This window comes from Benincasa hispida, chromosome 9 (assembly GCF_027475165.1).
Source record: "Benincasa hispida cultivar pf3 chromosome 9, pf3_genome.v1.1, whole genome shotgun sequence".
NCBI lineage: Eukaryota > Viridiplantae > Streptophyta > Magnoliopsida > Cucurbitales > Cucurbitaceae > Benincasa > Benincasa hispida.
Genome location: NC_143486.1, coordinates 2,519,868 through 2,591,956, shown reverse-complemented (window position 1 = coordinate 2,591,956; position 72,089 = coordinate 2,519,868). Strand labels below are relative to the sequence as shown.

At 34.3% G+C, this 72,089-nt stretch overlaps 3 protein-coding genes and 1 long non-coding RNA gene across 4 annotated transcripts; 2 read left to right on the top strand and 2 right to left on the bottom strand.

Moving 5' to 3' along the window:
- The first annotated feature begins 25,951 nt into the window (after positions 1 to 25,951).
- On the top strand, positions 25,952 to 30,957 carry LOC120087156 (receptor-like serine/threonine-protein kinase ALE2). The gene is made up of 11 exons (XM_039044057.2): positions 25,952 to 26,713; positions 27,109 to 27,153; positions 27,377 to 27,496; positions 27,613 to 27,807; positions 27,895 to 27,999; positions 28,114 to 28,218; positions 28,314 to 28,682; positions 28,897 to 29,190; positions 29,320 to 29,712; positions 29,834 to 30,077; positions 30,178 to 30,957. Exons 1-11 carry the CDS (start codon positions 26,599 to 26,601, stop codon positions 30,860 to 30,862), a joined length of 2,670 nt encoding a protein of 889 aa, XP_038899985.1. The 5' UTR covers positions 25,952 to 26,598; the 3' UTR covers positions 30,863 to 30,957.
- A 113-nt stretch (positions 30,958 to 31,070) lies between these two features.
- LOC120087157 (protein HOTHEAD-like) lies at positions 31,071 to 36,219 on the bottom strand. Its single transcript, XM_039044058.2, has 6 exons — positions 36,087 to 36,219; positions 35,432 to 35,795; positions 33,230 to 33,543; positions 32,446 to 32,831; positions 31,639 to 32,207; positions 31,071 to 31,534 (listed from the first exon to the last, which is right to left on the bottom strand). The coding sequence occupies exons 1-6, from the start codon at positions 36,163 to 36,165 to the stop codon at positions 31,465 to 31,467; spliced, it is 1,782 nt and encodes a 593-aa protein (XP_038899986.2). The 5' UTR covers positions 36,166 to 36,219; the 3' UTR covers positions 31,071 to 31,464.
- On the top strand, positions 35,629 to 36,844 carry LOC150033575 (uncharacterized). Its single transcript, XR_016532249.1, has 3 exons — positions 35,629 to 35,766; positions 35,927 to 36,345; positions 36,436 to 36,844. It is a non-coding gene; the product is annotated as an uncharacterized LOC150033575 (long non-coding RNA).
- Positions 36,845 to 44,792: 7,948 nt separating this feature from the next.
- Positions 44,793 to 55,065, bottom strand: LOC120086021 (protein ROOT HAIR DEFECTIVE 3 homolog 1-like). The gene is made up of 24 exons (XM_039042415.2): positions 54,865 to 55,065; positions 54,746 to 54,782; positions 53,759 to 53,908; positions 53,423 to 53,489; positions 53,203 to 53,305; positions 51,859 to 51,929; positions 51,669 to 51,732; positions 51,521 to 51,586; positions 51,328 to 51,375; positions 51,166 to 51,228; positions 51,020 to 51,076; positions 50,321 to 50,479; positions 50,178 to 50,246; positions 49,986 to 50,077; positions 48,688 to 48,766; positions 48,204 to 48,369; positions 47,872 to 47,996; positions 47,428 to 47,690; positions 47,239 to 47,335; positions 46,962 to 47,129; positions 46,781 to 46,885; positions 46,220 to 46,314; positions 45,719 to 45,815; positions 44,793 to 45,459 (listed from the first exon to the last, which is right to left on the bottom strand). Exons 2-24 carry the CDS (start codon positions 54,747 to 54,749, stop codon positions 45,217 to 45,219), a joined length of 2,451 nt encoding a protein of 816 aa, XP_038898343.1. The 5' UTR covers positions 54,750 to 54,782; positions 54,865 to 55,065; the 3' UTR covers positions 44,793 to 45,216.
- Positions 55,066 to 72,089: the final 17,024 nt, after the last annotated feature.

The following is a 72,089-nucleotide window of genomic DNA, read 5'->3' as shown; positions in this document are numbered from 1 at the left end:
TTCACGCCTACCCGATTTAGGGATAGGAGAAAGGTTGTTCTCTCAAGTACTGAATCCAGGTCTTGAACAAGGGGCCCCACTCTCTCACTAGGCTGAGAAAGTTTGGTTTGGTGATTGGATCACAAACCAGTTGTTCATTAGAGGATCAGTAGGAACTTGAGGAATAAGACGTAATCTCGGGGGTAAAAACAGATATTTTATCCAGCCGTTATTATGAACAACCTGTGAAGGGTAGACTTGCTGATTATGGTTAAATCATATGGACATAATATATCTATATTGAGGGGAGTGCAACTATGGGCTTTAGTGGAATGACCGTTAATTTGTTCTAATGAGTTTAGCCAATTAATCTCGGATCGTTGGAGGCCATGATCTGTAGATCTGCGAGGTCCCCCTACTAGCTCGTAACAGACTAGCTCTAGAATAGTGTGATAAGTTAATTTGAAATGTTCAAATTAGAATTAAGGGAATTAGTAATTATATGATATATAATTATATGTTTAATTTTAGAATTAAACAAAATAGATGAATTATTTAAATATGATTTAAATATATAAAGATGGATATGTGTTAAAATTAATTTAATATTTGATATTAAAATAATTAAGTTTTATTTAATAATTAATTTATGAAATTAATTACATTTTTCATTTTCAAATCAAAATAGATTTAAAAAATCAAATTTGGATTTTTAGATAAAATTGGAAAATTGGAAAACAAAACACTTAAATGGAAAAAGAGGTTTTTCTATTATCCATCATCAAGTAGTTCACTCAAATGGCAATATCTTCTTCTCCAAGCACGAGCTGCAACTCATGCAACTCTTCTTTTTTCATGTTGATCTGCAATATAATGAAGAGATTGGAGTGAAAATGAGGCATGTAATCCATAGAGAATTTTAGAGAAAATTCGGTTTGAAGAAAGGTTCTTCAACAAGGTTGCTGCAGTGAGCTTTTCTTCTTCATCCCTTGATTCAAGCTTGTTTTGAGTCGCACAACTCAATCTAGAGCACCAAGAGAATAGTGGAGAAGGTCTTAAGCTGGTCTACAACAAGATTTGGAGAAGATGGCAGCTGGTGAAGGAGCTTTGAAGAAGTTCTACAAGAGGTATGTCTTAAAACTCACTTTTTCCTGCAAAAGCATGCTTTATATATTGCTAAAATTAGTAAATTCGAGTGCTTAGATGACCCTTGTGCTTTCGTTACTATTGATACAATCCTACAATTGGTATCAAATCATCAAATAAGCATTCAATTCGGTTTAATTTTGGTGTGGTGGGTGTTTTATATGAGAAATATGAAACTGGTGCACTGATATGGTTTTCTGAGATTTGGCTGTTTAATTCTCTTTAATTTCTCATTTAAATTTTTAATTGGCTCTTGCTTGATGAGCTTAAATGTATTCCTAAGAGTCCGTAATTTATTTAGAGTCATTAAAGTTGAAATTAAGCTGTAAATCGAAGAAACAAGCGAATAGGTTGAGTTGCAGTTTCAGAAAATCAGCCTCTGTTCTTATCGTCATTGAGCTTCAGTATCCAAACGATTGTTTAACTTTAAGCGTTAGATGATGTGAAGAAAAGCTAGACGATCGTATAGCAATGGGCACTGGTCATTGTGATGTTGAACGCTAGAAGATCGTGTACCTGCGGGAGCTAAACAATGCGTTCAATTTGCTATGCAATAACATTAAGCGATCGTTTAGTTTTGGCGTGGGAACTAAACGATACGTTGAATTTACTATACGATGGTACTATGTGATCGTTTAGCAACGATGTGCTCTAAGCGATGGGATGAAGTGCTACGCGATTGCGCTGATCGATCGTTTAGAAGCGGAGCTAAGCGATCGTGTAGACGAAGTGCTAAGCAATGCGTTGAAGTTTCTATGTGATGGAACTAAACCTACGATGCTAAACGAAAATATGATGTTCTATACGATGGAGCTAAGCGATAGTTTAACTACGACGGATACTAAACGATGCCATGAAGCGCTAGACGATGGTGTTAAGTGATCATTTGGTTTTATACGATAGAACTAAGTGATGCAATGAAGAGCTATACGATAGCCTTGAGCGATCGCTTACAACGATCGTTTATCTTTGATCGAGATCTAAACGATGTGTTGAGTTACTAAGCGATAGCACTACGCTATCGTTTACCTCTATGCGGCAACTAAGCGATGCATCGAGTTGCTATGCGATAGCACTACACGATCGCATACCTTTGTGTGGCAGCTGGGCGATGCGTTGAATGCTATGCGATGGCATTAAACTATCGTTGACCTTTTGCATGCGCTAAACAATCGGCTTCATGCGTTAGACGATGGAGCTAAGCAATCGTGTAGTAAATTGTCCGTGCTAAATGATGGACCTGCGCGATAGTGTGACACACTAAGCGATCGTGTAGCTTCCTTCGGCACTAGACGATGACACTATGCAATAGAGGGAAAATACTACACGATCGTGTAGCTTTGCTAAACGATCAGGCAAAATGCAAGACGATGGTCGTCATTGCTAAACGATGAGACTCAGTGAGATGTTGAACATGTGCAAGGGCTGCCGGTTCAAATGGTTCTCTTGTGGTCTGGTCTGGTTTAGACAGTTCGGGTCCAGTTCAAGCTACTTAAGTTCATTTTGGAGCGATTCGAGCGGCCCAGGAGTGGTTCGGAAGCTGTTTTCTAACAATTAGGTTTTGTTTGCTTGTTTTTGCCAAAACTAAAAACCATATTAGTCTTGTTTAATTATTTATGCATTTGATGTATGTTATAATTAAATAAATCTTGTATGTACATATAGTATGCCATTTAGATTTAAAATCCCACCATAGGAAGCATGTTACATGCATTGAAAGTATGTTATAATTGTTATCATATATAGTATGCATGTTAGGGTTTCTTGTATTTAATATAAATGTTATATTAAATGTTGAATGCCTCATGTATGTTATGGATGAATAGCATGTCTAAAGTTTTATGAGTTATTATAAAATTGGGTTAGATATTTAAAATCTATAAACAACAGCTGCATGCTCACGTAGGTTGACCACCTGTTTTAATTGTTAAAACTTATAAAACCTAGGTTACAAACTCAACCTGTATATAATCCTGTCTAAGGCTGGGGATACTTAAGTTGACTGCTTTACAGGACACCTCCTACCTGAGGATTATGACTGAATAATTGAGCATTAGTAACAGGTTTTATGAACATATGTGAGTGATGTGAGGTAATAAAATGGTTTATCACCTAGAGATCGTAGGTTAAAATCCAATTATAAGAGTTATACTTGGATAAACCACATAGACTTAGGGTTGTTTTATTAGTCGAAAAGAACCTAACTATAAATCTACCCAAAATAGAACACTTCAGTGGCAGTTTAATAACTTTTATATGCTAGAGTTATTAGAAAACTTCAGTGGGAGATTAATAACATATACGATACGTTATTTTTAGCTCTCACATCTCTAAGAGGTTACAATCCAGATTTAAGCGGTATTTCGTGTCACCCTAGGAGTGACCTCCCTACGGAGAGTATTTTTTTAGATTAAATGTAGATTTTGGTGAATAAGAGGAATTTATTCAAATATAAGTCTATTATACGATAAATAGATTTCAACTGCCACGTCTCTATATAGTTTACATCGTGAGATTCATATGACACTTCGTGTCACCCTAGGAGTGACCTCCCCATGGAAAGTGTTTTGTATGAGTCAATATCAAGGTAAACGGAGGAAGTAGTTCATAGTAAGTGGGTGAAGGATATGTGTCAATATATCCTACGGTCTCCTCCAGTCTGAACTGTGAGATTCCTATGTTGCGCCTGCTGGTTAGCTTTAAACGGCCCTTTGCTAGTCGTTTAGCAATGGCTATCACCACGAAGGGTTGTAACATAGGATTCAGAATAACCCAGACTTCAGTAAAATGAAAAGGGTTTTATAGTTCCATCTTAGATATTATATCTTCTATTTTGGAGGCAAGTTCATACCATTCTATAAGATCTGAAAATGGTGGGTCACACTTACAAGAATTACTAAGTTGTTAGTAAAGATCTTGATCGAAAATGATAACTAAACGACTATGGAAATAAGAGTTATTCCGAGGATAGTGTTTGGTCAAAATTGTTTGTTTTAGTGAAGGAGTATCTGACTGTCCCACGGTAGCACATATTCTAATTCACTAAAATATCGTTGCAAATAAATAATGGTTATTTATACATTATTACTTTTAGCTAAAACTTGGTTTTGGATTTAGTTACAATTTGCTAATTATAATTTGTTTGAATTTTATAAGCATGTCGAATTCTAGAATACTCACTTTTGATATTATTAACAGTAAAATCAAATCAACAAATAAATTACTAGCGGTTGATTACACCAACAGAGTTTTAACAGAGGATTGTCCTCTATCTCCCAACTCATCTAAAATTATGAATTATGTAGATGAGAATGTTGAATTCGAACAACGAGATAAATATGATCTACTTGTTATTAAAGCATGTTTAGTGGAAAACGATAAAATCTGGATAATTGATTCAGGTGTCACTAATCATGTATGTATTATCTCACAGGAAACAAGTTCCTGAAGACAGTTAACAGAAGATGAAACAATCTTTAAGGTAGGCATCAGGGAGATTGTTTCGGCCAAAGCAGTGGTAGATATGAAGTTATTTATAAGAGATAAGTACATTTATTTGAAAAATGTATATTATATTCCTTCTATGAAAAGGAATCTAATATCTATCTCTTGTTTGCTAGAACAAAATTATAAAGTTTATTTCGAAAATGGTGAAGTGCTCATCAAAATTAGAAATAAACAAATTTACTCTGCAAAATTAGAAAATAACTTGTACATGTTAAAACCAATTGAGGTCAAAGCTGTGTTGAACATAGAGATGTTTAAAACTGTTGGGACTCATAAGAAGGGGAAGATTTCTCCAAATGCCTATCTTTGGCACTTGAGACTGGGTCACATAAATCTCAACAGGATTGAGAGATTGGTTAAGAACGGTCATCTAAACAAGTTGGAAGACAGTTCATTACCACCATGCGAGTCCTGTCTTGAGGGTAAAATGACAAAAAAGATCTTTTTCTGGAAAAGGTCTTAGAGCCAAAGAACCCCTAGAGTTGATTCACTCAGACCTTTGTGGGCCTCTAAATGTTAGAGCAAGAGGAGGGTATGAATATTTCATCAGTTTTATAAATGATTATTCCAAGTATGGGCATGTTTACCTAATGCGCCAAAAGTCTGAAACTTTTGAAAAGTTCAAAGAATATAAGGCTGAGGTTGAGAACCAATTAGGTAAAAAGATTAAAAACGCTTTGATCAAATCGAGGTGGTGAGTATATGGACATAGAATTCCATAACTATTTGATAGAACATGGAATTCAGTCTCAACTCACAGCCCCTAGTACACCATAACAGAACGGTGTAGCATAAAGAAGAAACAGAACCTTGTTGGACATGGTTCGTTCCATGATGAGTTACGCTCAGTTACCAAATTCTTTTTGGAGACATGCAGTTGAGACTTCGGTGTATATTTTGAACATGGTTCCCTCGAAAAGTGTTTCTGAAACATCTTACGAACTCTGGAGAGGACATAAAGAAAATTTATATCACTTCCGAATTTGGAGTTGTCCAGCACATGTGTTGGTATAGAATCCTAAAAAACAGGAACACCGTTCAAAAGTATGTCTATTTATAGGCTACCCAAAAGAAATAAAAGGTGGTTTCTTTTATAATCCTCATAAAGATAAAGTGTTTGTATCGACAAATGCAACCTTCCTAGAGGAAGATTATATAAAGAACCATCAACCTCGCAGTAAGTTAGTAATAGAACAAATGTCCAGAGAAATGACAAATGCATCAACAAGAGTTGTTGTTCGAGCAGGTCCTTCAACAAAAGTTGTTGATAGAGCAGGTCCATCAACAAGAGTTGTCGATGAAACTGGTACTTCACATCCTTCTCAAGAGTTGAGAATGCCTCGTCGTAGTGGGAGGGTTGTGCAACAGCCTGACTGGTACATGAGTTTAACTGAAACTCAAGTCATCATACTAGATGATGGTTTAGAGGATCCGTTATCTTTTAATCAAGCAATGAACGATGTGGACAAAGACCAATGGATTAAAGTCATGGACCTTGAAATGGAATTTTATCTGGGATCTTGTAAATCAACCTGAAGAGGTAAAACCCAACGGTTGTAAATGGATCTACAAGAGAAAATGAGACCAAGATGGTAAGGTATAGACCTACAAAGCTAGACTGATGGCAAAAGGGTTTACCCAAAGAGAGGGGTTAGATTTTGAAGAAACCTATTGTCTCCAGTTGCCATGATAAAGTTTATTAGAATAATTTTATCCATAACCACATTTTATGATTATGAAATATGGCAAATGGATGTCAAGACAACTTTTCTGAATGACTATCTTGAAGAGTGTACCTGTACGTCTCAACCAGAAGGGTTTATATAGAAGGGTCAAAAGCAAAAAGTTTGCAAGCTTAATCGATCCATTTATGGATTAAAACAAGCTTCTAGATCATGGAATATGATATTTGACGTTGCGATCAAATCTTATGGCTTTGAACAAAATATCGATGAACCCTGTGTCTACAAGAAAATCGTCAACAAAACTGTCGCTTTTCTGGTGTTGTATGTTGATGATATTCTACTCATTGAGAATGGGATAGAATATCTAGCTGACGCTAAGAGATCGCTGGCTTCACAATTTCAAATGAAAGATTTGGGAGAAGCACAATATGTTTTTGGAATCCAAATAGTTCAAAATCTCAAGAACAGAACATTAGCTTTATCTCAAGCATCTTATATAGACAAGAAGTTGTATAGGTATAAAATGTAAAATTCCAAGAAAGGATCTTTACCTTTCAGGCATGGAATTCACCTGTCTAAGGAACAGAGTCCTAAGACACCTCAAGAAGTTGAGGAGATGAATCTAATTCAATATGCATCTGCAGTTGGGAGTTTGATGTATGCAATGTTGTGTACTCGTACCGATATATGCTATATCGTAGGAATTGTCAGCAGATTTCAGTCCAATCCTGGTCATGACCATTATATTATTGTTAAAAAAAATTCTCAAGTATCTTCGGAGAACGAGAGATTATATGCTCGTGTATGGTCCTAAGGATCTGATCTTTACTAGATACACTGATTCTGACTTTCAGACCGATATTGATTTGAGGAAATCAACTTCGGGGTTAGTATTCACTCTGAACGGAGGAGCGGTTGTGTGGAGAAGCATCAACCAGATTTGTATTGCGGACTCCACAGTAGAAGCTGAGTATATAGCTGCAAGCGAAGAAGCAAAAGAAGCCATAAAATGGGAAAGCATATAGAACGAAAGTACTATCTCATTAGGGAGATTGTACACAGAGAAAACGTCATTGTCACTCAGATTGCTTCCCAAGACAACTTAGCTGATCCATTTACGAAGGCCCTCTTGGCTAACGTGTTCGAGAGTCACCTAGTAGGACTAGGTACGAGTTTTGTATCACTAGGGCAAGTGGGAGAATTGATGGGTATTGTGATGCCCTAGTTTATTGTATTTGTACATTTTATTCTCTCTATGTAAACTCAATATTGTATATATTTGTATATATTGATCTGCTAGAGTTTTAGTCCAAATGGGAGTATTGTTGGGTTTTAAAAACTCGTAGTTTGTAAAATAATAAACATTTTCTATTATCAATATACTTGTTATTGATCTCATAAATTTTATGAAAGTGTAAATCCAATAAACTAAGACCCATGACTATTGTATGAGTACTTGAACTTTAGATGGAGACATAAGAGTGGATCGAGTTCGAGTAAATAGTCAAAATGATCTATGGTACATGAATGAGGTTGGGTACGTTATTCTGGTAACACCATTGGATACGACCTACTCTGTAGTTGTTACAAAGAGTTGTAAAGTGCTACATACGATGTGATCCTAATTCGTACATGTTATGACATGAGGAGTGGGTAATTTATTTTGGATTTACTCATATGCAATAAATAAAGCTCTATGGTTATTGTATGAAAACTTAAGTATGTATATGAGATATACAAGTAAATCATGTCTTAAATTATAACCTTAAAAGTTCTGTAGTATAAGGATTAAGGAGGGATATCTGATCCTGGTGACACTACGGATACGACCCACTTTGTAGAGGTTTGTAAGTGTTGTGAACTACTATAGATGGTTGATCCTGACTATTCATGTGGAGACATGCGAGCGAGGGTGTCTTATACACAGAGTTTGTATAAGACCGGACCACGAGATGACTAGTCTCTTTATATAACACCGTTGATACTTGAGACTTACATCTCACTTAAACGACCATAGGTGACATGACCTTAATCTTGAGTGTTTTGGGAACTCCTGCCTTTGAGGGCGGTCCTTTGATTAGTATGGGTGAGTGTGGCCAGATTGCCAACTCAACATGCCTACCTTTTTGGGGATTTATCTGATTTGGGAGCTGGGAACTCAGTTACACAAGATGGAATTCACTCCTTCCTCGAAGCAAGGGTAAGTAGATAGATTGCTCCCTTAAGGGCTGATTCCGGGTCTTGAACATAGTGGTCACAACTTCTCTTTGGAAGAGAGGACTCGGTTATAATAGGACTATGGCTTATGTTCATTAGAAGGATTAATGGTTTTTAAGAAGTTAGATGTAAATACAGGGGCAAAATGATAAATTATCCCAGTTGTACTTACAAGCGATTTATGAAGGGTTATCGCACTGTTGATTGGTTGATATGGACACAAAATATATATGTAGTAAGGAGAGTGCAATTGTCGGTCTTTAGTGGAGTGCCCGACAGTTAACGAATGGTGGATCCCATGACTAAAGAGTTTAGTCAGTTATTCACATACCGTTGGAGCTTCAAGCTACAAGTCCATAAGGTCCCCTTGGTAACTCAATGAATTCAAGTTGAGAATCAGTTCTTGGTGTTGATTTGAAATGTTCAAATTGACAAGAGAAAATTTGATTATATATGATATAATCGATGTGATGTATGAGATACATCAAGTGGAGGATTAATGTAAATGTGATTTACATTAAGTACCATAAAATAGAAAAATAACTATGGTTTATATGTTTCACAAAATGAAATATTAAAACTATAGGTTATAAGTATAATATGGTAAGTTAGTTATCATATACATTTATAATAATATGGTATGTATTTATTTTAAAAGTAACCAACCATTATTGATGTTTAATTCAAATCAAGAATCAGAGATTGGCTTTGATACCAATTGAAGGAATTTGAATCCTGACGGAAGTGTGAGATCGCGTTCTTTGATTTCGAGAACGAATTAAAAATACAAATATTCAAGAAAATATTAAGCAACATATCTTTGCTGATCAACAAATGCAACAAAATCTCTCTTGAAATTGGTTATCTTCTTTTTGAATTCTTCCAATTCTACAAGATCTTCCTTGCCATGATCTAGCAAGGATCCGGTTTGTGGGAGCCGCTTTTCAAACAATAAAAAGAATGAGAAGAAGATAACTTTTCTAATAAAATTAGGAGAAATATTAGAGAGAGAGTTTTAGAGTAATCATAGAAATTATTTTGAGTGTGTTTTATGAAGGCTCCCAAGAGCCCAATTTATAGAACTCTATGATTACTCCTAATCATATTGGATAACCCTTCTACATAGATTTTTAATTTAAATATTTAATAATATTTAAATAAATATCTACCCAAATAATATCTCATATTAAATAGTTTAAAATATTTAAATATTTATCCCTACATAATCTTTAATGTGAATCTCATCCAAATTAAATTATTAATTATTTGAATCTAATTCAAATAAATAAATTAATTCTCCCTTTAATTATTTAATTCATTTTTTATTAAAATTAAAAAACCTATTTATATGGAACTCATCCAAATAAATAATTAATTATTTTAATCTGATTCAAATAAATCAATTCTTCTATTATCTATTTATTTTGAATCTTATTCAAATTAAATAATTTAAATAATATATTTATATAGATCTCATCCAAATATGTTATTTACTTGAATCATATTCAAATAAATTAATTATCTATATTGTAAAGTTGTAATTTGAATCTCATTCGAATAAACTTTATAATAAATCATGTAACTAATTGTATCCAATACAATCAATATTCTTTCCTCATAAATTTGAACAATTCATATTTTTCTACACAGTTAATCATTGTTGGTCTGTGGTGAGCTAGCAAGGGGACTTTATGGACCTACATATTATAAGCTCCAATGATTTAAGATTAATTAATTAAATTCTTTAATTAAATTAATCTTCATTCATTAACTACGTGAAAAACCACTATTGACCCGTAGTTGAACTCTTATGCACTATAGGACAAGTTGTGTCAATGGATATGTCGAGATAATCAAGTCGATGTTAGATTTAGTGTTCTGAATCTTGTGGATCTTGTAGTTTGTAATTTGTAAATACAAAATATTTATTTAATAAAATAAGAAGTATTTTATTCGACATTTAGATTGCATTAACTCGATCTAATAAACTAAAATTCATGTTATTTAATGAAGCTTGAATAGTATGCGATAGACATACAAGTGGATCAAACTCAAGTAATAATCTAAAAAGTCTGTAGTATATGGATAAGGTTTGGTGTCTTATCCTGGTGACACTGTGGATACGACTCACTTTGTAAATGTTACAAGAGTTATAAGTGTTACAAACGATATGATCCATATCGTTCATGTGGAAACATGTGAGTGAGGGTATCTTGTATGAAGAATTTATATAAGACCGAGCCGCGAAATTATTGGTTTCTCTTTATGACATTGTTACTTGAATAGACTAACATTTCACTAGGATGACAATAGATGACTTTACCTTAATCCCGAGTGAGTTGTGAACTACTATTTATGAGGGCAATCCTTCGATCTGTATGAGTGAGAGTGACCAGTTTAACCAACTCAATAAGTCTGCCATTTTGGGGATTTATTCAAGTAAGGAGCTGGGAACATAGCTACACAAGATAGAGTCCACTTATTCTCAAATTTAGGGAAAGTAGATGTATTGCTCCCTTAATAGTTAATTATGGGTCTTGAACAATTAGGTCTCTCTCTCATTGACCTGAGAGGGTTAGTTTATAGTTGACAATAAATTGTTTGTTCATTAGAGGGATTAGTGGTACTTAAGAAGTTAGATGTAACTACAAGGGTAAAACGATAATTTGGCCCAACTATGGTTATGAGCAATTCGTGAAGGGTCGACTTATTGTTGATTGATTATATCCATGGACACATCAATATATCTACAGTGCGAAGAGTGCAACTATCAGTCTTTAGTGGAGTGACTGGTAGTTAATAAATGTTGATTAATCTAATTAAAGAGTTTAATTGATTAATCTTGTATCATTGGAGTTTATAATATGTAGATCCTTAAGGTCTCTTTGTTAGCTCACTAAGGATAAAAACAAGGAATAATTATTTTTGGAATAATTTAAATTATTCAAATTATTTAATAAAATTTAAGCTATTATTTATATTAATATGATTAATATAAAGTATAATGTACATTGATGCATTATAATATGTGGTTAATTATAAATATGATTTATAATTAAAATATGTGAGAGATAAATATTTGAATATGATTCAAATATTATTTGTATGAATAACATTCAAATAAATACTATAGGTTAAAACTAATATGAATATGATTCATATTAAAAGATTATAAGAGAGATGTGCATTTTAATTTGATTAAAAAGCATATGATATGATTGATTAATAGTTATTTAATCAATCATATTATAAAGTTTGTTATTAAAACATAATATAAATTTATTTTTTCCTATATTATAAATTAATAATTTCCCACTACAGAGGAGTTGTTCTTCACATAGATGGGAGTTAGAGCCACTCTCGTCTCCTCCCTCATCCTATGAATCTGTATTGAGAATACAGACAAAACAGAGGTTTATTTTTTACATAATGTTAAAAAGAAAATTTTTCTCATTCTTTCATATTCTATTACTCACTCTCTCTGCCAAAAACAAAGTTGGAGCCCATATATCCATTATTTCTTGGTTTTCTGAGAATAAGGAACTTCTAAAATTAAACGTACCAACTTATAATTAAGAAAAAAAATTCAATACACAACCCTAAATTTTGAAGTTAGTATCACTTTAAACGACAAATTAATATCGACAAAAGCTCTAAAATTTCACAAGTTGATTAAGTTAAGCTTTTATTAGGATGTAATTTTAAAATGATTAATGCATTTTCTCACACACACAATGTTTTTTAAATGTATAAACTAATATAATATTAATGAGAAATGTTTTGATAAAACGAACAGTATTGTCAACATAAGTAATATTAGAAGGAATAATGTGATAACATTCTTTTTTGTCTACTAAGGAATAATTTTGGTATAAAATAATTTTGTTTAACTAAAATGACTAGGGAAATTTAGGCCGATGACCAAATATCTGGGCTCACAATGCCAGATGACCATTTTTTAAAATAAATTGTCAATTGACCTTCTGTCGACATCTTGACGGTATGAAATTACAAGAATTGCCCCCGATAATTGTCTCACTCTCGCTACATGGTTCTCGCTCTCGCTATCTGTCTATCTTCCATTGTGATTTGATTGTTTGTCATTGTATGATTGATTTGACAATTTTAAAAAATTCATCTGTCTACAACTTAAAATCGTTGACACATAACAAACATGTAATGGTGAATTCTTTAAAATCTAAACTTCATTTAAACAAAGTTTTTCGAAACCAAACAGAGTTTCCAGAATAGGTTTTTCATAAAGGAACGGACTTTTCTTGAACGTGGTCTCAAAAAAGGTATGTAAATAGCATAACGAAAGGGGTCTGGGAGAGAGAGATAACGAAAGAGGTGTAGGAAAGAGCGACAACGAAAAAGGTAAAGAGAGAGAGCGACAATGATAGTCACGAGAGCGAGAGCAATTGGGAGCGATAGTGAGAGAGATCTATGTGTATTAGACGATATTCATATGCTTAATAAAAAAATGTTCTCTTGCTTTGTAGGATGACGGAAAAATGTCTACTAATTTGATATGGAGGTGATTGGGATGAGAACCAAAATTTGTATGTTGGAGGCGAGCTAACAGGAACTATTGTGCCTATTATATTGAAGTATGAAGAAATTAAAGCTCACATTCATAGGGTTGCAAATGTAAGTTGCTCAGAGTTTGATGTTGTTATGAAAGTTAAATATAAGTTTGACTATGAAGCCTCTCTACAGTACATACGGAATGGCGGTGATGTTCACTTCCTTATTTTCCAGGAAGATCTTTGTAGAGTTCAACTATATGTCACACTAAAATCGAACCATGACAGAAATGTGAATATGAGTTATGATGGTTTAGGGGTAGACAGACAATACAAGGTATCATATGAGCTTAATCGAGAAGAGAGTGATATTCCATTGTCTATGAACATACAACCACCAACATTATTAATAAACAATGACAACATTCATGCATGGAACTTGGAAAGAGAAACTCAATGTAACGGACCTGTGCTTGGTAATGAAAGATCAATAGGACTTACTTCAATGGATTGTGGTTCTTCATAAGAGCGTGATCCTTTCGTGGTTGGTGATGAGAGATCAACATGATTGAATTTTATGGATTGTGGTCCGAATTTGTGGTTGATAATGAGAAATCAGTAGGATTGAATTTTATGGATTGTGGTCCTTCGGAAGAGCGTGATCCTTTCGTGGTTGATCATGAGAGATCAACATGATTGAATTCTAGGGACTGTAGTCCTTCAGAGGTGCATAGACCTGCAGTGGCCGTTGAGAGATCAGAAGGATTGAATTTCATGACTTCATGTCGTAGAGGGGAACTGAATATGTCTGGTAGCTCTTCATCTGAGACAGATGTTGAAGTTGGTCAATTTTTTTTTAAGTGAGAGTGAATTAAAAATGAGATTGTCTATTTTGTCCATAAATAATAATTTTGAATATAAGGTAAGAAAGTCAACTAAGTCCTTGTTTACTGTCAAATGTATCAAAGATAATTGTAAGTGGAGCCTTCGTGCAGTGAAAATCCCAGTGTGACATATTTAAGATCACAAAGTATATGCGGTCGCACACATGTTCTATTGGAATTTTAAATCAACTATAGACAAGCAACGGCTACGGTAGTTGGTGAACTAATAAAAAACAAGTTTACAGGCATAGGACGTGTTTATAAACCTCGTTACATCGTTGAGGATATGAGAAAAGAGTACGCCGTAAACATAAGTTACAATAAGGCGTGACATGTAGGGGAAACCGCTTATGCTCTCGCTAGGGGTACTCTAGAAGAGTTGTACACTGTTTTACATGCATATGGTGAAATGTTAAAAATGAAGAATCCAGGTACAAGGTTTGAAATCGAACTTGAAAATGTTGTGCATTTCAAGTACATGTTTATGGCATTAGGGCCTTGTATTAGAGGTTTTGCAAGTTGTCGGCCTGTGATAATTGTTAATGGATTGCATTTGAGAGGAAAATATAAAGGGACCATGTTGGTCGGCATTTCCATGGATGGTAATAACCAAGTATATCCACTAGCATATGCCATAATGGACAATGAAACTGATCGAGCTTGGAAGTGGTTTATGTCAAATTAGAAGTGTGCCATTAGAGAACCCCCTAACTTGGTGTTTGTGTCCGATCGAGCGGTATCTATAGGCAATGTCATTCGTGCAGTCTTTCCTAATCTCTCTATCACTTACACAACTTGACTCAAGTTTGTCTATTCACGAATCTCTGGAAATGTCTCGCTCTCTCTGGAAAATCTCACTAATCTTGCTATCACTTATACAACTTACTCAAGTTTTTCTATTCACGAATCTCTAAAAATGTCTCGCTCTCTCTGGAAATGTCTCGCTAATCTTGCTAATCTTGCTATCACTTACACAACTTTACTTAAGTTTTTCTATTCATGAATCTCTGGAAATGTCTCGCTCTATCTGGAAATGTCTCGTTAATCTCACTATCACTTACACAACTTCACTCAAGTTTGTCTATTCACGAATGTCTGGAAATGTCTTGCTCTATCTGGAAATGTCTCGCTAATCTCACTATTACTTACACAACTTCACTCAAGTTTTTCTATTCACGAATCTCTGGAAATATCTCATTCTCTCTGGAAATGTCTCACTAATCTCGTTATCACTTACACAACTTTACTCAAGTTTGTCTATTCACGAATCTCTAGAAATGTCTAGCTAATCTCGCTAAATTTAATCAATTGGTTGTCTATTCATGAACCTTTTTGGAATTTAATCAAGTTTGTTTATTCATATTACTAAAATGTTTGTTTATTCATGTTAGTTCTACACTGACAATTCAAATAGCATGTTAGTAAAATTGCATCAATAATATACATAAGATACATGTACATCAATAATATGGAGTGTTCATCCACAGCTGACATGCCAACTGCATCTTATAGTCACTAATCTCCTGAGTGATTACAGGAGGGGAACTACCCATCTCCAAATGCTCTAAGAATTTTACTACAAATATTCCACAATCTAGCAACCCGTGTTGTGTGTTCGTAGCAGTAGGTTAGGATATTTTTCAACGAGACGTTTCTATGTCTAGCTTCCAACGTTTGAAGTCACAGTAGTGAAGAAGCGATGGTGAATCGAATACAATGTCATGTACGGTAGTGAATCGAATACAAACAACCGACCTTTATTTAAATTGAATGCAATCAACATCCAATGTTTGTTTTCGTATACACGAAGTCCACATCTGACCACTTGACGTCGAATTTACACATGACATAATCCGGATACATCTCTTTCCCACATGCTATGGCAACATGCAAAGTCGAATTGTGCTTAATATGTTTGTAGACCCCATCTCGAGCATTAAGGTGACTCTACACATAATTTGACGTCTGACCACTTGACGTCGAATTTACACATGACATAATCCAGATACATCTCTTTCCCCCATGCTATGGCAACATGCAAAGTTGACTTGTGCTTAATATGTTTGTAGACCCCATCTCGAGCATTAAGGTGACTCTACACAGCGAAATGAACATTAAAAACACATAATAGTCAACCAACGTAGTCATATTCAGAAGTGCAGTAAATGATTACCATTATTCTAATTAGCGAGATGGTGAATATGTTCATACACATTTTTTGAATATGTTCATACACATTTTTTGTTGCCTATAGAATTTATCTTTTATGAACTGAAGAAGAAATTTAGGGTTTGCATCCAAAACCAGATATACGTCAGGAGAGCGGATTTCACTGTATGTACTTGGTAAAAAGTACAGGGATTGTAAACTTACGTCACACTCAACCCGTGAACTTGGTTCGGTCAACTATTGGAAAAAGGACTTGGACAATGGCTGAAATGCATTTTCTCGAACCTTGTCGTAGATACCCCAGGGAGTACTAGATCGTCGATTTAAATAGTGTCGTAGGTACTCCACGGAGAGAGTACTTAATATCCAAACAGCTCAAAGGAAGTTGAATCTCAATTTTCTTCTGTTTTGTTATTTTCTTCTTTGGTTTGATCAGAGGTGTGTATTTATCAACAACCTTTCTCTTACGTGTTATTTTTCGACTCTTGACCATAACCTACAAAAATATAACAAAATGGTGAACATGTCAAATAAAAAATATGAAGAAAGAGATTTTTGAATCACATAATGATCATACCTGTGAATCGAGATGTATGGTGTCAAAGTGTTTCTCAAAAGGTGGAATCTCATACTCCTCATGATGTACAAATGAATTGGGATGTATAGTGTCAAGTTGTACAGGTGGGGTAGTTCGAGGTGGGGTAGGCGACCTAGGTAGAGGCGGGGTAGATGACCTAGGTGCAGGTGGGTAGGTGACATAGGTAAAAGCCTAATAGGTGACCTAAGTACAGGTTGGGTGGGTGACTGAGATAGAGGCAGGATGGGTGACATGGTGGCATTGTGGCCTATCTGTAGAGTGGGGGACTGTTGAGGATCATGCCCTAAACTCTCGTGTCCTGTAGTTTGTAAACACAGTTTTGAACAAACACTTGTGATGTATAATATATGATATTTTCTTCACTACTTGTCTTTGAACATTGGATGTTTTATTTACTTTATCACAAACTAAGAAACTAAAAATCCTAGTTATCATTATGTAACTTAAGCATGTATGTGATGACATATAAGTGGATCATGTCTTAAGTGATAACAAAAATGGTATGTAGTGTATGGATATAGGAGGGAAACCTTATCCTCGTAACGCTACGGATGCGGCTCGCTTTGTAGAATAGTTACAAGTGTTGTGACTTGCTACAGAGAGTCTAATCCTAATCATTCGTGTGGGGACATGCGAGCGGGGGCGTTCTATACAAAGAGTTTATATACAACCTGACCATGAAGTGTTAACGTCTCGTTATACAATACCGTTCATGACAGAGACTTCACTTCAATAAGATGACCATAAGTAACATGACCTCGATCTTGAGTGAGTTAGGAACTCCTGCCTTTGAGCGTGGTCCTTTGATTTGCATGGGTACGAGTGGCCTGATCGCCGACTCAAACGTATCACTTTGGGGATTCGTCTGATTTAGGAGCTGAGAACTTAGCTACACAAGATGGAATTCATTCCTTCCCCGAAGTAAGGGTAAGTAGATAGATTGCTCCCTTAAAGGCTGATCTCGGGGCTTGAACGATGTGGCGCCACACATCTTCTCGACCCGAGAAGTGTCCACACATAGTAGGACTATGTTGTATTGTTTATTAGAGGGATCAGTGGTACTTAAGCAGTTAGATGTAACTATAGGGGTAAAGTGGTAAATTGGCCCAACTGTACTTACGAGCATCTATGAAGGGTTATTGTACTATTGATTGGTTATATTCGATGGACATAGAAATATATCTGTGGTAAGGTGAGTTCAGCTGTCGGTCTTTAGTGGAATGGTTGGCAGTTAACTGATGGTGGATCTCGTGGCTAAAGAGTTTAGTCAGCTATTCATGTACCGTTGGAGCTTCGAGCCATAGGTCCATAAGGTCCCCTTGGCAGCTCAATGAATTCAAGTTGAGAATCAGCTTTTGAGTCAATTTGAAATGTTCAAATTAACAAGAGGGAGTTCGATTACATATGATATGATTGAATTGGTTAATTATATTTATATGATTGACTTTTTGTATGAGATACATTTATTTGGAAGAAAATGGATATAAATATGATTTATATATAATGGAGGAGAAAACACTATGGTTTATATGTGATATTAAACTATAGGTTAATGAATATAATATGATTATATTTATTATTTTTTAATTGGACAATTATGGGATAATTGGGCGGACGTTTTCTCCGTAACCGTGTGTTAGTGGGAGGTTTGATTCAGTTTTTCGTAACTGAAGAATAAAATGAAAATTATTTTCATTTTGTAAAGATGATCAAGAGATCACAGATTTCGCTCAAGTGCTGCCTATCGCTTAGTAAACTGAGAGACTATACGATAGCTCAAATTTACTACACGATCGTTTACACACGCGTGCATCTTTCTAAATGATCGCCTACGTTTTACTAAATGATCGTCTATACGATCGCTGCCTTTTTCCTACACGATCGTGTACTTCTTCTAACGATCAAGCACGGTCTATACAATAGACCCTGCCCTTGTCCTATTTGCTTGATCGTTGTATACGATCTTCATATCCCCTTCCCCTCTACCAAATTTCAACAGAGTTCACTCTTTGGATTTTCTTCCCGAGAATACTGAGGGTTCCAAGTGGTGGTCTCATCCCCATTTGTTCTGTTGTGTGGATACCATGTTGGGGTTTGTATCCTATAATTTGTAAACAATTTTGTACGAACGCTTGTGATGTATAATATATATGATATTTACTTCACTTCTTGACTTTTCACATTAAGATGTTTTTATTTTACTACAAACCAATAAACTTAATATCCCTGGTTGTCTTTATGTAATTTAAGTATGTATGTAGTGACATACAAGTGGATCATGTCTTAAGTGACAACCAAAATGGTCTGTAATATATGGATATAGAAGGGAAACCTTATCCTGGTAACACTACGGACGCAGCCCGCTTTGTGAAATAGTGTCTTTAACAAGTCTTTTGTTTGTTAGTCTAGAGGTGTTCTCTGAACTATCTTAGTGTGAATAGTAAAGTATTTGGTAAGAGAGATTCTCACATTTAAGGCAAGCCTAAGTTATATTTGTTTGAAGGGTTCTTCTTACCATACTAGGAAAGATCATGGCTATAGTTGAGAAAGAGTCTCACACTAAAGGAGAACCTAAGTTATTGCTTATTAAAAGTTAGGTGTTACAAGTGTTGTGACTTGTCACAAATGGTCTGATCCTGATCATTCGTGTAGGGGACATCCGAGCGGGGAGTCCTATACAAAGAGTTTGTATAAGACCTGACCTCGAAGTGTTAACGTCTCGTCATATAACTCCGTTTATGACAGAGACTTCACTTCACTAGGATGACTATAGGTAACATGAGCTCAATCCCAAGTAAGTTGGGAACTCCTGCCATTGAGGGTGGTCCTGTGATTTGCATGGGTGCGAGTGGCCAGAGCGCCAACTCAAACCTACTACTTTAGGGATTTTTCTGATTTGGGAGTTGGGAACTTAGCTTCACAAGATGAAGTTCACTCATTCCCTAAAGCAAGAGTAAGAAGATAGATTGCTCTCTTAAGGGTTGATCCCAGGGATTGAACGATGTGGCACCACACACCTTCTCATGACCCAAGAGGTGTTCACACATAGTAGGACTATGTTGTATTGTTCATTAGAGGGATCAGTGGTACTTAGGAGTAAGATGTAACTACAGGGGTAAAACGGTAAATTGGCCAGATGTACTTACGAGCATCTGTGAAGGGCCATCGTACTGATGATTGGTTATCCAATGGACATAGAAATATATCTATGGTAAGAAGAGTTCAACTGTCGACCTTTAGTGGAATGTCTGGCAGTTAACGGATGGTGGATATCGTGGCTAAATAGTTTAGTCAGTTATTCACTTACCGTTGGAGCTTCGAGCCATAGGTCCATAAGGTCCCCTTGGTAGCTTGGATACAAGTTGAGAATCAGTTTTTGGGTCAGTTTGAAATGTTCAAATTGACAAGAAGAAGCTCGATTAAATATGATATAATTAACTTTATGTATGAGATACATTAGTTTGGAGAAAATTGGATATAAATATGATTTATATCTAGTGAAGGAAAAATACTATGATTAATATATGATATTAATCCATAGGTTATGAATATAATGTGATTATATTCATTGTCTATTAATTGGACAGTTAAGGGATAATAGGTCGACGTCTCTTCTATTTTCATAACGGATGAGTAAGTTGAAGAATCGCATTGAGACGCTTAAATAGCTCACGATGTGTTAAGGATTGGATGTGCAGACATAGTGTTGAAATGTGTCATCACTTAGTAAAACCAGTGCCTATACGATAGTGCTAATCGATTGCTTAATGCTTACATCTGTGCGCACTATTTACTAAACGATCGTTACCTTTTCCTGAGCGATCGTTTAGCACCCGATATTTATTAAACGATCGTATAGACGATCACTTAGCTTTTTCTACACGATTGTTTAGACGATCGCCTACCTTTTCCTACACAATTGTATACTTCACTTAAACGGTCAAGCATTTTGTCTATATGATAGACGAGCCTTTCTTCCACTTGCTTAATCGTTGTACACGATCTTCATTCCTTCTCCCTTCTACCAAATCTGAACAAAGCCCACGTTTTGGATTCTCACTCCTAGAATACTGAGGGCTTTGAGTGGTGGTGTCGTCCCCATTTCCTTCTGTTCGTGTGAAGACTGTTCGAGGTAGACGATTGGGATTTGCTGAACAATAGTTTACCGTTTCAGCGAAAACAAGATTTGCTGTGAAAAATAAGTCTTCAACTAGTACGATCTCTCAATCTCTTATTTATTGTTCCTTTTAGCATGCTAGTAATTTGGCATTATGAATGCATATTAGTATGTTTGAATGTATATGTGGAAATTCTGTCACAATGAATTGGAAAGATATGCTTCCGCTCCTAGGTACTATTGAATAAGAGTTCCTTCAGACCATTTGTGAGTAAACGACCGGGTGTTGGTGAACAATTACTTGACGTTCCAATGAGAGCGAGAGCACCTATTTGCTTGGAGAGAACAAGATCTACTGTGGAGAAAGTTTCTTCAACTGATACGTACCTCTTCTCTTAGTTGTTTATTATTCTAAGCATGCCGGTAATTTGTATTTTAATGCATATCTATTTGTTTGAATGTAAATGTAGTAATTCTGTCACAATGTCTTTAGAAAGATCTGCTTCTGCTCAGAGGTACTATTGTATAAGAGTTCCTTCAGGGTCTTCGTCGCCTCAAACACCGTGGAACCTTTTATAGACTGTAATAGAGACAAAATGGTTGTCAATTGTACTTTGATGACTCTTATGTCCATTTCTAGCTTCGATACACAACCATCCAAGCTCGATATTGAGTTGTTAATACTCCACAGGTAAAAATATACAAGAGGGTCAACATTAGCTCCCTCCCTGCGGCCCGAAACCTCAAGCTCAGAACGATCCTCCTCGACGACAAAACGCTCCTCCTCAAACTCAGGACATACGTCACCCACCAACATATCATGAAACATATCCTCGCTGGAGGTGTAAGCAGATTGGTGGATGTTCATGTCCGCATCAGATTCGCCATCCCTTACTCCACCTTATGAATTATCCTGCTCATCACCTCCCCCACCTTCAGAACTATTGTCTGAACTACTGCCACTCTCTGAACTACTAGAGCTCCCTGAACTTCGGTGTCGGAGTGTACTTGTTTTACAACACGTCTATCAATTGGGGTGTCCTGAAACTCATTCTCAACATCAGACATGACCAGACCCTTTTTGAATTTTTTCTACATTAAGGATCCAACCCAGTAAGATGGTTAGTGTACATTTAACAACCAAATAAACATACTGTGGCTAGATTACACTTACATTTTGAGACTAAAAAACGTCTATCTCTAGTACTTTGAATGACGTCGAGTGGAAGCATGACCACCGTAATATACGAGGCACAGCTACCTTGCTCTTTCGAGTGGCAATGTTCCCTGCTATCGACGATAAGATCTATACGTCCACACCTAAATATGAAATAACTCGTATTTATAACTATATTAATGTTAAACCAAAGATAAAGTTAAGTTAAGTAACATCTACCTATAATGCTTAGGGAAATCTACAGAGCAAGTACTTCAACATAATTTTTATTTTCCCTCACATTCTCCTTGTATAAACCAACCTTATCATTCAGTGCAGTCTTGAGGGCATCGAGTGTCCTCTGCCAAATAATTGTACCCCAATCAAAACTGTTGTAATAGTCTATGTTTTCAACATCTTCAAAAAGAGTATGATCGACAACACTCTTTTGCTTGTTCTTACCCATCATTGCAACCTCTGTGTAATATACTAGGGTGATTTTAATAGCATCATCATCGTTTTCAAATACCAAATTATTGTATTCTTCTTCTAGTAAATTCATGTAGAATGCATCTGAGGTCAACCAATTATCAAAGTACCTCATCGGAAGTTCTTGTGAGGACTCATCACTCCGTACAACTCGCATAGAGGACCACCACAAACCAATTATCAATAAAAATTTGTCCTTAAAAAATGTGATGACCTTTCCTCTGACAAGGAAACTAATCGAGTTTGCTCCCTGCTTCTTTACTCCCCTTAATAACATATGGTGGATAAGTGGGTTGTTGAATACAAGTTCAATGTCTACAAATGGCCCAAAAATTTTTCTTTTGAATATCTCTAATTGCCTTCTGGTAAGCTTCTCCTTCACAATTTTGTTAGCATTCGCAACGTGGGCCAGACTCGTTACTTGCCCAGGAAACCTATCAGCTTCACGTATTTTCAAAGCTTTTGACATCTTGAATTGCTCCTGCATTGTATGAACATTCAATTTATCAGTTAACAGGTTCGTACTTAAAGAATCACTAACAATACATACTGCTAAAGTCTCACTCTCGCCAATCTCGCTCTTGTCCGTCTCGCTCACGCCAATCTCGCTTATCTCGCTATCGCCAATCTCACTCATCTTGCTGTCGCCAATCTCACTTATGTCGCTCTCGCCCATCTCTCTCGCAAAACTCGCTCTCTACCTTATCTGGCTCTAACTATACCTTCTTCGTCCTCAACTAATGTAGAACACATTGAAACCCAAAATAAAAAATAGGCGCGATTGATTAAACCCCAAAACGCACTTAAACAAACGAAACCAACCTAAACAGACGAAACCAAGAACTTCGCAAACGAAACCAACCTAAATAGACGAAACCAAAAACTTCGCAAACGAAACCAACTTAACAAACGCAACACTATATGCAAGACAAAAATTAAATTCACTTACCCAAGAACTTCGATTACAACAGTAAGTGGATGATGGTATTGCAGAGCGAGATTGAACAACACTACATGAGAATTTTAAGCGACTGGGACGACCGTTGCGTTTGAGTGCACAAGTATCGTATAGACTGGAGGGGCATTTTTGTAATCTCATATCGTGATGACGTCAGCAGAAGATCAGTTGACAGTTTTTTATAAAATTGGGTCATTTGGCATTATGGACCGAAATATTAGGTCATCGGCCCAAATTTACCAAATGACTATAGTTTAACTGACATAGTGTTTGTACTATCAACCTCAATGTCAGAAGTTCAATTCCCCCACCTCACGTATTTAATTCGATATTTTTGCAATAATAAAAATAATTGTTAATTTTGTATATATCATTGAATAATTAGCTTTTTCATAATAGAACTAAGAAGAACTAAAACACAAAGAACTTCTGGGTTGAAGACATAACACAGAGAACTTCTGGGTTGGAGACAACTTTTGGACTAGAGACAGAAATTCTCATAGAAAAATCTAAAACATAACCCATGAACTGCTGATTTGAAAATGGAACATAGATCCTAGAAAATTAGAAAACATAATAGAAGTTGAAACTGAAAAAAAACAAGAATGCAAAATCAATTAAGCAAGTGAACTAAATCTGGATTTGCCTCCGTTAACGATGAATCGACACAGACAAAGATCGGATAGAAGTAAAGGCCGAAAGATATGAACTTTAAAATTTAGGGCCCTGATACCATGTTAATTCTGTATATATTATTCAATAATTAGGTTTCTCAAAATATATATTCTAAAATACAGAATAGATAGATTCGAAAGATATAATAAAAGAAAAAGAAAAATAAGCTATACGAAAAGAAAATAATAGAAAAGATAAATACTAATAAAGAAAAATTATAAACCATAATTTTCTTTAACAATAATTTTGTTTAGGTAGACATTATTATTTCTTCTCCATACAATTTGACACTTTTTTTAAGTAGAACATGGATAGAGCAATAAGATTTGAACCATGATTGATATTAATATTATAAATATAAAAACAACGATTATATATGTCACATAAAATATAAAACATTCGAGCATGAAATTAAATAGATGGAGAAAGTAATCGAATTATTGAGATTAAAAATCGTCGGTTGGAGTTATAGATTAGTGATGTAGGGTAATAGATAAAATCACCGACAGTAACGTAAAAGAGTACACGTGTCGGGATGAGATTGGGTTGTGGTCGTGGGAGGGAGACAGCAAGATGAATAAATTATACTAGAGAGGAAAGGTGGTGTCAGGAGCTTGGTTACAAATCAACTACCAAATCTTGAGGGCCGCCCTGAGGTGGGTACGTTACCTGTCAACATTCATGGACCAATGTTGTCAAGAAAGATATTTAATTACATGTTAGTCTAATTTCAAAAAAAAATTAAAATTGAAAAAATTACACATATTTTCATTTGTTATTTACCATGTCTAACATATATTTTTTTAAAAAATAAAAACTAAAAACTAAAGTGAAACACACCGATATTTATGAAAACAAATTTTTAATATGAATTAAGAAAATTTGTACTCACATAGTACTATAATTTTTTTTTTACTACATTGATATTCATGTATCTCACTCAATTGTTTAATTAAAGATTGTCGTGTGGTAATTTTTTTTTGGTATGATTATCTCACCATTCCTTTATATTCCTTATAGTGTCCTTAAGCAACTATTATTATTATTATTATTATCATCATCATTTGAATCTTGTTTTGCATTCCATGGTTCGATCGGATCTTTTTGTTTTTTTGGCTTAAATACATTGTGTTTCATTTGATGTTTTCGGAGTTGTATTTGTTTAGATCAAATACTAAAAAAAGGAACACACTTACTAGATTCTTGAACTCGAAGATTTTATCTATTTAGTTTCTACGATTTTAAATATTTTAAGAGGTATTTGAATTTTGAATTTTATATTTGATAAGTCCCTTTATTGGTACTTTGTTCCGCCACCAAGTGTTTGAAGTAACATTTTAAATACTAGTTTTAATAGTCATGCATCCATATAAGTTTTGGAATCCTAAACTTAAGTAAATGCAACCTATGAATTTAAGTTGTTAGTCATGATTCAATTTTTATTCTCAATCGTTACACTTTTTTTTCCTATTAAACTATTTTCACTAATCTCTCTTTCATATAAAGATAGGAGATTGAATCTAAAGAAATTATCTAAGAGCCAACTTTAAATCTTGTGTTTTAACTCACACTTTAACAAAGTATAGCCAAGAAAGAATGAATAATAAAGAGTTTCTTCTCTTTTTTCATTCTCTTCCTACTAACTTTATTGCAATCATTTTCGTTCACCAAGTAGCTCTCTCTCTCTCTCCATATATATATATATATTATTTTATGGAAAAGAAGAAAAGCAATGAAGTGGGCAAAGGGTAGTTGATTCATAAATAGTATTTGTAGAGTGTGGCCTAAGCTTAATTGTCACTAAAGATGATGCATTTTTCTAATTAATCTAAATGGGTTCAGTCTGATTAGGCCCAGAAAGAAAGCAAGAAACACAAAATTCAACGCTGATTCGTCTTCCCTATTCAACAATTAGAACATAACCCATTAATTTTCAAAACCCACTTAAAATTTCGTCACCAAATTCTTGATTAGTCAAAAATTCCAACTGGGTCAGCTTCTTTTTTCAACTTTAATCTAATATCGAGTGTCCTCGCAGATAATCGTTTGGAAATTTGGCTGAATAGAAGTCAAGCATTTTCAATATCAAAACCGTTTTAAAATTGCTTTCCATTACTTTTTAACGAAGACCCTCTTTCTCTTTTTTCCTTTCATTCATTCTCTCTCTCTCAAGCTTAGATCGATTAATTGTCTTGTTGTGTTTCTTAATTAATCAGATCGAGAAGCCCCTTTAATCACTGATGACAAAAGGGGAGTACCGGATTAGTGTTCTTAAAGCTCTGAGAGTTCTAGAGCTTAATCTTCATTTGATTTTTGGTTGTATTCCCATCGCTTTTGCAGTACAATTTGTGGGTCTTCTTCATTTGTCTTCAAAAACTGTTGTGTTGAGCTGTTACTAGTGCCCATGTCCCCAATCGCTAAATTGTCTGCTTCTCTCTGATTTCTCTCATTTCGGGAAGGCACTGAGTGAAGGGAAAAAGAGGAGAGATCTGATGAAAACTGCAGAAATTTCCTTTGAAATTGGGACTCTGATGGGGTTTCGATTACTGTTTCTGCTGTTTCAAATTTGTTTTGCTGTTAGCTCTTTCTCTTTCTGTGAAGCTGCAGGTAACGGGTTTGGTTTGGTTTGGTTCTGTGATATTTGAATTGTGTTTGATCTGATCATATAAGTTTCACAAATATTGCTTTGGAGTTGAATTTGGATCTGGGTGTGATCCGAAAAGAGTTGGGATTCTGTTAATTTATCACTTTTCTAGGAAAAAAACAGTATCATTAGCTTCATGCATAGAGTGTTTTTTTCTCCTTCTATATCCACCAAGTTGGATGGTTCAGAAACTAGAAGAAGAATTGAGATGCTAATCGCATTTCATATCATGGTTCTCTCTTCTATCAAAGTAGCCACAAAAGTTGCAAGCTGGAAAATCACCAAAATATGCATAATTTACTATGTTGCTTGCATAGATTTTGTTCCATTTTCTGATTTTACTGCTCTCATTCTGCAGTTATTCTCCCAGGCAGGCTGAGCAGATCGCGTTCTGTACTCCCAGGTGAACTTATTCGAACCTTCCTCACCAATTGGATCTTCAAAACTTGTTAAGAATTTAAGTAAAACTAGCAACTTCTGATTTATGTCTTCTATATGAAATTAATATGGTTTTATGAATGATATACAGCGAAATCGAGCACCGAAAAAAGTATTGGAAAACATAAATCTCAAGCTAAATGAAAGTTAATTGTGTTGAGTGGTTTTGTGTCCTTATAATGCCACAGACCATGCTGTCACTCCAACATCTCATGGCTTTGGCAGGAAACACCATGGCAATTTGGATAATGCAGCCCCTAGCAAACCATTTAAAAGTTCATCTCCTCAGATCCACTCTCATTATAAAGGTAATTGGGAGTACATTTTAGTTTCTATGTTCTTTCTCCCAAGTTTCTGAGCTATCAAATAGAAAATCTTGATAGAGATCATATAAACAGCAACGTTTGCTTTTCTTCTGCTGTAGCCATTCAATCAGATGATTCAAGTAGAGCTACTAGCATTGCACTTCCACCTACTGGATCTGCTAAGAAATGGGGGCATGAACATACATTCTCACCATTGATCTCTTTTCATAAATTTCGCCATTCAAGAAGGAAGTTCAGAAACAATGTTCCACGTCCTACTTTTCGTGCATTGCCCCCGACTAGCAGCCAGAAAGGTTGAGAGTCCCGAGATATACCAGTTCATCTCTTGAATCTTATCCATTAAGATCTATAGAAGTAAGTATTCACTACTGAACTTTCAGGTCCTGCTGCTGTCTCTCCAATTCAGTCACCGTTACCATCTGTAGCGGGAGGGAGGTTGCCCGGGCCTGCTCCATCACCAACGATTCAACCCAACCATTATTATAGTATGACAAACAGAACATGAACTTTTGTTTTAACTTTTGAACACTATTTCCATAATTCACATTGCATAAGGATGCTGTTAACTTTATGGTATGGACATGTCTTCTTTCTGACAGTGCCCATTCCTGCACCTACAACTTCTCCTATGGGTTCTTACAAGAAGAAGAAAAGTATGCCGCCATCACAAGTTATGATGCTACCACCTCCACCTCCTAATGGAGGTAGGCACAAACTTACCTCGTAGTTTTACATTTCAAATTATCTGAAAATTAACCACATTATAGTAACCTTGTGTTTTTGCATTCCACATTTGTAGATTGTACAATAGCATGTACAGAGCCATTGACATATACGCCTCCCGGGACGCCATGTGGCTGTGTGTGGCCAATTCAAGTCAAAATCACTCTTGATGTTGCAGTATACACATTTTTCCCTTTGGTTTCAGAACTTGCAGAGGAAATTGCTGACAGTATCAGTCTGAACCAAAGCCAAGTTCGAATTATGGGAGCTGATGCTGCTAGTCAGCAGTTAGAGAAAACAACTGTGCTCATCAACTTGGTTCCAAGAGGATCGAAATTCAATCATAACACAGCCTTTTTTATATACCAGAAATTTTGGCGGAGAAAGATATCCATCAACGCTTCTTTGTTTGGTCGATATCAAGTACTAAATGTCAAATATCCAGGTTATCTCTTGATCCTTCATCTTTTGGTTATGAATATTAAAAAATTTCAACACACTGGATGTGGACAAGTGAATCTAGTGCAGTTGGAACAATCCAAGGGGCATACTTTTTATGTCCTTGGAGTACCTTCCATTTTTATCTGAGCAGTTTCAAGAGGGCTTCCTAAAATTCAACAATGTTTTCTTTTTTTTCCTGATAAGCTCTTCTCATGCAGGTCTTCCGCCATCTCCTCCGTTAGCGCCTTCAGGTACTTCATCCATTAATGATGGTTTGAACACTAGTAATACTAATGCTGGAAATGCAATCAAACCGTTGGGAGTTGACGTGCCAAGACGAAAAAAAGAAGGGCTTGGGAGAAACATGATCGCGGTGATTACTATATCATCGTTCACTGCCCTTGTCATGTGTGTTGGGCTTGCTTGGCTTTGCCTTTTGAGATGCAGAGCGTCTACACATCAACCAGCACAAATTCCAGAAAACTTGATAGCCTCAACTAGAAAACCACCAGGTAAATCTAATTCAATCAAATTCATTAATTCTTCTGATTAACGTTCCCCTCAGAGTGTCTGCACTTGTTTTAGTCCTGAACTCGGTCTAGAACTTGGTCTTATTTTTGTGGCATGAGCAATTTCTACAGGCACTGCTGGATTGTTAATAATTGGAAGTGAACCTGGTTCTTCATCCATGCCTCTTGACACCGATCCTATGACGTATATTGGAGCTGCAAAGAACTTCACCTTGAAAGATATGGAGAAAGCCACTGACAACTTCGATACTGCAAGAATATTAGGAGAAGGTGGCTTTGGAATTGTATACAGTGGCAGTTTAGACGATGGAAGGGAAGTGGCTGTGAAGGTTCTTAAAAGACATAATCAACATGGTATTCGGGAATTCTTGGCAGAAGTCGAGATGCTGAGTCGTCTACACCATAGAAATCTAGTTAAGTTGATTGGTATCTGTACAGAAGATCAGATTCGCTGCCTGGTATATGAATTAGTTCCAAATGGAAGTGTTGAATCGCACTTACATGGTAAGCAACTTCCTGCAAAATCTGGTGTACATTGTCATTTCTTGTTTCATTAAAATTGGCTTAAAACTACGGCACCTAGATGGTTTGTTATTCGTATTCAACTTGTTTTGTATGATACCAGGCATTGACAAGTTAACCAGTCCACTTGACTGGGATGCTCGCATGAAGATTGCCCTCGGTGCTGCTCGAGGCCTAGCCTATCTGCATGAAGACTCTAATCCTCGAGTCATTCATCGAGACTTCAAAGCTAGCAACATCTTGTTGGAATATGACTTCACACCTAAAGTTTCAGATTTTGGATTAGCTAGAACTGCACTAGAGGAAGGAAACAAGCACATCTCAACACATGTCATGGGAACTTTTGGGTAAAAAGTTTCTCTGTCATGTAATACCTTCAAATTCATTTACTTTTCTCAACTTCATCATATGTTAATCTTATAAAATATATTATTTTCTGGTTTCCAGTTATCTAGCTCCAGAATATGCAATGACTGGCCACCTTCTTGTAAAAAGTGATGTCTATAGCTATGGCGTTGTCCTTCTCGAGCTACTTACAGGAAGAAAGCCAGTAGACTTATCACTTCCACCGGGACAAGAAAATCTCGTTGCTTGGGCTCGTCCGCTTCTCACGAGCAAGGAAGGATTAGATGCAATAACAGACCCAGCTATTAAGTCTGATATCTCCGTTGATAGCTTGGCCAGAGTAGCAGCAATTGCTTCTATGTGTGTGCAACCGGAAGTATCTCACAGACCATTTATGGGTGAGGTTGTTCAAGCCCTGAAACTCGTTTGCAATGAGTTCGAAGAAACTAATGATCCAGTTTCACGAAGTTACAGCAGAGACGAACTTCTAAGTTACATGGACAGTAAATTTGGAGGAATTTCCGGTGAAATACTAAACGCTCCTGAGACCTCGCACACCTTTCCTTCTGGAAAAGAGACAAATGTAGGATTATCGGCATCGGATTTGATCAGCGCATCTGCAAGATTTGAAGGACAGGAACTGGTTTCTTCTAGATGGCATTCATCAAACTCGGAACCATTGAGAACTGGGAAAAAAAAGCACTTATGGCAGAAGCTAAGAAGTTTGTCACGAGGCAGCTTTAGTGAACATGGCTTTTCTGCAAAGCTTTGGCCTGGATTTCATTAGTTTATGTTTATCCATATCTCGCATTGCAACATCTTGAAGTTCAAAGCAATTGCATTTCTGAGGCCTTTAATTATTGTGGCCATCTTTTTAGACCAGTTCTTGGAGTACTAATTTCAATGTCATTGACATAAAAATGACACATACAAGGCCTGAGAGAAGATAAATTAACACTAATCCAATAAAATTAAAAGAAATGGACAATAATTAATTGAATAAAGCAAACAAGTTAGATATTCCACTTAAAAGTTATTCACTCTGTTCTCTTTCAAGATCACAAGATACGTACACTGTAGATGCACAATCACTATAATCTAGTTCAAACATAAAGAACAAGTCTAGTTGAGACCAGTCTCTTTCTTCTTCTTCTCTTCTCATTTTCTTTGAGTGCTTTAAAAGAATAACTCATTAACTAATCAAAATAATACAAAACAAATAGTAGCCAAGTAGCTGAAAGAGACTAAATAAAAAGAATACTTCATGTTAAAAAAATTTGTAATTGCCAGGCCAAGCCATAGATCTGTATGCCCACTGTTCTTTAAGAATCAAGCACCCAGGTCACTCTTCCACTAACAACTAACCCTGCTTGTAATTTTTTGTAGTCTTTATGCTTTGCTTCCTATGTTCCCAGCCTTCTTTCCCAATCTATCCATCAAAATTTTCAGGCCCATGTACCTGCATACACAAAAAAAGGAATTCAATTGTAGTTAGTTGCTGTTTTTCATCTTAACTTCTTTTGAAGAGATTAATGGCTCACAACGAGATGTTCATAAATATACCTTCCCATCATCATAACAGTTGCTTGAGGATTGGTGCCCGGAGACTCGCTGAGTGTCGACCCATCAACAATCCGCAGTCTAGTTACACCGAGAACTTTAAGGTCATGGCTCACTACCTTGTCCACTAGACACCCTCCATGGTAGTGCCAGATTGTGATCACAGTGTCTTTGCAGAACTGCTCCAAGGACTTGGTGTCATTGGTATGCTTGGGTATGAGGTTGATGTTAGCCTTTACACTAATATTAAGCAGCTTGTCTAATGTTTCCTCATCACATTGTGTGAAATTTGTGAAGTATTTAGACTCCACAATCTTTGTAAGCATGCGAACCCCTTCTACGCAACGGTGAAGATCATATGGATGACCAAAATAGTTGAAGGTCACAGCAGGATTGTCGTCAACATTAGTGTTGATCAAGCTCAAATGTCCTCTCGAGATGGGATTTGCTATTTTTTCTAGAACGAAACCTCCTTTAAATGCCTCATGGGGTAAGTCTCGTTTACTTTTGATGTAATCTTGAATGGCTTCAGGTGTTCTTTGTTTTGGAGGAATGGTGGATAGCTGCCCAATCTGGTTAAACCCACATGATTAAGTATCATATAGAATCTACATCTTTCAACATACTTTGAATATTGAATCTACTTTGCTCATGTGCGAAGATAACTAAATTCAACCCAAAAGTCTTCATTTGAAGAAGCAACATCATAAACTCAGATCAAAGATTGGCAACACTAAAATTTAAAGACAGTTCTTCAGTTCTCTCAATATTATTTATATTTTAGAAGTAAAAGTGAGACGTTTAATTTACCTCAGCCGACATCAAACCATGGTGACAGTGAATACTTTCCCCCGACTGCCCAAATCCACTGCTAGATTCAATATAAACACCAAGCTTTGTGATTCCAACTGCTTGTATAAGTGACTGCTTAACTGGTCTGTTGCTAGGGACAAAAATTGAGTTCAAGGGATTATCAGCCATGTCTTTCCCTACAAACTCATTGTCAAGCACCATGGAGATGTTCCACTTTTCAAGGTCAGCCCTCGGACCAATTCCACTGAGCAGCAGCATTTGTGGAGTCCCGATTGCTCCATTGGATAATATAACTTCACTCTGCCGACTGCTTGATAGAAAAACTTCGTGCTGATTACCAGTGTCATCCTTGAAAACAACTCCAATCGCCTTCGGTTTCTTACCTGAACATTCAGAATTGTATTTATTTGATTAAAACAAAGTTTCCTAATAGGTGTTAAAACTTTCAAAATTGTGTCAATCTAGTCATTACACTTCAAAACGTTTGCAATATCTCCATTAGTTCAACATTTTTACGCAGTAGTATAATGATTGTAGATTATGTAGCGGGATCATTTTGGTCGGTTTTCCTACTTTATTGTATTTATCCAAAAATCGACGAACATTCATAATTCACATTAATATCTAATATACAGTGTAAATCTCTACAATTTAACCATAATTTCTCAACCAATTAGGCAAAGTAACGAATAGAAATCCGCAGAACTCCATGCTTTAAGGGACGAACAGGCAAAAACAAAATCATGAAGACGCTGAATGTAAGAGAAAGACGCCAACGAACCTTCAGTGGTGTCAAAGATGAGTCGTTGAACAGTGGCGTGAACTAGAACCGTAAGCTTATCTGGATTCCCCGAAGCTAAGAGCTCGGCGGCGGTGTGACGGCGGCCGAAGCGGTCGAAAATGGTCCCTCCGACTTTGGTGCCGTAGAGATGATCGTAAGTGAAGCCGTTGAACGGCGAAATTCCGACGTCCAATAGGCTGTCGGTGAAAGCCTTCTGCCAATCGGCGAGCTTCGGCCGGTGAACTATTTGGTTCTCCACCCATGAGTATGATTCGTTCACCAACTTCTCATCCCACCCCACTTTGTTTATAAACCTTCAGATCCCACTGATTATTAGGATAAATAATTGGAAGATTTTCAAAAATACAAAAATAAGAAAAATTATTTACACAATTAATTTTTTTTTCTAATAAGAAAAAAATTAATTTTTTTTAATAGAAATCGATAAAAATCTATCCTGCTGAAAATTTTTAATTTTTTAATATAAACTAATAGAAATCAATCCGTATCTATCAGTTATAGAAACGAATAGAAGTAAGTCTATCAATATTTTTTTTATTATTTTCGTAAATAATTTGTCTATGTAAATTTTCTTAAACAATTAAATAATTTAATATTTTATATTACCATTTTAAGTGGTCACAATAATTTCGACGACTACATAATAATGGTAAACAACCACTACGACGTCATAGAATGAGATCCACTTTTCAAATTAATATTAATTAGATGACATTTATAAGGAGGTAACCATGATCTTAATCATATTAAAAAATTTCAATTAAACTATTCGTGGAAATTTTGTATTTTTTATTAAAAGAAAAAAGTTGATACGTGGTTGAATTAGTATTTTATTGATAAATTTAAATAGACATGTAAAAAGGTAGTCATGATGTTACTTGAACTATGAAATTCAATATATGAAAAACAGTAATATTCATGTGTTGAAATATGTTATTTTCAAATTTTCATGGCTCGTTTTAATAGAAAAAAAAAATGAAATGGGTTTTTTTTAACTAAAGCAATTTTAAAGTACATATTATAATAAAACTATTCTTAACTTAGAGGCTTATTTTGTTTTTGACCTTGCTTCCAAGTTCATGAGTATTTTTTATAATTTAACTATTTTTAAAAATAATTTAATTAATCATATTTAATAGAGTACAATGGGCAGCAACTTTAATATTGAGAACTCATTATATATCATTCGATACCAACTTTATAATTATTGAACTATATAATAATAATGATGATGATGATAATAATGATAATAATTATTAAAAATGGGTTGGTGAGTGGGGTATGTGAATTTGGTTCTTAAATGGACCGCCTCAAAATTGGTCACGTTATACCTACCTTTAAATTATTGTGTTTTTATTTTACTTTTTCTTACCAGCCTCTAAATTATTGTTATTATTTGTTAAAAAAAAAAAAAAAGGAAAAAAACCAAAAGCTTCTAAAAAAAAGTGCAAATAGGAAAGGAAGGCATAATTTTTAATTACTTTTAAAAAATAAATAAATTACCACGTGTCAATCGATAATATTTTTTTTCCATGAACAAAGCAAATATGATTTGTGTTGGAAGCTAGTTTACATGACAAGTAGTGATTAAAGTTTTTATTTTTATTATTTTTAAAACTTTAATTAGAAAATCATGATCAAAATGGAAAACAAAGAAATAAAAAATAATTAAAAAGATAACAAAACTTACAACTAGGTAAGTTGTATTAAAGTTTAATTTTAGCCGGTGATTATATTTAAATTTCCACTTAATTCACTTAGTCAGTTTAACAATAAATGAGTAAAGTAAAAATCTTCCAAATTTTATTAATTTCAATGTGAGTCAAACTTTACACAAAATTAAACCGAACCTAACTAATTCACAAGATTGATGTTGTGTTTAACTAAATTCACCTTTTAAAATTGAATTTAAAAAAAAAAAAAAAAAAAAAAACAAAGTAAGAATCTCAAAAATTATTATTTTCAACTTTGAGTTAAATTTTGTAACAAATTAAAAGCTTAATTAACACACAAGATTGATGATGCAATAAATATTTAAAAACTCACAAACTTCTAAAAGAAACAAACTATAGTGTTTTTTTTTTTTCTTTTGAAAACATCTTGGATGAAATTAAATTTTTTAGAGTAAAAATGGATATTTAAAAGAAAAAAAATTTAAAAGATGGTGGGAAATTGAAGTACCTTGTGCTTGCTCTGGTATAGAAGCCTGCATTAATGGCGGAACCACCACCCAAAACCCTAGCTCTCGCATTGATAACTCCATCCGTAGAAGCGAAGGCCTGAGAAGCCGATGTCGGAGAAGTGTCGGCGAGGCCAATGTGGAAATTTTGAAGGAAAGAGACATTCGCATTAGTGAAAGGAACGCCGCCTCTTTCCAGTAGCAGCACGGTGAAGTTCTGTGACAATGTTGCCGCCAATGGACAACCGGCAGTGCCACCGCCGACGATTATGTAATCGTAACCATTCTCTCTTTCATGGCTGTCGCGATAGAACGAGCTTGCGCGCTTGATGAACGGGTATCGCGATTTCACCCAATTTTCCCTACCTGCACTTGCAAAGTTTTTTTTTTTTTTTTTTCCTTCTTATTGCTTGATAACAATGGGAAGAATAGGTTATTTTTGGTGAAGAGAAATAGCTCAAAACTGTGTGTGTTTGTTTTGTGTGTGGATATTGTAGGGCAAAGAAGATGATGAAAACCAGTGATTCGTTCCTCTGTAATCCTAGAAAATCGAGCCCTATTTGTAATAGATGTCACTCTGTTTTGATCAGAAATGAATAGAAACAGAATTTTGAATGAAGTAGCTGAATTATAATGGAAGGTATCAGAAGAACCAACCTTGACAAGAAGAAAGGATGTGTAAGAGGCTGAGAAGAACAAGGAGGAGAAAGAACTTGAGTGTCCCAACCAACGCCATTGAGTTGCAGAAAAGGAAAAAGGCAGTCTCAGTAGGAAAGGAAGCTGCTTCTTCCAAACCTGTATGTGGCTTCTCCTGGTTGGTCTTGGTTTGTGTGTGGGTCACAGATTTATACTCAGAAAACAAACCCCAAGAAGATTATGTGTTGGAAATCAAACACCAATATAATACATCCATCTGGTAATGAAAAAGAAAATGAAAGAGGGAAAGAAGGATTTCCAATGTAACTACTGTATATATGCTTATTTAATGATGAATTCAATGTTGCAGTTGGAGCTTTGGATGGCTTCTCGTGGATCGTTGGATGAAGTCTCATGGCCTTTTCATCAATACTAGAAGACAGCTCATTCACCAGTCTTCCATATAACTGTATGGGTACGTATATTTATTGCTTTGGTAGCTACCAGTTTATATGGTCTACTTAGTTTAAGTGATTTGGGAAAAAAACTGAAGGGTGAAAAGGGAAAGCCTTTATGATATTCTATTATCTTCAGAATTATAGCCGTAGGGGACATGTTTTGAGGCAGAAAAAGGCTAAGTTGAAGACAGGAAATTGGGATTTTGAAGAGTGAAGCGTTGGTTATATCAGTTTTTGGAACCAAATTTCTTTTGTTGAAGAAATTAGAGCCTTTTTGACAATAATCACAAGAGAAAACAAGAAATCACTCATTTTAAAGTTTTTTTTTTCTTGAGTATTATGTCTCATTCTCATATCGTTAGAAGGAAACAACTTGATGATATAGTCGTATTGAAGTCGACTAAATTTTTTAACATTGACTACCCTACTCTTCTATGATGGATTTCTTGAAAAAAAAGTTTGCACCTTTAGCATTCCTTGACATAAATTAAAATTTATATCCAAGACATAATTAAAAGGTTAGAGGTTTATTAGACACCTTTAATAATTTAAAAATCAAATAAGCAAAAATTGAAAAATTTATGGACTAAATTTGTAGTCAAACTTTTCTTTTATAAATATAGACGGACATTTTGATTAATGGTGACACTTAACTTCTTCACAACTTTTGGGATAAAATATCTTTTTGGTCCATGTATTTTGAGACTCTTCCAATGTTAGACCCTATATTTTTAAATGTTCAATTTTAGTGTCCGTACTCTCAATAAATCCTAAATTTAGTCTCTATTGCTAGTTATTATTTGACGTAATATTTAGTGTTAGCTTCTTCACAAAAATGATATTTTAACGTAATATTTTTCCTTCATGAAAGAGGGGCATTGGACTTCCTTTTTTATTCCAAGTTAGTTGCTTTCACTTGGATTATAGATATTGAAAGTTTGATTGGTTGAGAAAATAAATTTCACGAGTAAAGGGTGCAGATGGATCAGTTTTATTCAGTCCTGTAAGTTCAGGCTATTAGTTGAATTTTCCTTTCAAGTCTTTTCATTTCCCATAGAATCTCTCCCTCTCTTTCTCATGAATGTTTAGGTGGGGTGGTACTGATCTTCTAGACTTTTCTTGCTCTCTTTTTTATCTTTCTCATTCTTGGGTGGAAAGATATAATGTCAAGAGGCCTTTGTCATGTGTGTTTGAGTTAAATGAGTGTACAATTAGGACCATTTGGTTTAAGGTTTTAAAGATGTCCAATAATTAAGTATGTCTGTGAATAGGATTGTTAGGGTCAATGATGACTGTGTTTGATTGTTTCTGTTATCAAAATTTTATGATAATAAATTCGCTTTGTATTTTATTTATAAAATTAATCATAGACACAAAATTTTGATAGATTAATTGATAAACAATATATTCAATTCAAATTTTTGAACAAAATTATTTAACTATCAAATAATAATATTAATTCAATATATTTGTAAAATGAGTAATTTATAATTAAAGTTACTTCATTACATAATTTGATAAATTTATATAAGTATGATGTATTAATTAATAAAACAATCAAAATGAAGTTAAAAAATAAATATAATGTTTTATGATTAAAAAATAATGAATTATAATTATAATTATTAAAAATAATCTCGAAAAATATTAATCATAGTGATGATTAATTAACTACATATATAATTTATTAATGAATTAATTGTATTAATGCATTGGTTCTTTATGGTTTATTGTATAATTAACTAATTAATTTATGATTATGGAATAGTTAAATTCAAATATTATAATTCTCTAAATTATAAATTTAATATTCATATATTAATTAATTTTAAGAATATAAAATAAAAGAATAAATTCATATATTAAAAGGAGATAGAATGAACATCAAAAAAATCCGCACTTTTGGATGGGTATTATTTATAGGTATAAGGAATGCATGAGAATAACTTATTCCCGTGCCTCTTTAAAACTTGTACCAAATAAAGAGATGTATCTCTTACCCATTTCCACCCTTATTCTTATCTCAATTCTCTCAATTCAAATGTCCTTTTAAGGTTGTTCACGGCCAGAAATGGTTTTCCCACTTTTCATTTAATTTTTCATCCCAATAAAAATTAAAAATTTCCAACGATAGGTTTCTTTAAAAAAAAAAAAAAAAAAAATTAGTCTCCACATATTATTATTATTATTAAAAAATCTCAATTAAGTACAATAATTTCTTTTGAAAGAAAAAACTTCATTTAAACGAGAAGATAAATTTTCTTGAACCTCATAAAAAAATAATGTTCCATATAGATATCTATTTAAGATAATTATCCAAAAATATATTTAAAATGTTTTACTTTGGTCATTGGTGACGAACTTTTTTTTTTAAAAAAATCATTTTTTTATAGGTAACATTTATTTGATTGGGTCTTCTTTTTGTATGTGTATCTGCCTGTGTGGCCTTTCATTTATTTCATTTATTCTCAATGAAAGGTCACATATAATTCAAATGCTCAACCACATTATATAATTAAAATTCAAACATATCAAATATTTTAGTCATCAAACAAAAATACCATAAATTTGAATATTATGACAAAAAATGGTTCAAATTGATATATATATAAGATGATGTTCGAAGTAGGAACGGAGAATGGTGTGGGGCTAAGATAGTGCAAATCCATCTTTCATTTTCCTCCTAAATAGGGATTTTTCGCTAGAAAAAAAAAATCCTTCAATAAATGACGTCGTATATTATCTTGTCTATAATCCTTAGCTCGTCATTAGTAAGAAAATAAATGTTTCTTCTCTCAACTATGAGAAAGGAATGCATAAAGGGTGAGTAAAATATATATATATACACGCACATATATATAGTTGTCTAATTTTTAATTGGGGTCAATACTAACTAGTGGGTATTATATTATTGGAAAATTTTTATATATTGAAAAAATGTCAGATTAGTTACAAAAATAGCAAAAAAATAAAAATAAAAAATCATTGATAGACATTAATAGACTTCTATCAGCATCTATCATATAGTACCAACGATTGATTTCTATTAGTTTTTATCATTAATAAAAACTGATAGACTTCTATCAGTCTCTATCAAATAAGATTAAATTTTGCTATTTTATGTAAATAGTTTCTCTTATTTTTCTCTATTTGAAAATCCTTGTTTATTATTCCTATTTTTTCAAAATACTTATTTATTTCGTGTACAATGAAAGTATAGAGGTCTCATTTGGTAACAATTTTGTTTTTTGTTTTTGAAAATTACACTAGTTCTACCTCAAAATTTCTTCATTTATTATCTAGTTTTCGCCAATCGTTTAAAAAATTAAGTCAAATTTTAAGAAATTAAAAAAGTCGTTTTTGTTTTTGAAATTTGACTATTAATTTAACCATTGTACTTAAGAAAGATGCAAATCTTTGTAAAGAATATTGATAAAATAGGTTTAATTTTCGAAAACAAAAACAAAAAATTAAACGGTTATGAAACGGGAGTAATCGAGTTTTAACAACCTAACCTTTGAAATCTATCTCATGCATGCCAAATATAACATTTCAGGTTGAAGCTTTCCCCATTTTAGGTGGCACATTTCAACCAGACTGGACTAAAAATGACTCAAAACAGCTCTTAACTGAAGATTGTATTACCTATATATTTGGTGCAACTCTAAAAAAAAGCCATATCTCTGTAACACAAAAAGATTACAAACTAGAGGGAACCCGGCCAGGATTCCTATTACATGAACACTTCTCAATTTATATTGATTAAAGACACAATATGGACGATGGTCCGTGAAGGACACTCCAACTTTGAGGTATATTTCTTGAAAAACTCTTCATTCTTTCAAACCAATGAAGCCACAGAAAGTCTTAAATGCCGCACTTCCTTAGAAAGCTTTTCCTATGGACCACCACCTCAATCTGCTTAATATAACCATTCTTCAATGTTCTTGGGAACGCATGAGGATGCATTCAAATTTTAAAATAAATACACCCAACCCTTTGTAGAAAACTGTCAATGTAGAATAAATAAATGGTCGATGAGTCTTTCTCGAGTGTCTAAACTTTTATAGATAAAGGAACATATACAAGTTAGAACCCATTTTGGGTTCCTTTTGTACCAACATTCAATACCGAATGTTTATTAGACAAAAGGTGACATTAAACAAGAATAGTGTAGTCTTTCAATGGTCTTCTCATTCTGAATTCTTTTATTGAGCTTTGGCTGTTATTAGTTAGAAAACTTTAAGCTCTGAGGACCATTCATAAGCCATCTTTAACAGTTTTACTTTTAAGTGTCTTAAATGATCTAACATCCAACAGACGCGTCCGTCCCCCTTTGCACTATGTTTTGTACGCGCACACACCATGCACCTTGAATGCCTTATGAAGAGCCATCCTGTTTCCTGTGTAGGAGAAGAAGCACTGCTTGTAAACTTTTAATGAAAGGACATAAGAGTTGTCTTATGGGATCTTTATAATTCATGAGATGTTTCTTGTTTGTTTCCAAAAAAAGAATTGTCTGAAAATAGTTTTTTAATTTAGGGTCTGTGGCGCTTGTATGAATGTGTTATAAAATTGTCTCCAACACATTGGATGAAATGTTTCTGGTTTCTCAGATTCTTTTGAAGATATCATTGTGGAATTTTGTTAAAGGTTAAAACAATCTACTATTCATAACACATTTTTATCTCAACTCCCAAGGAGGGGAAAAAAACCAGTTTCTTCTACTTGTGAGCTGCATTTATTTCGACAGACAGAGCTAGCCTGTCTCATTTAAATCTCATCCACACTGCACATGAAAGCCACTGTATAGCTGTAAATTCATAGGTGGTAGTAATTCATACCGCTTGATCTTATTCTCCACAATTTTGTAGAATGTTTTTATATTCTATTTCACGTGACGACGGGACAAGTTTGTATACACCTTGACTAATCTCAACGACTATCTCATCCTATCATTCTTAGTCATCGAGAAAGCTAATAGAGTTAAATCCCAGATAAGAGCTACCCTAATTTCAAACTTATCCCTTTCAAAGTGTTTTAACCTTATTTCATATTTATTTTTAGTTCAACCACGAGATTAAATCATTGATCTTTGACATGATAATGATGTGGTGACTTAAATCATTTATCAAGTCAATTTACTGTGGTTATCTCATCCCACACCATCCATGTAGAAGGAAAAGGCAAAAGTAAAGAAAGTGGTTGAATCCCATTAAATAACTTTCATCCAACTGATGAAAAATGTCAATCTCCCACCTCACAAGCAAAGCAATTGCAATAATTGCCCCTTTCTGAAAATAAACCTGTGCTGTTTGGAAAACAAAATCTAAGAGGACCTGGCTCACCAAAATCTTAGAAGGATCTAGTGAGTGATTATGGACCATATTTCATGGATTCAGTATAGTCAAGGACTCGAGAAATCAATTCTGATCAGCATTCAACTAAAACCTTCTGCATCATTCATTAAAGAGCATCAAAGCAAACATTTGTGCAGAAGGAGACCATCCTTTTGGTGGCATATTTCTTAAAATGAAGTGCTATGAGGCCTTTGGCTTAAAATTTGAGTGGCTAGAAAGTGGAAAGAAAAAGAACACGATCAATAAAAACGTCATCCATTTGTGCTTTGTTCATATTTTATAGTATTAATTAATTTAATTTATTTTTTAGAATATTATATTACAAATACAATGTTGGAGAATAGCCTGCCATCGTTTGGGGGTTGGCAGTGAAAGAAATTTGATTGGTAGTGATATTCACAATTAAATTGATCCATACATACTCATTTGCTTGTTTTCACAGCATTTAATTTACACAACTATGGCTAGGGTTTGAACATTAAATACAGCACCAAACTTTTCTTCTTCTTCTTTGTTTGTTTGTTTTCTACATAAACTAAATCCTTCTCCTATTAATCTTTGATGAGCAATTTCTAGGTCAATTTTTATATATACTTTTTGTTTTGTACTTCTTGAAACAGTTGTGGACCTATGCTATTGCACTCAAGTGACTTACCTTTTGGGTTGAAAATCTTAGGAACAACATACAACTTTGGTCTACTCTTTTTCTTTTTCTTCCCTTTTTCTCTAAGGAACTTTTTTATTGACCAAATAAATCTAGAAGTCAGAGGATGAAAATTTCTAAGAATAAAAAGACTAATAAATGTTTTAGAGTGTAAATATATTTTGATATAATAAGTAATCAAACTACAAAAATAAACCAAGTAATTCGAAGTACTTGGATCCTCCAATCTTGAGATCACTCTCGAGTCCCAATTCACTAACCAAAATATTGTCTATCTTCTTTATTCACCTCCCCCTCTATTTATAACCAACGAGTATAACAAACTCCTTGGTTAATTACTAATATATATTTAATACTTTAATAATACCCTAATATCCCTCCTGTCAAAATGATTTAGTCTAAGAAGCAAATTTTCAACTCTAGAAACGATCATTTTCCCCTATGTGTTTTTCCTACAAAATTGGTGTTGGTCTATCCCTAAACAAAGCTACCAAAAGATTGAAAAAGTTCTATTTTTTCTTTTCATTTCTACTGAATTCATAGGTCAGAAGGGTTTGAAATCACAAGTTGGGATTTTTGTTTGGTTGGGTGGCATTTTTTTTCAACAAGGAAGAGTATGGATGAAGAATCTAACACTTCTAGGAGCTTCCTAATTGAAGAAAGCATTGAATGAGGTTCATAGGCTATTGGTTCAGATTTCAGTGATGTGTAGACAGGTGGTTGAGATGGAAATTGAAAGAATATAATAATTTGGACAAGTGGAAGAGGTCTCCTCCCACAGCCCACAGCCCACAGCCTTTCCCTTATATTTAAAGTTATTATTAAAGAAGATTACATTACATCCATGCTCATCTCCTTCCATGCCTACTTAATTAATGGTGGCCATCAAAAAGGTCATGAAAGCTCAGAAATTGAGCTCACAACGCTAAGATATCTCTCTCCAATTAATGGTAGCCAAAGCCATAGCCATATTTTACCTCTTCTATGGCAGTGGGAACACAACGTGTGTGGTAAGGAATTAATCTTTTGATTCTTTCACTAGATTTTGCATTTTACATTTTGATTTCTATTTTAAGCGTTGATCTTGATTCTTGGGTAATTAATAAAGTATTGATCCATAACTTTTAAGTGAGAAAATGACTTGTTATATGTATAGTATATGTTCAATGAATTTCTACCATTAACCTTAAATTTAGGACAACTAAACTATTCAAGCATAGCTCAATAGTTAAGATATCAATTATCTATATCTATAATATATTAAAAGAGATTATGAATTTTTCACAATGTCTAATTTGCTCTCAATCACAATTCATACCTTTGTGTTTTGTGCGTAACTTTTGTGACTTTTTTGTTCCTCTCTATTTTAATTTTACATCAAATACAAATCGCTTCATATAACAACTACATTTCTTTGCCTTTTATATATGTACATATACTAAATACTTCTTTTATTGCATGTGTCCTCAAACTAGTCATTTTAAAAGTCAATAACTTGATCTCACTCCTGTAATTAATGTGAAAGAAACTAACAAAGTCATGGACACCATCAATCTTTCAAGCGTTTGATAATGAATTAATGATAACAACCTGTGTCCCTGCAAAACTTCTTCCATTAATTTGATGTTTCAATTTTTATAGTAAATATAAATCTAGAAGAACTAGCACAGGTGCAGATCTTATGGTTGGAGCTCATAATTAAGGATCATTTAATTTACCTTTAGTTTGAAGTCATGTCATTATTTGGACTCCCAAGTTTTTGGTTTATGAAATTAAACTTATTTTCTCCCTATTTCTTACAATGATATATATTTTTTAAATATAATGATTAAATTATTAACTAAACTCCAAAAACAAAAAACAAAATTTTAAAAGTTAATTTTTTTTAGTTTTCAAAATTAAGATAGAAGTAGTGTTTATAGACTTCATCTTAAAAAATAAGAACAAACCATATGATTACCAAATAGAACTTTAATTATTAGAAGGATTTTAAATAATTCTTTGACAAAATCGAAAAACCACTTTCATTGTAAGCGCACTAAAAGAACTATAATGTTTTAGAATGACAACTATTTGAATTTTTATTTTTTAAAAATAAGCCTATAAATGCTAATCCAACTGGTAAGTTTATGTTTTGAATTTAGCCCAGTTATAAAAACTATAATTGAAAAATTGAAATAAAACAAACATAAAAATTAAAAACCAATTTGTAACCAAACGAGACCTTGAGATTCGAACAGAATAATTGAAGAGAGGAAAGCGTCAAGACTATAAATTAAAGATAAAAGATATACTCACAATCAAATGTTACAACTTTCATAAGACAAAATCAAAGGCAAAAAGAGCAGATAATCAAACAATAATATAGGAAAAAGAAGAATCATTCTTAGTCTATTCAAACCCAAAAGGGGTCAGAGAATGAAGTGAACACCTATACTGATATATGGAAACCCATTATAAGGGGTTTCCGTTATCAAACCCCAAACCACAGCTTTGAGGTTCTCAGCACAAAAATTAAAGCCTGAACTTCAGCCTTTGCTCTTACATTCATTCTTCCAATAGTTAACAAACATGAATTATATATTTGGTGACGGCAAAGGGTCGATCGAAGAAACCAAGGATCTTCAGAAAAGGAGAAATTAATCCATAATTACCTCCTTTCCTTCAGCCTACTCTTCTTTTGAGCGACTGGAGTACTCACCTCCGGTCTCTGTCCCGGTCACTGCTGATGATGCCGTCGATGTCAAATCGTTGCTGGAGCTGTTTCTAAAACTTTTTGATGTTAAAGCGGGGTTGCTCTGAGGATCAGTAGTTGCAGGCCTTTGTGGTGCTTGTCCTTCTTCTGCTAATTTTTTAAGAAGATTCATGACAGTAGGCACGAATGTAGAAGACAAAGAAAGAAGTCCCGGAAGCTGGTTGAAAATAAAATCAGACGTCAGGTTTCTTGGATAAATAGGATCTTTTTGGTTTTTCCAATTGAAACTAGATTATTCCCATTCTTTCTTAACAAGAATAAAAAAATGTGTATTGGAGAAACTTAAAGATATGGAAACAGGCCTAGGGAGTCGAAAATGCAAGACAATAGCACAAATAATTCTAAGCAGTGAATACAGGCACCAAGAGTGCTGAAAAACAAGGTCCTACACAACATAAGTTAGATTCGATACTTACAAGACCATTGCTAAATTGCCCAGAAACATCTAGCTGCACCCATAGGGCTTTGGCGAGTAAATAGAAGATAAAAATGACTCCCAAATATAAAGGATTTCTGTCAACAAAGGAGGTAAACATGAACTTAGAGAACAATATGTAAGGTCCCTAGTTAAAGAAATAGTAGGATTATTAGTAGAATATTAATATGATTATTAGGAGGGCATATTAGTAATTAGCTAAAGTTTGTTAGGTTTTTTTAGTTAAAAATAGAGGGTATGGGTTGAGAGGAAGGTATGAAGAATTTTGTAATTTTCTAATTGGGAAATTTGGGAGGGAGTGGTCCTCTCAAAAGGCTATGATATATTGTAATTTCTTCATGGATATTGCAATATAATTTTATCTTTTAGTCTGTTTGTTTGTTCTTTGTGTTCTTGAGTTCTCTTGTTCGGAGGCATCCCAACACAATCACATTTTATGATGTAGAAAATATCACCACATAGTTAGTTACATATTACATACCTTAGAAGCGTCATAAATTCATTAAACCCGAGAATCACCATCGCAACAATTGCCCATGGCGGGGGCAACCAGTTGTTATTGCGTTTGCTGGCTTCCTGCAAAATATAATAACATTTGAGATAGATGCAAAAATATATGTATTCATCGTCCAACAACAAGAAAGATGCAATGTATGTGCATTCTCAATAATTACTATCGATTAACTAATAATGCCAATTAGATGTGATTTAAAACATAGAACGGACCCAAAAAACTGAACCAAGTATCAAGTGCAAATTATAGAAGTGGTAGTCAGATTTCCTTTTTTTTTGCAAGGAACATGTGACAGGCTGTTTGATTAGGCTTATGTCACCACAGTGAGGCCATGAATCATCAACTTCGTCATCCAAAATAAATTTGTATGTAATAATAGCATATACTAAATATTACAGACCAAACTCCAAAATATCAGACTGGATTCTGGAAATGCTTTTAAAATTCCGTAGCTGTCATAATTTGTAAAAATATACACATGCACACATCTAATTAGTAAAAAAAAAAAAAAAAAAAATCATTTATTACCTGTGCAGCAATGGCCTGAGAAACAGTGTACTCTGTCTCCGCCTTGAATTGCCTCCATATAGATTTGCACTGAACGGGACTAATCAACGTTTGTGATGGTGAAACCTGTAACAAGCTAGAGACGTCAAAACCTATCTTTTGTATTGCTACTGTTTGGAACATTCAGGACTGAAATACTTACCTTTTCCCATGAGCTTGAGGCAAGAGGGTCAGTTGCCACAATGCTCCTATCTTTTGTATTGCTACTGTTTGGAACATTCAGCAAGGAAGATGACAAAGTACTGTCTATCTCACCAGAATCATCATCATCCAAACGAAGAGCAGCCATAACAGAGAGTAGCTTCAAGGACTACAGCACACAAATATATAAATTATATATTTTAAATACAAAGCATAGATAAAATGACGTATAAATAATAGGAAAAAGGGAAACAAACACTAATAATATCATGTCATACAGCAGAACGAGCGGTTTTGGTGATTGCCCGGATATCTTCCTTCCCTGTCCAAACACGTGGCATTGAATCTGCATCATGGCTAAACAATGTGGAAAACCTGTTTGCAATATTAAACGATATCAATACCAACGGATGCCGGATGCTATCAAAGAAGAAGGTGCAAATTAGCTACATCCATGAAAAGGATACCTATCCTTCATACGAATCAGGACCCTTCCAGCTTCTTCTCTAGTTTTTGATTCAACTACACCTCTAGCATAATCCTTAAGACTGGTAAACAGGTTTTCCTTGGTTTTTTCATCCATATCATAGCCCACCAATCCTTTAGACAGCTCAGAGATGGCAGACTCAGTCTCTCGTTGAAGAAGTTTTCTTATGGCTGGCCATGTCTCATTATTAGCTCCATCTAGCAAAGCTTCTACCGGTCCTGACAATGCTTCCTTCAGTTTTTTCTGCAATCATTATTATCATTGTCAGTAACAGTCAGAAGGCAATTATATGGTATTCATCCAAATGCTGCACAAGTTCCAGAAAACCACAAAGAATTCTGAGAGAAAATTTAGTGCTCAATGAATGCCTTCCAAAATGACCTAGATTAGAAGTCCAGTATCTGAGCCATAAAACATGTCTTACCTCTAATTGTGCAGAAAGTTCAGATAATTTGTCAGCACGAACAGTTGCAATGTGGGCATCAATATCACGTCGAAGTTTATCCCTTATTCTAGAAGTGTCCCAGTTTGCTTGCTCAATGATAGCACCTGCAGTGACAAGAAGTCAGCAAAGATTACAGAATAACAAACAAAACACATTCTAATACCTGAGAAAGATGGGAAACATTTCAGTAAACTGAAAACAATTTAAACCATAAGAAATCAGGAGCAGTTGCCTATTTAACTGCCCTCTGCATACTAAAGGGACAGAAGGGAAACAGCCAAATTAGAGGCAGTCTTTTTAATTCAACCTACCAGCACATTCTTTGTCAAAAATAGCCATGTAGGTTTGAGCACAATTAGAGGCAGCCGAAGAAAACCCTTCCCCTTCATTCAAAGCTTTGTCAAATGCCTCCTTGAACTTATCAAATGTCCCAGACCTTATGTGTCCCAGCAGAGATTGGAAGGCTGATTGAACAAGCTAGTCGATGAGGAAAAACATGCCACAAACAAATCATTATCAAGATAATAAATCCAAAGGAAGTATTGTGAATAACAATTATACTTTCAAGATAAAACAAAGCATTCAAGTAAAATGCAGCAGGAAGATCCTCTTGGAAGAACCTTCTAGAAGTTACTTCCACAGAATACATCAGCGCTCAGAACCATATGAAGCAGTAATTAGGAAATAGCTTATCTCTAATCTTTAACTTCCGACTTCCCATAATTATGCAGCCGCTCTCAGATTAGATTTAAAAAGGAAAAAACAACAAAACAAAACAAAACTTGGGATAATTACTTGCAACAATTTTTCTTCAAGTTGTGCTCTCTTTGCAGATCTCACACCTTCGTCAAAAAATGTTGCTTCTGCATCATACCTGAATCATCAAAGTACAAAAAGCTTAAGATGAATAAATTAACATGTCAATGTTCAATAGGTAACAAAAAATTAATCATGTCAGTTATAGACACATCAGCATTATTCCTAAGTTGCAAAAAAAGGAATACCAAAAAGGTCCTTCACATTTTCAAACCTGACCAAGATTAAAGTTGCTTTTTTTTTTTTAATCAACAACATATGGGAGGGATTTAAGCCTCTAAGGTTTTGGACTAAAGTTGTTATTGTTCTTCCTTTTTTCTAGGCTGAAAAAGATCAAGATCAACTATATGCAATTAAGATACATATTAACTATATTAAAAAAAACAATGAGTGGAAATGAAAATTTTTATTTTTGTCATTGGAGCATCTTGCTGTTTTGGTTGTGTTAAATACTGATGTAATTAGATTTACCACAGCCCATCAACTTAAGCTTTTCGGTTGATTGGTAATTTAAGCATGAGATCCTATGTTCAAATCCCCGCAATGTCATTTCCTCTCCCAATTAATATTGATTTCCACTTATTGGGTCTTCTATAAATTTTCAAGTTGACTATTGAGTGAGAGTGTTACAACGTAGATATAATTAAATTTACCATAACTCATCACAAGCTTTTGGGTTGATCAGTGATTATCCTAATTTTCATTGGGATAGAAATGAAAGAATACAAAGGAGACCAGCAAGCCAGTTAATCAAAATAGAAAACAGGCCTACCAAAAAAAAACCCTCAAAGAAACCGAACTAAACCAAGAACGGGCTACAGAAATAGGACCTCACGAATAAATTACAAAAATCTATAGTCAGCAAACGCCCAAAGTTAGGCAGCTTGTTGAGACTTCATAAGTTCTTATCACTATCAAATGGTATTTGAACTACAATTTCCAAGAGATAAAGTGTTCCCTTCTAAGGCCATTAAAAGTGCCACTAAGGAACTAATAATCATGCTCGGAGCTCCTGTTTACATGACCTTACCCAACTTTACTTAATGAGGGTACCCCATCAGAAAAACAATTATCTAATAAACTGAACGAGGAATAAAGAAAGATACTTGATGAGGATAAAAAAATGAAACCACAATGCCATTGAAACCTTCTGTTTACATGACCTTACCCAACTTTACTCGGATCTTCCAATGCCAACGTAAAAAGAACATAAATGTATAAGGTTACTAGTGTACACTTGAATGCATCCTGGATAACTATCAAATGGCACTACTTACTCCGATAAACAAGTATCAATGATCGAACTTAGCTTCTTTCCAAAACCTTGAACTGGACCAGTTTGTACTTCTTCTTCCAAATTCAACCAGTCCTGATTGAATAAATAAATTTTATGGTGAGTTTGACTGCAGGATATATCAGGAAGGGAATACAAATAGACAAGGAAAAAATTAAACGCCTGTGTATTAAACCTCATTTGATGCAAACCATGCAAACTTCTCATTGCCAATTTCTTCACAGCGAACAGTAGCCACCATAACCTGCAGACATGCCATGGATCAAAGTCAGACTTTTGACTATATATTTCCAAACATGAATTTGGTCACTGTTGTACCTTATGTGCTGGAAGGTCAAGATCCTTGTTCTCCTTAATAACTTTCCAGATTTGCTGAGCACTAAAAGAAAAACCTGAAGCAGGAACAACTCCCCTGCGATCTCCAGCAAGCCCTCCTGGGGCAATAGAATGGAAGAATCTCTGCCTCAAATTTGCCACCTGAATTCCAACATAATATACAATAACATATGTCAAGAACAATTATCTAGGACAACACTACGCTCTAACCATCTTATAACATTCCTATATAGGAGTAGACAAAAAATTCAATGCTATCAGAAGTATGTAAAAGCAAGGAGGCAATGTTGGGATTCGCAAATTTAGTTCCTATGAACAGCCACATGTTAACATATAATATCAAGAACAGAAAAAAAAAGTCAAAATAAATAGTTTAAAAGCCTATTCAGCCACCATAAAATAGAACGTTCACAGCTCCAGCAAATTTTCAGGAAATTCTTTGTCGATAATGTTTCAAAAAAAAAAAAAAGTTGTATACCCTATGAAATGGGCCTTTTGTACCCTTGATATCTTTGGATATTTAATTCAATCAATGAAATCGTAGCTTATCCAAAAGAAAAAATAATAATAATGTTTCATAAAAAGTCCAGTTTATACTTTTTGGGAGGAAGGGGGAACGAAATAAGATTAATTTTCATGTGGTGCTGATGGTCAATATAGAGTTTCACAAGATCCATATACCTGCTCCTTGAATTGCTCTTCCTTTTCTTCATAACTAGATAAAGCAACAACTTCAACCTGATAATTCAAAGGAAATCAATATAGACCATCATAGAATTCTACTTCCCCATACAAATCCATTTGACATTAGGAAAATGAGGACTCACATTAAAAAATTCGCTTAGTGGAGTATCCTTGTGAGCCTGTGGCTTAGGAACAGAGTCCCATATCTGCAGTCAAAACAGAGGAGGAATGCAGATGAGAAAAAGATAAATAAACAGCACTTCCTGGGTGTCGCCATGATTCAAAAGAAAGCACCAATTATTTACCTTTTGTACATCCTCTCTAAGAACAGGCTCTAAATTTTCCAATGGTGTCTATATACACGGAAAAAATGAACAAAAATTAACAAAGAAAGTTAGAAAAGTTAAGATCCTGCAACATAAGGTTCTTCTACAACTGCTCAAGAAATCTAAAATAGTAATATGCAAAAATACAAACTATCCAGAAAATAAAACAGACCCTTGTTTTATCACGAATGACAAACATTAGTGTTGTTTTACGCGGACTGAACAATCTCATCATGACCTGCGTACCATAGAAATGGAAAATGATTAAATTATTATTATAGAAGATACACCATGATCCCCAACCAGATTAAAGGGAATACCTGAAATACAGTCTTCAGGAGAGGCTTATTTGCAGCCTGCTCACGGCCAATATCATGACACCACCTAAATTAAATGATAAATTTTTAAAACCAGATAGTATGGAAACAAGTAATATTAGAAGAAAGATGCACGGGAACACATGTTACAAGATAAAACAAATATTGGATAAACAAAACTAAAGGAACTCACATGTTTATTAGCACTATATCTGACACAGCAAGCGCAAAGAGGGCACTTTGTTTCTCAAATGCAGTGTCATCCTAAAAAAGAACGTGACAAAAGCAAATTAAGAAACAGCCAAAGTATACATCTAGCTAATTATGATAAAAACAAAGATTCTTTTTTTTATAAGAAAAAAACTTTTTATTTTGTCTTAGATAAGAAACAAATGTGTATTAATCAAAAGAACAGCCTAAGGGCAGGGGGAGTGGAAACCCCTTCCCACAAAACTAATAAAGAAGAGCCCTCCAATTATAGAAGAAAGAAACTTTTTATTATAAAAAAATGGTCACAAAAGGAGGGGGAAATGAGATATCCCTACATACAAAATGCCAAAATGGTTACAAAAAAGAACTCCAACTAGTGACAATTTGAGAGATTATAATTACACAATAATTTAGAATTAATCGACCAAGAAAATCTAAAATTTCTTCACATTCGGTTTTATAGGAATCTGATTTTCTTTAATCATAAAACTTCTGTTTCATTGATCAATATGAAAAATACAAAAGTGAGGGGGAAAGAGCAAAAAAAGACAAACAGAAAAGGAGACAGTGAAGTGGACAATTGATCAAATTGGTTTGAGAGAAGGCAAAAGGGTTGCAAAACAATTTCGTTGAATTACCCCATCTAGAAACCAAAAACCAGTCGTATCTACAACCTCTTCAATAAAATACCACATCTCCACCTACTTTACTAGGTGCATTTGTAAACTTTCCAGAACAAACAAGTAAGAAAAACGTTTCTTTGGACCTTGGTTGTCATATTTGTAGCTACTTACACACAGGACCAATGAGGAAACAAACAAAAGTTGGAACTCTTTCTTTGGACTCAGTCTAGATTAGGTTATTGACTCTACCAATTAAAGTTGGATATGAAGAATCTTGCGATTCTAGGAGCCTTCTAATTCTAGATACACTCAGATGGGTACCTACGAATCACCTCGCTGTTGAGTGTGGTCTAGCAGAGGATTGAACATAAATTTTTATAATATGACCCAGAGCTTTTCAAAATTCAGACTAGGGAATCTTCATCTAAGTGGTACTAAAGTCTCCAATAAGTCAGAGAAGCCCTCCCCACTGAAAACCCCAATTATCAAATGAGTTTATTAAACTTGGCAAGGAATAACACCATTCTTTTAAATATAAAAGAGAACTTTCAACTCTACGAGAAGAAGCATGTGATAATAGTGAAGTCAAAATATTAACAAATATGCTTGTGGAAAATTGAAAAGGAAGCAAAAATGGAAGAAAGTACAAACAAACGAAACATGTGAATAAGCCAAAAAAAGTGCATAAAGGCATAGAAATGCACCTCTCCTCGCTCTCTTCCATCAGTTCCTTCCAAATCCATTACAAGTGTACAAGGCTCAATGCCAGCACATCTAGCCAACCATATACCCTTAGTTGTTTGAGACCTAGAAAATGACAGATCAATTTGCACTTTTCAGCCACCAAACCTGAATAAACTAAAGATAGAAGGGTTGTTTCTTATCTACATAAACCAGAGACACAGGGAGAAGACAATAACTTACCTCCCTTTAAAAGCATCCATCTCTCTAAAGTTGGTTCCAAACAAATTATTTAGCAGCGTACTCTTCCCTAAGCAGATTGTATATTAAAAAGCCAATAAGAATTTCTCAAAATACCATAACCCAGTAGGGGAGATATCAATCTGATACTATGCTTTGTGTTCACATATCCAATTGTGAAGAAATAAATATAATGGATAAATAATAAAATTGAAATTCACAGTTAAATACAGAGGCCGACACAAACTTCTTTAAAAAATAAAATAATAAGCATTGGCAGGAAGCATGAACTTAATTTGTTGTATAGGTACAACAAGATTCTGAAAGCAGACTACTTACCACTACTTTGAGGGCCCATAATGGACACTACTGCATATGAAAGTCCACATTCCCCCAATTTCACATCTTTGATGAAGTTGTCAATTCCCTCGACGTTGAATCCACCATCTCCATCTATAAGCTGAACAGAGCAACTTTCATCGCTCTTAGCTGCCAGAAGATGATAAAATTTGCTTATTAGAAACTCGTAGTTGTAGAAAATATAAAAAGACAGATAAATCAAGCAAGTAAAGCCCAAAAACTTAATTGTGGTGTTGTGATATCACCATGATGACAAAAATACAACTCTTAAAAGTAGACCAACATAATAAACAATAGTGCTCCCTGATTTTCAGAAGAAGCCAAACAAAACTGACTCGTGGTCGCGGGTGACTACAAGAAACATGGAACTTCTTTTCTCAATAAATTTAAATAAGTTAGACTCGAACACAATCGTTTCTGCAGTAACAGTAATGGCAGCGTCCATACAGGTCAGAACGCATCTAACTATTATACTCGACCGAGAGAACTTGCCAGCCAGACACACCCAAGATTCATAAGACCCATAAATCCCATTAGCTCAGGGAATTAACTTAGACCTCAAAGAAAATAAGAGAACCCAAAAGCACAAACACATCATTTAAGAATCCTCCTACGCTCTTCGAGACCAGATAATGAATAGAATTTAGCGATCTAATACTCCCGAACAGCGTGATCATCCCTAACAGATTTGGAGCAAATCAATTACGCTCCAATCGAGATAGCTCGAATCCTTTTATTAACAATACACAACCATTAAAAATCAGGCGCAGGTAATGGATAATCAAACTATATCTATTATCTCGCGCCCAATTGAATTGAAAAAAAAAAATGAAATTAATTACACTGATGATGCTTCAATGTAACGCAAATCAAACAAAACGTACAAATTAAGCTGAAGGAAATAGAGATGGATCATCGCCACGCAAATTACACGAGCTGGATAGAGATTAAAACAAAAATACGTACCCATTTGAAAGAAGGGGAAGCTGATGCAGATTGGAAGCTGGAGAGGGTTACAGAATGTGTGAGATCGATTGAGAACAGAGAGAAAAATACAGATCTCAAGAGGAAGAAGGGGCTCTAACCTTCTCGGAAGTCGGTGATGGAGATAGAGATGGGAGTTGATCTTCGAAAAGCAGGCTCGACTGTCTCTGTTTGTTCGTTCCGATTTCCAAAATGCCGAACGCACGAGAGGAGAGGGCGATAAATATTTGAAGGGCGGAAATAGAATTATGAGACAATGAAAGGATCCCCCCTCAAATAAAAAAGTTGAAAATAAATTTATTGATTATAATGGTCTTTACTTTTTTTTTTTTAACTCCGATGACACGTCATTAATTCCCTCCTTCAGTTTATGTTGTCAAATCTTTTGTTTTTTTTTTTTCTTTTAATTAATTGTTTTTCTTTTATCTTTTTAGTTCAAATTATCGATTTTTTAGAAGATCAAAACCTAATACTTTAACATTGATAATATGAATTCATTTCTGTTAGAGTTATGTTATGTCAGTTCAATTTTTTTTGGAAGAAAAATATAATTATCGACTTCAAAATAATAGTGGGTGTATTTTTCATTGACTTTAATACTTAAATTGATTCATAAATTATTTTTTATAATATGAGAAAGGACAAAAGAATTTATGCAATTCTCATCTTTCTAACAAATTCATTCTTTTATTAAAAAAGATCTAAGCAAGTGTTTAAAGACTTACAAGGGTATATATACATATTTTTTTGTTAATTATATATTTAATTAGTATATGAAAGGAAAAAAATTGCAAAGTTTTGGAAAAAATAAATACTTTTAGTCTATAAATTCTTGTGCAAAATAACAATTAAGTCTATATTTTTAGATTTGTTACAATTTGATTATGTTGGTATAAAATTTAATCAAAACTAACTGTTTTTTTATTATGTAATGATATTTTTTATAAAAATTAGAGTGAGAATCAAATCTCTTTGATGGTACATACTTGATGTCGATTAAACTATACCCATTTTGGTTATTATTTAGTTATATAGACTATATAACTTGTGACATATCTAGTCCATAATTAGTTTATTGACATGCAAATGTAAAAAAAAAAAAAAAAAAAAAAAAAAAAAAAAAAAGTGTAAGAGTTGCAATCGAAATTAATGTGAGACCTAACAAATAAAGAAAGTACGATATACTAAATAATTACAATTAAATACGGAATTCAGGGACAAAAAAATCAATTTTGCACTAATTTAAATGTAGTGGTGAAAGTTGTACTTTTTTTGCTTTCAACTTAAAAAAAATGTCATGGTTATTACGGTTAACTAGGTTACTTTGGCAAAAGTCGTTATACTTTTATCATTTTTTTTCTAAATTTAAAGTTACATACTTGGTTGGTTAACATAAATGTAATTAAGGGGGAAAAAAACACTAGAGTAATTGATGTATACAATTATTGATTTTTATGTGCAACAGATTGAATCTCTTCCAAATTGAAATTTAGATGATAAGCAAAAGTGAATGCCTTCGATCTCGTTTGGTAGCCATTTAATTTTTTGTTTTTGAAAATTAAACCTATATCATCCACATTTCTGAAAATGATTTGCATATTTATTAAGTATAATAGTTGAATTCTTAGTCAAATTTTAAAAACAAAAACGACTTTTTGAAAGCTATTTTTTTAGTTATAAAAAATTGGTTTGGTTTTTAAACTATTTGTGAAAAGTAGATAACAAATAAAGAAATTTGAAGCCGAAAGTAATATTCATAGCTTTAATTTTAAAAAATAAAAACAAAAAATAAAATAATTACCAAAAGTACTTTAGTTTTTCATGCTCCTTAAATTTTCTACCAGTGGATTTTATTTTACTTTTTAATTTGTCTAATTCTGAAGTTCTATTGTATTCTTTATACATTTTTGTAAAATAAAATTAAAAAGAAAAAGGAATAAAAGAAAAGTCAGATGGACTTTCATTTTGTGAAACTTTGGATTAATAATAGATTACTTCTAAATTTATATAACGGCGGCTCTGACGAATTCAGCCGGTGACCGGATGCTGACCTTCGGTTCCGGTGAGTCAGAAATTCTGAAGGGGTAAAACCGTAAAGGCGAGTGGGGGAATGAATATGGTGGGCCCGACCCGACCTGATGAGAGGCGACGTGTTTATGAGTTGAAAGTGGGCCCGTGGCAGGGTCCACTGGCCGCCCATCAAGACACCGGGTCCCATTTCTCTCAACAAAAGAGTTGGACGGTGGGATCCTTTCAACGCTTTCAGCGCCACCCGCAGCCGTCCATCAGGTTGCACTACGCACGTGTTCCACCATGTGCCACCACACTCCACACTGTTTTGGTTCTTATATTCATTTGGAGGAATATATATACAGATCATTTGGGGAGTATTTAGATTAATAAGCACCTATTTGGGCTCAAGAGTGGAGTGGAGTGGACTATAATATCCTACACCATATTTCGGGTTCTAATTATTTTTAGTTGGAGTTTCTTAATATTATGTTCGAAATTAACCCTAGGGAACACTGTTCCCAACCCCATGATGTGTGCCTTTTCACTATTTACAAAAGAGTGTTCTCAACCCCATGATGTGTACCTTTTCACTATTTACAACAGAGTGTTCCAAAACCCTATGATGTGTGCCTTTTCACTATTTACAACATCTCCCTTTCTTTTACTTCGTCTCTTTTATTCTCTGATCGAACGAAATGCTTAGATCAATGATGTTTTTCCTTCTCTTTTTACTTCTCTGTCTTCAACTCTAGTTTTGGTGTCGTCTTCAGATTTGGTTTCATATTTCTTCATCTCCGTCAGTTCAATCGCTATCAAAACCAGATCTGGATCCTTAGTCCCTAACTTTATTTAGTCTAACCCTCACAAATCTATAGATATACGTTTATGGTGGTACTCTTCTTGCAAGTTTTTCTTTGGACCCTTCACATATCTATAAATCTACATATATGGATTTGTGTCTCTTCATCTTTGTCGATTGGGGTTTCATTTGACTTCCTCCCTCCCATTGTCGTTCTAAACACGCTCATTCATTCTTCCCTTGTCATTCCAAACGAATATTATCCCTTGCCACTCCAAACCTTTGATTCTCTTTGTTGCATCATTCGAATTTCTCATTCTATCGTTTTAGCCTAATTTGTTTGGTCGAGGGACAATTGTGTTGGTGGGGAGTGGAGGTTATCCTTTGGAGAGTGGTAGGGGGTGAAGGACAAGTTCTGAAGCTTGGTAGGGGGAGGTCGAATGTAATCTTCTTTTTCCTTTCCTAGCCGATGATGAGGTCCCTTTTTTTCAACTTTAGCTCAAAAATTTGTAAACAATGCTCTATATTTGTCCACTGTTGTCCATTATTTTATTTCACGTTCATTGTTTTGCTCCGAATTATTTTGCTATGAAATTATGCTCCAAATTTCGTTTCATGTTCATTGTTTTGTCATTGTCTCTGTTTGTAATGTCCATTTTTTAAATTATGGCGAAATGGAGAAACATGTGTTTTAGGTTGTTGCTGCTTGGGTTGATTCTAATGTTACTGCTTATACTTATCACTATGTTGTCTATAGGATATTTGATGAATCTTGGTAATTTTGATTGGGTTATTTTTCATTCTACTGATGAAGAAGGATGAATTTTCTTTGTGCAATGTCAATTGTTTGTCCATTTTGGCCACCGTCTGTTAATTATTTGTTACTCTTGGCCTCTGTTTGTCCATTGGTTGCCTATTTTCATAAATTTTGGTATCTGTTTGTCCATTGTTTGTTCATTTCAGTCTCTGTTTGTCAATTGCTTGTCTATTTTGTAACTTTTAGCCTTTGTTTGTCCATTATTTATTGTATATTGATTAAAAGTGGTTGTTAGGTATTGTTTATTGTATTCATCGTTGCCATATCCCCTGTTTTTATGATGATTTATTGTATATTGATTGAAAATTAGGTACTATTTATTGTACTCATCATTGCCATATCCCTTTTTTAAGATGATTTATTGTATGTTGATTGACAATGGTTGTTAGTTACTGTTTATTAGTTAGGTTTTTGTCAAAATCATTTACTTTTATTTATATACGGATCTTTCTAAAAAAATTTCATGGGCCCATAGTTCACACAACTATTATATATGGGTCTCACTTCACTTCAACGTTATGCCAAACTCATTCCATCTACTTGCTTTATGCAATTGGTATGTCATTTTTCATCTCCAATATTTTCTTATCATGTATTTCATTTCACATTACCATGAACTTCTTTGCATCTTTTAGTTTCTATTGTCTTTATTGTTCGACTTTGATTTCAATTATTCTTCCTTGAATGAAATGACTTGCCATTGTTTGTCTCTAATTTAAAATCAATTGTTGGTCGTTTTATCTATATTATTGATTTTTTATTTACCATTATTAATGATATTATCTGAAATTCAAGTTTCAATTAATGAATGTCATAACTCCGAGGTTGGACCCTATTCCTTTTTTTTTTTCTTTTTTTTTTTTGCATTTTATAATTATGGTCTCATTTGCCTTTAACTATAAGGACAAACACATTCCATCTATTTCATAAATGCAAATGGTATGTCTTTTCTCTCTTTCTCCAACAATTTTTTTTTAATCACAAGTGTTTACTAGTACCTTTCTGTTATATCTTCTTTCGTACAGTGCTAATGTTTTTTGTTGTAACTGTTGGATTGAATGTCCATCGCGGTTTGTAAAATTAAACATATGATATTTACAATAAAGATTTTATTAAGGTTTTATTCAATAAAATTATTATTGAATATGCACTAAATCCAATGAACTAAGATCCATGATTATTACATGAGTACTTGGACTTTATGTGGAGACATAATAATGAATCAAGTTTAAGTAGATAACCAAAACGTTCCATAGTATATGGATAAAATTGGGTACCTTATTCTGGAGACACTATTGGATGCGGTCCATGTTGTATAGGTAATACAAATGATGTAATTCACAGATCATTCATGTACAGACATGTGAGTGGGGGCATCCTATGCAATGAGTTTGCATAAGGACTCGACCATGAAATAGTCACTTTTATTGATAACGATCGTTTACTATTAACACTGACTATTTCATACTAAAGTAACCTAGGATAACTCGATCTTAATCTTGAGCTAGCTATGAACTCCTGTTTATTCAAGATTATCTTTTGATCTGCATGGGTAAGAGTAGTCCAACAACACTGCTCAATAAGCCTCCATTTTGGGGATTAGACCGGATAGGTAGCTGGGGATATAGCCCTGCGGGATGGAATTCACTCATATTCGTTTTAAGATTTGCAGATAGGTTGTTCTCTTAAGTGCTGATTTCAAGTCTTGAACAATCGGGGCCCTGCCTTCTCATGGTAGAGAGGGACATGATTCATAAGTGGCATTATGAATCAATTGTTCATTAGAGGATCAATGGGAACTTAAGGAATAAGATGTATTTACAGGGGTAAAATGGTAATTTTGACCCAGCTGTAAATACCAACGGCTTGTGAAGGATCGACTTACTGATTATGGTTTACATGGATAGAAATATATCTACAGTGATGAGAGTGCAACTATTGAGCTATAGTGGTATGTCTTAATAGTTAACGTAACGTAATAAATTTAGTTTAAAGAGTTCAACCAATTAATTACAAATTGTTGGAACTCATGATTTGTAGGTTCATTAGGTCTCTCTACTAGCTCATGAATTGGAATAACAAGTTGAGTATTGATGGATGAAATTAGGGTTATGAATTTGAAATGTTCAAATTCAATTTTAGAGTTTTCAATTGATTGTATATGATACAATAAAAAAATGTTTGGTTCTGTTAAAATTAAACGAAATTGGAGAATCAATTAATATTTAAATTATGATTTAAATATGAAATTGAATCATATTGGTGGATTTGATGTTTTATTGATTTAATATTAAGATATTAAATTAATATTCTTTTAATTAAAAAGGTTTAATTAAAATAAAATTAGTTTTATATAAATTAATTATTTTTTAATTAATTTTATAAAACTAGTTTTAAATAAAATAATTTTATTTAAAATAAAAATCAATTTTTAAGAAAATTGATTAAAAATTTAAAAGTATTGGAAATTCACTATTTCTTATGGTGATTTATCACAAAAATCCATCAATTTCTTCATTAGTTCTCCAAGTAGAAGCTGCCCTCTAGGTAGCCCACTGTTTTATATGATTTCAATCTATATATTCAAGCCTATATATACAAGTTTCATGCAAAGAGATTGGGATGATTATGAGTTTACTTACTGAAGTGCTAGAAAATTGAAAACCCTAAAAAATCCACCTAAATTCATCCTCAATTCAGCTTGATTTGAGTGTTTCCACCACACATTCCTTCTTGAGTATAGTGGAGAAGATCTTGGTGGTGGTCTTCTTGAAAAATCAAGCTCAATCGTAGTGAAATTCTGCTGAATTCGTGGAAGAGATATTCAAAGGTAATGTTTGTTTTAAACCCTCTTATGAATGTCATATGAATAACATGTTTATAACTTAAATTAAGTGTAGTTAGAGTGCTTATTGATTATGATTTCTTCCATTTCATACTATATTACTCTTTCAATTGGTATCAGAGCATGATTTAAGTACTTAATTATTGTTAATTTGAGTTTGATGGGTGTTCTTCATGAACTGTATGAAAATAGTATACTTATATGGATTTTCATTGTTTTGGCATTTGAATTTTTTTAATTATGTTGTAACTCTTGTAATTGACTCTTGTTTTATAGGCCTTAATATGTGTTTAAGAGTCTGTAATTCATACAGAGTCATTAGATTTGAATTTAGGATGTAATTGAAGAAAGAAGTGAAGAAGGCCGAGCTGCAGATTTCCAAATCGTGGGCTTCTGCTTAGATTTTGAGCGAGATTTCGAGTTCGAGCGAGATTTTGAATCGAGTCTAAGCGATATTTCCAACGAAGAGCGAGATATTGAGTATAAGTGAGATTTGAATCGGTTTTGAGCGAGATTTCCAACGAGGAGTGAGATTTAGTTCATCCTAGCGAGATTTTGGTCCAGCAGCGAGATTATTGAAGAGGCTTGTCGAGGATTGACTGGTTTTCTTCAAACTTGACTCGGATCACCTTCAAAAGTGTTTTGATTTGTCCAGTTTAAGTGGTTCACATCCGGTTCAAGTTGTTTAGACGTCAGTTTGGAGCTGTTCGAGCAGTGTAGAAGCGGTTTAGAGTTGTTTCTTGCTGTTTTTGTAATTCGTAGGTCTTTATTTGCTTGAAAATGCCAAAACTAAAACCAGATCAGTATATGTTTAATTATTTATAGTCGACTCACTCGACTTGAGTATAACCCTTTTCCACAAGTCTAGTCTTGAAGATTTGTACCTTCTTATCAGCATCCCATTTTCTCTTGTAGATCCATTTGCAACCTATAGGTTTAACACCATCAAGTTGATCTACACGATCCCAAACAGAATTTAAGTACATAGACTCCATTTCAAGATCCATGGCTTTGATCCACTCATCTTTGTCAATTATAACTTTCTAATTATTGATTTTAATTTCTAATTTCATTTAATTATAACTTTTATAAAATAAATTAAAACCATATAATTGCATTCATCGACACACTTAATAAAAATATAACAATTATAAATTACCTAAAGTAGTGTCATGCTTCATGCAATTCCATTTCATTACTAACCATACATAACACTTATATAATAAAGTAATGAAATAATTAACTACATACATCCATACACCCATACTATATGGCATACATTATGACATATATAAAATTTAAAATAAATCATACATCAAATACATAATTTAAAAAAATTATTGGACCGAGATTGGATTCCTTAACTATTAATTAAATTAATGTAACATTTATATTAATTAAATTAATAAAGAAACTATCTATTACAACAATAATGATCAGTCGGTTCAAAACAAGCGAACCGAGTTTTGAACTGCACGAACCCGACCGCCCAATATTTGAATCGACCACGAATCGCTTGAATCAAATGAATCGGACACGAACCAGTCGAGCCACAAACCGAACCGCGCACGAATTGGTTTGTTCTTTCTGTCTCGCAGCGTTGTGACGCTGTGACCTAGCGTTGCAACGCTACAGATAGAACGTCGTTCGCCTAATCGTAGCGTTGCAACGCTACTGTATGGTAGCCACTGTATAGTTGTGATCTCCTTCGATTCTCCTCCGATTTTGACCTCGTTTTCTCCAAAAATCCACCAGAACAGTGACGAATGACTTAACATTGAACAAATACATACTCTATAACAAATAATTATGCCCAAAACATGGGCTCTTACAAATCATATTTGTAAAAAAGAAAATAAAGGTTGTAAATCAAAAGTCCAATCCCGAAATTATCCAAAATTGTAAACCATTCATTCCATACATTCATCAGTCATGAATAAATACAAAATGCAAAAAGTCCACTAATTCTGTAAAATTAATTATGAAAGAATTGGAAAAAATTGGGACCATCGTTCTGTTACCAATTGAAGAAACTGGTGAAGGTCCAGTGTAGAAGCGGGGATCGGTCCCAAAATTCAATTTTACAGAACAAAGAATGTTACAAAATGAACAGAAAAATTATGCATACAATCAACAATTTTACAACATGCCATAAAAGAAATTAGGGGAAGGAAGTTATTTCTCTCCCATTAATTCAAAATTTTAAATCAAAATAATTAATAAATTAATTTTAATTTAAATAAAACTATATATATATAACTATAGGTTACATGACATAAAACATATAACCTATGGTTTAATATTATATCACATACACTATAACGTATAATTTTACTTCTCTCATCAATGACATTTAATAAAAATCTCATTTATATTAAATTTAATTATATAAATCAATATTAATTTAATATAATTAATATTTGAATCATATCTAGATATTTATTTCCGCTCAAATAAACTTTGTATTATAATGTATCAAACACATTATAGTAATTATATCATATATAATTAATTCCCTTAATTAATTTGAACAATTCAAATTAATCCAAGATTGAAGCTCCAGTGGTATTTGAATAATTAACTAAACTTCTTTAATTAAATTATTCAACATCTATTAACTGCCGGTCACTTTACTAAAGACCAACAACTGCACTTTTCGCACTACAGATATATTTTTTTATCTATTGGATATAACCAGTCAACAATACGATGACCCTTCAAAAATTGCTCATAAGTATAGCTAAGCTAAAATTACCATTTTGACCCTGTAGTTACATCTAACTCCTTAAGTACCACTAATCCTTCTACTGAACAATAAGTCATAGTCCAAATATGATTAAACCCCTCTTGAGCAAAGAGAGGGTGTGACGCCACATTGTTCAAACCCCAAAATCAGTCCTTAAAGGAGAAATTTATCTATTTATCTCGACGTCGGGGAAGGAATGAATTCTGTATCGTGTAATTGTATTTCCAACTCCCTAATCAGACGAATCCTCAAAATGGTAGGCTTATTGAGTTGGCAATTTGACAACTCTCACCCATACAAATCAAAGGACCGCCTTCATAGGCAGGAGTTCACAACTCACTCGGGATTCAGGTCATGTCACCTATGGTCATCCTGATGAAATGTAAGTCTCAATTATGACCGGTGTTATATAATGAGACTAGTCATTTCGAGGTTCGGTCTTATACAAACTCCTTTGTATAGAATACCTCCACTTGCATGTCTCCACATAAATGATCATGATCAAATCATTTGTAACATTTTACAACAATTGTAACATCTACAAAGCAGGTTGTATTAATGGTGTCACCAGGATAAGGTATACAACCTTATTTATCTACTACAGACCATTTTGGTTATCACTTAAACATGATCTACCTGTATGTCTCTACATACATCTTTAAGGTACAGATGATAACCTTGAATGTTAGTTTATTGGTTTATGGGTTTAAAGCTACTAAATGTAAAAAACATCTCATATTTTATTAAATAAATAAAATGTTTGTACAATAACTACAAGACCCTACGAGATTTAGGACATCGACCCTAACATTAAGGATGTTCTTAATGGTGTTCCAGTGATCATATTTTGGATTAGACTGATATCTATTGACTATCCTCATTGCATAGTAGATGTCAAGTCTAGTACATATCATCGCAAGCATCAGGCTACCAACAATCGATGCATAGGGGATTTGTCTCATTTCCTCAACTTCTTGAGGTGTCTTAGGACATCGTTCCTTAGACAAGATAACTTCATGCCCGAAATAGAGTAAACCTCTCTTGGTGTTCTGCATAAAAAACTTGATAAACATCTTGTCAATGTACGATGCCTGAGATAGGGATAGCATTTTATTCTTTCGATTTCTAAAAATATGAATGCCCAGAACAAACTGTGCATCTCCCAAATCTTTCATTTGGAATTGGGTCACTAGCCAATTCTTAATTTCAGTTGGCATACCTACATCATTCCCAATGAGTAGTATATCGTCTACATACATCACAAGAAAAGCTACTGAATTGTTGATGGTTTTCTTGTAAACACAAGACTTTTCAACATTCTGATCAATACCATAAGATTTGATCGCAATATAAAATCTTATATTCCAAGATCAAGAAGCTTGCTTCAATTCATAAATGGACCGGTTAAGCTTGCAAACTTTTTGCTCTTGACCTTGGGTTATGAATCCCACAGACTGCTCCATATAAATGGCCTCCTCAAGATCGCCATTCAGAAACAGTCTTGACATCCATTTTCCAAATCTCATAGTCATAATATGAGGCAGTGGACAGGAGTATCCATATAGACTTCAACATGACAATAAATGAGAAATTCTTCTCATAGTCGACTCCCTCGACTTGGGTATAACCCTTTGCCACAAGTCCAATCTTGAAGGTTTGCACTTTCCTATTGACACCTCGTTTTCTCTTGTAGATCCATTTGCAACCTATAGATTTAACCCCATCAGGTTGATCTACAAGATCCCAAATTAAATTGAAATACATAGACTCCATTTTGAGATCTATAGCTTTGATCAATTCATTCTTGTTAACATCCTTCATTGCCTTTTTGTAAGACAATGGATCCTTAATGTCTTTGTTAGCTACGATAGCTAGGGTTTCTATTAAACCCATATAACAAATAGGTGGGTTTGTAACCCTCCCACTACGTCGAGGTGTTTGAGGTGGATTTGACCTACTAGATGAACTAACTTCAATAAATCTTGTTGAGCTGTTGGGCTCTTCAACAACTCTTGTTGAAAATTTAGTAGTTTTACTGGAAATTTCATTTAACACTATCTTACTGCGGGGCTTATGCTCTCTTATGTGGTTATCTTCTAAAAAAGTAGTATTTTTCGATACAGACACTTTATTATCTTTAGGATTGTAGAAGTAATCACTTCTCGTTCCTTTAGGGGAAACCTATAAATAGGCATAATTTTGAATGAGGTTCCAATTTCTTAGGATTTTCCTCAAGCACGTGTGCTAGGAAACCTTAGATCTTGAAATAGCATAAACTACTTTTATGACAATTCCATAACTCCAAAGGTGTTCTAGAAACACTTCTGGAAGGAATGCAGTTCAAAATGTAAGCTGTAGCTTGTACTGCATAACCTTAAAACGAGTCAGGTAAGGAAGCATAACTCATCATTGACCGAACTATGTCCAACAGGGTTCGATTTCTCTTTTTTGATACACCATTTTGCTGAGGAGTACCAGGTGCCGAGAGTTGGGATATAATTATATGTTCTATCAAATAGTCTTGGAATTTTAGATCCATATACTCTTCACCTCGATCAGATTAAAATGTTTTAATGGTTTTATTTAATGTATTTTCAACTTCAGCCTTGTACTCATTGAACTTTTTAAGGGCTTCGGACTTATGTTTCATTAAATAAACATACCTATATCTAGAATAATCATCAGTAAAAGTGAAGAAATATTCAAATACTTGCCTTAACATTCATCGAACCACAGAGGTCTGAATATACAAGTTCTAATGGTTTTTTAGTCCTATGACCTTTTCCAGTAAAAGATCTTTTAGTCATTTTACCTTCAAGGCATGACTCACATAGGTAAAGAATTTTCTTCTAACTCACTTAGAAGTACATTCTTGACCAGTCACTCAGTCTTATTGAGATTTATGTGTCCTAATCTTAGGTGTCAAAAATGGGCATTTTCCTTAGGAGAATGAAGCTCCAATGGTTGAGCTACAAATTAATCCAAATTTTGAACAATTAAAATTAATCCAAAATTAATTGTCAATAATCCTTGTTGAGCTACAGAGGGGACCTTATGGACTTGTAGATTAAAGCTCCAATGGTACTTGAATAGTTAATTAAACTCCTTTATTTAAATTATTCAACATCCATTAATTGTCGGTCACTTCACTAAAGACCGACGGCTGCACTCTTCGCACTACAGATATATTTATGTGTCTATTAGATATAACCAGTCAATAGTGCGATGACCCTCACAAATTACTCATAAGTACAACTGGGCCAAAATTATCGTTTTGCCCTTATAGTTACATATAACTCCTTAAATACCACTGGTCCCTCTAATAAACAATAAGTCATGGTTTAACTATGGCTAAACCCTTCTGGGGCTAAGAGAGGGTGTGACGCCACATTGTTCAAGCCCCAGAATCAACCCTGAGGGAGCAATTTATCTACTTACCCCGACTTTAGGGAATGAATGAATTCCGTCTTGTGTAGTTATGTTCCCAGCTCCCCAAGCAGGCGAATTCCTAAAATGGTAGATTTATTGAGTCAGCGATTTGGCCACTCTCACCCATACAAATCAAAAGACCGCCTTTATAGGCATGAGTTCACAACTAGGATTCAAGCCATATCACCTATGATCATCCTGGTGAAATGTAAGTCTCTACTATTAATGGCATTATATAATGAGACTATTCATTTCGTGGTCCGATCTTATATAAATCTTTTGTATAGAACACCCCCACTCACATGTCTCTACATGAATGTTCAGGATCAGATTATTTGTAGTACTTTACAAAAATTATAACATCTACAAAGCAGGTCACATTTATAGTCTCACTAGGATAAGGTATTCAATCTTAACCATTTACTACATACCATTTAGGTTATCACTTAAACATGATCTACCTGTATGGTCTCTACATACATGTTTAAACTATTGAAGATAACTTTGGATGTTAGTTTATTGGTTATATGGGTTAATGCTACTAAATGTAAAATAAAATATCTCATATTTTATTAAATAAATAAATCATTTGTACATTATAATTACAACTTATAGAACCCACGAGATTTAGGACATCAACCCAAACACCTCCAAGAGTGCACTTATATTTTGTTTTGTTTTGTTTTGTTTTATTTTATTTTATTTTATTTTTTGTTTCTTTAGTGGTATGTTGGGCATGTCGGGGCACTTTTTCATAGACACCTATGTGTCAACTTAGGGTGTGACACAATGATCCTCCCTTTGTCGTGAAGTTAGTGCACCAACTTTAACGATAGTGGTTATGAGGTACGTTGAGGCATATGTTGGCAGACGTTAATGCGTCCCGCGTCCCTTGTCATATGTCTATACACCAACATGGGTGTGACACACTGGTCCTCCATTTGCTATGAAGTTACTGCATCAACTCTATGGTGGCTACAGGGTATGTTGGGACGTATGTTGGCAAATGTCAATGCGTTTTGCATTTTTTGTCATGAACCTGTGCGCCAACTTAGAGCGTGACACACTGGTCCTCCATTAGTTGAAAACTTACTGCATCAACTCTAATGGTGGCTATAATGGACATTGGGGCATATGTTGGCAGACATTAAAGTGTACCGCGTTCCTTGCCATAGGTCTATGTACCAACTTAGGGTGTGACGCACTGGTCCTCCCTTTGCTGTGAAGTTACTACATCAACTCTATGATGGCTATAAGGTATGTTGGGGCATATGTTGGTAGACGTCAATGCGTCCCACGTTTCTTGCCATGCGTCTATACGCTAACTTAGAGTGTGACACACTAGTCCTACCTTTGTTGTTAGTGCACCAACTCCAATGGTGGTTATAAGGTACATCGAGTCATATGTTGGCAGACGTCACTACGTCCCGCGTTCCTTGCCATGAGCCAACATATGTAGATATATTGAAGATATGTAGCGGATATGTTCTTAGTTATCCAGTAAACATGTAGTAGATATGTAGTAGACATTTTGTAAATATGGAGCAGACACGTAGCAAATATGTAGCAAATACGTAACAGACACTTAGTAGACATGTACACTAATGTGTCGCTCGATATTTTTCTGGCATCAATGTATGTTACTATCGAACTTCAAAATGGAGAAGTAGTAACAATATCATCGAATTCGAAAAGAGAGAGATTGTGACACATGCATCAAACCTAGAGATGGAGAAACAGCTATACAATCATCAAACTTAAAGATATAGAGGTAGTAACAATATCATCGAATTCAAAAAGGGAGATACTACGACACATGCATCGAACTCATAAATGAAGAAGCAGTAGTGCAACCATCAAACTTGAAGACAGAGAAGTAGTAGTGCAACTCTCGAATTTGGAAATGGAGAAGGAGAAGCAGTAATGCAATCCTCGAATTTGGAGACGAAATAAGTAGTATAACCATCGACCTTGAAGATGAAGAAACAACAGTGTATGTTGGGAATGACCCACATGCACTTAGACCCAAGGCCTACAAAGGCCCACAAAAGCACGTCGGAGTAATTTTTTTCACTTGTCCCACATTGGAGAATTAAGGAGTGGGTAGAGAGTATATATAGAAGACCACTTCTAGGGACCTGCAAAAATTGATAGAGAGTGAGCAATGGGCCTTTTCCTACATGCGTGTCGCCGCTGCTGCCGTCCATATGGTTGGCTGGACGGGCAAGTTTGGGTTTAGGTAACCACACTCACGACTCTTCTTTTGCCTTTTTGTGTTTAATTTTTTTTTACAAAATCTTAAACGTTTCACTGCTTTAAAATAAAAACATTTGAGGTTTTTAATGGTGCAATTATTTTTCAAATCAGATTTTAATTTTTCCAAACGTTTTATTTCCATTGAGACTCTTCTTCTTTCTCTTTGTGGCTTTATAAAACCTTAGGTCTCAGATCTAAAAAATTAAGCTTTAGCGATAATTGTTTTTCACTTTCTCGATTCTGATTAAATCGATTTTTCTCACTGTGATTCCAACCTTTTATCTGACGATTGTACGTCTGAAGGGGGTGTCGTGTTAACCTTGGAGAGTAACCAGCAACAACGATTCACACCACGGTTGTGCGGAATTTGCTCTCAAGGCAGTAGTTTCCACGACACAACAAATAGTTTCGAATCTGTCAACTACCAACAATTTGAAAGCAAATTTTCACCTATGTCAATCAAATCCGAAAAATTTCCTCCAAATCTGGGCAAGTTAGAGCTGCTCGACGAAGCCAATTACCATCATTGGTCCCATAATTTATTGAGATCTTCTTTGAACAACTGTAGGTGGATTATATTCTCAACATGGACAACCCTTAAAACGCACACAAACTGTGCGTTATTTGCCTTAGTTTAGGATGGTTTTTAATGTATTTTTATCATATTTGACGTGTTTACTAGTGATTTTTAGATTTATGATCGAGAAGTGAATTAAACTCAAAATAAGCCAAAAAAGACCAAATTGGGCTTAAAGGAGTGAAAACCGAGCATTGGACCAAAGGGAGTGAAGAGAAAAGAAGAAAAATGGCAAAGAGATCAAAGGGTAGTGCAGCGTGACGCTAGTGTTGCGACGTTGCCCCATTACACTATAAGGCAATAGATATGTTAATTGGGGCGTAGCAATGCTGAACATAGCGTTGCAACGCTACGATAGTATATTTCCTTTGGAGTCTGAAAAACCATCATTTCCTCATTTGTGAGAGCCATACATATTTGGTTATATCTAGACGACCCATCCATAAAGGATAAGGCCTCATTTAGTAGTCACATCAACCATGATTTCAATGATGGACAATGAAAAATCGTCTTTTGGACATGCGTTATTTAGATCACGAAAGTCTACGTAAATGCGATGTTATCCATTCTTCTTTCTAACAAGAACAATGTTGGCTATCCACGTTGGGTATTCGATTTCGCAGATAAATTCTACAAAACTTTGAGCATTCTACAAATGGTGACTCACCCTTCTTGTGTCTTGATAAAGGAACATAACACAAGATTTGAGGGTTTAAAATCTTTTCATCTTTTAAAACTGTAGTCTCTGTAGTGCTAATGGACACCTCACTTCTTTTAGAGATAGAAGTATTTGTCTCTTGACTCTTTTCTTGGGTCTGCTTGCAGCTTTGACTTTGGTTCCTGCCCTTCTTTTATTATAGGGGTATTCGTAGCCATTGCTTCAACAATATGATCATTCTTCAAGTAAAACTTTGCATCTTCAAAGCGAGACTCAACTTTTGAGAGTGGATTAGAGTCCGCTTCGACTTTCTTAATGCCATCTTGATAGAACTTGAAACATTGATGCAGTGTTGAAGTTATCACCCCATTTCCATGAATCTAAGGGCGACCTAGTAATACCTTATAAGTGGTCCTTGAGTCTATGACATGAAACAATATGTTGGCCTTCAGGTCGCCAATGATGAATTCTAAGCGTATCATACCTATCACTCTTTGGGTGCCTTGATTGAAAGCCTTGCATTACTAACTTGTTGTTTGACAGTTCTTCCATCAGGATGCCTGATTGCTTCATAGTTGATGTAGGCATTATATTGATGCTGATCCATTATCAATAAGAATTTAACCAACCCTCTATTCTCAAATGTATCCTGAGATGTACAAAGGCCTATTATGAAACTTTGATCCTAACAACAAATCTTTATCTGAGAGGCCTATGGACATTGTTGGGGTTGAATCCCTAAATCTCGTGGGTCTTGTAGTTTGTAATTGTAATGTATAAATAATTTATTTATTTAATAAAATATGAGGTATTTTATTTGAAATTTAGTAGCATTAACCCAAAAAACCAATAAACTAACGTCCGAGGTTATCTTTTGTAGCTTAAACATGTATGTAGAGACGTACAGATGGATCGTGTTTAAGTGATAACGTAAATGGTCTGTAGTAGATGGAAAAGGCTGTGTACCTTATCCTGGTGACACTACGAATACGACCCGCTTTGTAGATGTTACAATTTGTTGTAAAGTGCTACAAATGGTTTGATCCTGATCATTCGAGTAGAGAATGTGAGTGTGGGTGTGTTGAGGATGTCCTAAAACTTGTAATTCGTAATATATGAAACATATTCTAATTTCTAATAAAAGTATCATTGAAATTGCATTATGTAATAAAATCCAATAAACGAA

What these genes read in the sequence shown, in the direction of transcription:
- LOC120086021 (XM_039042415.2), bottom strand. An exon ending in CCTCAAGCTCATGGGAAAAG is followed by an intron (nt 46,886 to 46,961) that starts GTAAGTATTTCA and finishes AGCTTGTTACAG; the next exon opens with GTTTCACCATCACAAACGTT. An exon ending in GAATTTATGACGCTTCTAAG is followed by an intron (nt 45,816 to 46,219) that starts GTATGTAATATG and finishes CTTTGTTGACAG; the next exon opens with AAATCCTTTATATTTGGGAG.
- LOC120087157 (XM_039044058.2), bottom strand. Translation starts at nt 36,165, where the DNA reads ATGGCGTTGGTTGGGACACTCAAGTTCTTTCTCCTCCTTGTTCTTCTC. An exon ending in CATCTTTGACACCACTGAAG is followed by an intron (nt 32,832 to 33,229) that starts GTTCGTTGGCGT and finishes CTGAATGTTCAG; the next exon opens with GTAAGAAACCGAAGGCGATT. An exon ending in ACTGTTATGATGATGGGAAG is followed by an intron (nt 31,535 to 31,638) that starts GTATATTTATGA and finishes TTGTGTATGCAG; the next exon opens with GTACATGGGCCTGAAAATTT.
- LOC120087156 (XM_039044057.2), top strand. Translation starts at nt 26,599, where the DNA reads ATGAAAACTGCAGAAATTTCCTTTGAAATTGGGACTCTGATGGGGTTT. An exon ending in CCCGACTAGCAGCCAGAAAG is followed by an intron (nt 27,808 to 27,894) that starts GTTGAGAGTCCC and finishes CTGAACTTTCAG; the next exon opens with GTCCTGCTGCTGTCTCTCCA. An exon ending in ACCTCCACCTCCTAATGGAG is followed by an intron (nt 28,219 to 28,313) that starts GTAGGCACAAAC and finishes CCACATTTGTAG; the next exon opens with ATTGTACAATAGCATGTACA.